We start from the raw sequence: 71,859 nt of genomic DNA, 5'->3' as shown, positions 1-71,859 counted from the left end.
CATATATACATTGCTTAGTAGGATTAGATGCTTACCTGTTTTGTCTTGAGATTTGGTCGATAGCTCGTTTGCTGTCCTTATGACCATGGTCTACCATTTTGATCATATTGATCGTACAGTTGTTGATATCCATCATTCAGATTTTAGATCTGGTCTTTGACCCTACTTTTGTCATTCTTATGGCCGTGGTCTATTATCTGAGCCATTGATTTTTCATTGATCCATGTTTACCTATCATATATCTTTTACCCTTGGATCACATCAAAATCATTGATGGGAAAGTTTGATCTTACCTGTATTCTTTGAGTGCATGATCATTGCTGAGATCGAAACTTATTTTGATTAGGGATGTTTATCATTCCTGACTCTTTCATTCCCAAAAAGAAGAGCAGTTATACTCAAATGAAACTTAAAGGTGTGGATTGAGAATTCATTGAGACCCTGTTGATGTAGGTCATATTATCACTGTCTATTTTTCCTTGGCCTTCATAGACAGTATTTCTTTGATTTTCAGAATAAAATATCCGTTGATGTGTTCAAGATTACTCTTTTCTCTATCTGTTCAGAATCTTTATCCCATGACTATTGATCTAGTGTGTGTGCTTCCAAGTCAAGAGTCTATGTTTAGCGAAAGACCGTTCTTTCTAAAGACTGACCATTTCCAATCATACTTGATCCAGGCAGTCTATTGTTTTACCCACATTGTCAACATAAGCCTTTTGTTGCCCCATTAAACCTAGACCTTGTGGAGTTGCCTTTTCTGGGATTCCTACTCCGGGATTGAACTTTATAGTTATCATTATCATGAGGAAAGGTGTATCATCTATAAACTTTTAGTGTCAGTTCACTACCTTTGAAGAAGTGTCCTGTGTTTTTAGATTTGTCTTTCATTGAGTGTACATCAACTTTCTTTTCTCTGAGTTGAGAAATTTCAGTTATGTAGATGTTAAAAAAAGAAAGAAAGAGAGAAGTGTCATATCTGTCAGTCTTTCTTATATAGAGTCAGCGTTCTATTTTCTATCAGAACTGATGAAGAACCCATTGAGGTGTGTTAAAAATCATCAATGTACTTACAGTCTTCAATTCAATAAAATATTTGATTTCGTATCTTTGATACTCTATGATTCACTCTTAGATCTTATGTTTAAACAATTAAAGACCCCCTTCTCGGATGAGAATGCAAACGAAATTTCCCTCGAGATCTGAAAGATGGTCAAACGAGAGGAAGAGCGTCGAGCATAGCCACTTGAAGAAAAAATCAAAGCTATCGATAGTGGTATCGAAATTCAAAACTCGGGAAAGATGGATTGGCAAAACTTTATCTCCCGAGGAGCGTAAAGAATTGATAAACCTGTATATAGAGGTTTGAGGTAGTCTTGCTTGATCCTATAAGGATAAACCAGAGGAATGCTCTGTCGTTAAGCAAAGCAAGACTTCATCTGCTTTAGACATCCAGTTGAAGAGTAAAATTTTAAAGAGATAAGCATCAGACATCCTGTGGAGCTGATGAGATCTTGAGAGAAGATTTTCAGACAAGGAGTTGTGGAATCTTGAGCATAAATTCAAGATCTTCGAGATGGGAGTGGAGCGCCGTGGTTGAAGTCTTCCCTGACATGCCGTCAGACTCCTCAAAAAAAAATCAAAGTCTTTGAACCTTAAGCAAAAGAGCTTGTACACCAAATACATCAGGAGGCCATCCTTAGACGTTTGAGCCTTTATAGCCAAAATCCCAATGTTTAAAAATCCTTCTATAAACCCTTTGGGCCAAAAGCAATTTCTTTTCAAACACATTATAAATCCGGGGCATTTATGCACCCGAACTACGTCGGACCTGATCCCCAACTCTTCAGGGGTACGTAGGCAACTTGATTAATTCAAGTTCGGTCAAACCTTGGGATAAAATCCCGTTTGAAAATTTTGAAGCTAAATGCTAAACCATTCTTTGAAAAGTCCCACAGCAAACTACGCGGACCTGATCCTCCATTTTTGGGGTACGTAGGTAGTCTGGCTAGACCGGATTCGGTCCAAATCCTTAGAACCTTAGGTATTCAACCCTTTTGAACCCAAGCCAACCTAGAAAGTCTTTCTGGTGAAACAAGCAAAGGTTCGAGACGAATGAAAAGAAAAACAGAAAGAAAAGAATGAGAGTCTGAAGACCCGCTAGGTTGAAAACCCGAAAGGGCGGCCTAGGGAAAGGTGAAAGCCGTTTTTCTTGCTAAGTCAACAAGCAAAGAGATTGACTTATCAGAAAGTAAGGGTAGTGGTCTGCTGGATTGAAAACTTGAAGAAACAATCTAGTAAGAGGCAAAGACTTCCCATGAAAAGTTGAGTTGAATGGAAGCAGAAAGAGTTCCTCAGTAGCGAAGAATTCCAAAGTTTGAGAGCAAGTAGTGCAACCAAAAGTTGAGACAAGTAGTCTTTTAGACTGAAAACTTGGAAAGCAGAAGTTGAGATAAGTGGCATTTTAGACTGAAAACTTGGAAGACATTAGTTTTGACTTCTTCCTAAAAGAGAAATCGAGGAGACGGAGAAGCAACCTCTACGCAGGGCAGGATCTTGGAATCCGAATAGTGTCAACGGGACTTACTTTGACACATTTTTAAACTAGGGGCATTGAAACTGAGCAATCCGAAGGTGGTATAACCATGACGGAGATCCCGATGGAGGAAATTAGGTCATCTTGACATAGTTTTGAGACTACTCTGAGAGTGGCTGACCTTACCATTTAAAAAATGATACATTTGATTTAAGAGTGAATCAAAATTTAGTCAAGTCCCTTGAATACTGTAAGTCTTCTTTGAAAGAGTCCTCAGGAGTCTGTTCCTTGTTTATCATTGTTTTCTTTTAGAATCAAAAGTGTTTGGCACTGGAGAGAATGGGTGTACACCTTCCGAAATGTAAAGAAAAATCTAGAGTGGATCCTGGTTTAAGAACCAAAGAAGGGCAAGAGATTTGTTATTCAGACCTGCCTAAAATATCAAAGCCTCAAGCACTGACCAAAATGAAGAATTCTTACGTTCAGCCTTTGTGGAGATGGTCTTACCACTATACCAAAGAAAGAACCCATGCAAACTCAAATTTTTCCTACTTACCTTGGTTCTGCTTTCTTAAGACTTTGTCATGGAAGCACATCATACTAGGGGGCATCTTTTATGACTTGCGTCATAAAAGATATTACACAATGATAACTGGGATATATATTCTTAGCAAATAGAAACCAGAGAAGCTTGAACATACTCTTTGAGTTGAATTCCTTGATCAAATTGTTTCTTTTGGAGTCAGTTTCAGAAACTTCAATCCCCAGCGGAGTATAGAATCTACTCATGCATCCTTCAAACCTCATCAGAATGCTTTTCACCTGTTAAAGAGAGTCAGTACCTCAAAATCTCATCAATCTACTTGAGTTTTGTTTTCAGCAAAGATCATGCGCTCGTAGTTATTCTCGGTAAGGGATGACTGGCCCAGTAGTGAAATCGATTAAAGATGGTAAATTCTTCTTTCCTTTTGAAGGTTTTTAATAAGGATAGAAATTGATGGTTCCGTGTTCCACGGTTTGGTTTTTCTTTCATTGGTTTTATAAAGTTTTCAATAAAGGAAGAGATTACTATATTCTGTCTTACACGGTTTGATCTTTTCTTCCATCATTTTAAAAAAAAAAAAAAAAAACCTTTGGTTTACACTTGTTTTGACAAAAAAATTTAATACAGCTATGATATAAAATAAAATAAAAGCTCTTTGAGTGATTAGTGTGTACTTATCTGATTTGTACTCTTTGAGTGTTTGGTTTTTGTTTGGTTTAACAAAGTTTTAATTCAATGACAAAAACTCTTTGAGTGTTTTTAAGAGATGAGCATTACCGAACCGGTGTTACATGGTTTGGTCTTTTTGAAAGATTTTTAATGGAGGAACTTGCTGAACCTGTGTTACACGGTTTGGTCTTTTCTTCGATCGTTTTAAAAGGGGAAAAATTATCAAACCTGTGTTACACGGTTTGGAATTTTCTTCGATCATTTTGAGGGTTGCAATAAGGAAAATATTTCCGATCCAGCGTTACGCAGATTGGTCTTTTCTTCCTTTGCCCGGGTATTTAGTACCCTGATGATTTGTAATGTAATGTCAAGTAGTGACTTACCTAATCATCGTTCCGCAATGTACAGCTTCCTAACGTGTTAGGAGTCATGCATATCTGCGAAGAGGTTTGTATGAGACTGTTTAGCAGGACATACCAATTTGGGTTTATGTGGAACTGTTTAACAGAACCGTGTGATCCGGAGTGATTCGCTGCCTTGAAAGAGAGGAGTCAAAGTTACTCGAATAGTTAAACAGATTTATTTTCAGCAATGATCTGTATATCTATCGCTAGGCTTGAGACTTAGTTTCGCCTGGTATTAGATGTTTGAGTTTAGCTCAAATATTCGAGTACCCTAATAAGTGGTCGAGTAAGTTTTAGACCAATCGATGAAATAGAAATTACCAAACTTGTGTAACACGGTTTGGTCCTTTTGAAAGATTTTAACAAAATTGGAAATTACCGAACTTGTGTTACACGGTTTGGTCTTTTTGAAAGATTTTAACAGAGATAGAAATTACTGAACTTGTGTTATACGGTTTGGTCTTTTTGAAGAGTTTTAACAGAAATAGAAATTACCAAATTTGTGTAACACGGTTTGGTCTTTTTGAAAGATTTTAGCAGAAATAGAAATTACCGAATTTGTGTAACACGGTTTGGTTTTTTTGAAAGATTTTAACAGAAATAGAAATTACCAAACTTGTGTTACACGGTTTGGTTCTCTTGAAAGATTTTAACAGAGATAGAAATTACTGAACTTGTGTCACACAGTTTGGTCTTTTTGAAGAGTTTTAACAGAAATAGTAATTACCGAACGTGTGTTACACGGTTTGGTCTTTTTGAAAGATTTTAACAGAAATGAAAATTACCGAACCTGTGTTACACGGTTTGGTCTTTTTGAAAGATTTTTAACAGAAATGAAAATTACCAAACCTGTGTTACACGGTTTGGTCTTTTTGAAAGATTTTTAGCAAAGATAGAAAATTACCGAACCTGTGTTACATGGTTTGGTCTTTTTTGAAAGATTTTAATCGGGATAAATTACCGAACTTGTGTAACACGGTTTGGTCTTTTTGAAAGATTTTTGACAGAAATGGAAATTACCAAACCTGTGTTACACGGTTTGGTCTTTTTGAAACATTTTTAACAGAAAGGAAAATTATCAAACCTGCGTTACGTGGTTCGGTCTTTTTGAAAGATTTTTAATGGAGGAATTCACTGAACCTGTGTTGCACGGTTTGGAATTTTCTTCGGTCATTTTGAGGGTTGCAATAAGGAAAATGTTTCCAATCCAGCGTTACGCGGATTGGTCTTTTTCTTCCTTCGCCCGGGTATTTAGTACCCTGATGATTAGTAATGTAATGTCAAGTAGTGACTTACCTAATCATCATTCCGCAATGTGCAGCTTCCTAACGTGTTAGGAGTCATGCGTATATGCGAAGAGGTTTGTATGAGACTGTTTAGCAGGACATATGAATTTGGGTTTATGTGGAACTGTTTAACAGAACCGCGTAATCCGGAGTGATTCGCTACCTTGAAAGAGAGGAGTCAGAGTTACTCGGATAGTTAAACAGATTTATTTTCAGCAATGATCTGTATATCTATCGTCAGGCTTGAGACTTAGTTTCGCCTCGGTATTAGATGTTTGAGTTTAGCTCAAATATTCGAATACCCTAATAATTGATCAAGTTTTAGACTGATCGGCATGATAAAAAAAAATTAACTCTTTGAGTGTTTGGTTTTGAACTTGTTTTAGACGAATTTCACTATAGTGGTCTTTGGCCTATTTTTGCAGGTTTCTAAAAAGGAAAAACTCTTTGAGTGTTTGGAGTTATACTTGTCTTAGACAAATCGCTACGTGGTTTCTAAAAAATTAGAAAAATGAAAACTCTTTGAGTAATTGAAATGATTTGTTTGTTTGTTTGGTTGGTGCTCTTTGAGCAATTGTTATGTTTACTTTGGCTTAGCCTGATAAAAAAAAGTGTGTTTGTGTTTTATAACTGTTCGTTCATCTTTGCTAGCTAGTTCAAATAGTCGAGTCGTGAGCGTTAGAGAGAGGCTATCTCTTTGAGATGTCTTAGTTGCCGAGTTAAGAGTCGGTGAGAGGCTATCTCCCTTTAGTTGGTAGAGTCTTTCCCCTGTGAATGTCGTTCTTACAACCAAAAACCCAAAAATTTGCTTTGCTTTGTTTTCGGGAAGATCAAAATGTGTTGTCTGTTCAGCTTCGGCATTCGCGTGTTTCACGCGCTCTGCCAAAGAGGGGCATCTGTAGACACCTCATTTTGACCGCTCCCTTATTAAATTTGTTTGATCGAAAGCTTGCCAAATCAGTTCATTAAGGTCTCAATCTTCATCCTAGGATAGGTTAGGGTCCCACCAGGGTCCCTGCAAAGTTTCGTCGAGGTTTGGGCGCTTGCAGCTAGCAAGCGAACCAAATAAGAATGGAAATGTGAATGAAAAGGGGGGGTGAACTATCTGCATAAGGGGGCTGTCCAGTTGAAATGGGAGGGTCGGAATATCATGTATGTATAAAGGAAAAAGGGGGGGTGCATTAGCCTGGCTGGAGCGAAATCAAATTCGTGCGCCCATCACTTTTGGTGCGCCCATCAATTGGGGTGTGCCAATATCCGCAGCCTTCAAGTTATATACAAAAAAAAAAAACAACGAAAATAAGGAGGAAAAAAAATATCATTTTCGTAAAAACGGAGAAGAGGGAGAGAGCAGCAACGGAGATCTGAGAGGGAGAAGATTCTCTTCTCCAGCCTCATTCCTTGCCGGAATCCGTCCAACCTCCGGTAATCTCCCCCATCTCTCCATCCCAATCCCCGACTCCTCTTCTCCTTTTTCTTCTTCCCACCTCCAAGCTCTGGCTGATCATGGTTAGATTCCAAGATCGGAGATCTGAAATCTCAGATCTGAGAAGAGAGAAAGAGAGAGGGAGAGAGAAAGAGAGCTCGCGGGCCATCTCCTTTTATCCAGCCCCACCATCTTCTCCCCTCCCGGAATCCGATAATCCCATCGCCGCCGGCCACCACAAGCCATCGGAATCTGAGCCGTCCCAATCACTACCTCCTTCTACCACCACTTCCAATCACCATTTCCATTTCTCCAAACCCACCTCCATTAACTCCGGCCGACCTCCACCTTCAAACCCATTCCATTTCCCCTATCAACCTCTAGTCAAACCCTCCTCCATTAAATCCCTATTAAACCCACCATCACAGCCACCATCATCTCTATTCATCTTCACCATTTTCTTCAATCTCTTTGAAACCCTCTTTGAAACCCATACCAGCAGATCCCATTCTCTTCATTTCTCATACCCAAACACCCAAAATCCACCCCACTCTCCCTCCGCAGAAAATCTTCGTTCCTAATCCAACGGCGCAATTTCAATCTCTCAAACCCACTTCCACCATCGTCTTCTTCCCCCAAAAACCCTATCCATTGAAAGTATCGTGAGGCAAAAACCCGAACTCCTCGGCTTATAGTAGCAGAGATCGATCATGTGCTTATCACATGCCCTTGCCATTCCAATCTCTCTCTCCCTCTCTCTGTCAGATTTATTACAAAGATAAAAGAGGAATAGATCGAAAAGTGTAAAAAAGGGGAAAAGGGAGATGGGGGGCTACAGGATGTGTATCTGTTTCACGAGAAAATTCTGGTGTACGGATGCCGAACCTCCGGTGGACGTAAAACAAACATTCGAGTCATTTTCCGGTGGGGTGGGTCAGATGCCGTCGGAAGAGCTCCTTCGCTTCCTCCGAGAGTCCCAGGGCGAGGCCACTGCCACGATCGCAGATGCTGACGCCATTATCGACCAGATCCGTCATCTTCGCTACCTCAATAAGTTCTCGAAGCCAATCCTCACTCTCGAGAATTTTCATCATTACCTATTTTGTGACGATCTCAATCCTCCAATCAAATCTCAAGCAAAAATTCACGATCCGATCTAACTCCAGCAAGATTCCGTGCATCCGGTAATCTCCATTCGTCAGCCACCACTTCATCGTTAAGAGAAGAGAGCTGAGCACTCAGAAATAGGGAGATCCACGGAGAGAGAAGTTCGGGTCTCCTTCTCGAAAATCTTGTCGGTGACGATCATCTTCTTCGGGCATTACTTCTGCCATCTCGCGATTCCGATCTTCATTGCCAGCAAGGTGAATCTGCGCCACTCAGGTAAAATCTGTAACATCCCATGTATTGTTGAAGTAAGCATAATTGTTTACCTTGTCTCCCTGATATCATAATGTTAGTCTATAGATTTGATTTACATTTGATTCTTGGATCTAATCTAGAGTTTAATTTCTAAGGTGAATGGAGGTGAAGTGATGTATGCCTAATTGATGTAGGAAATCAGATGATACAGGTATCGTCTGATTTCACAGGAGACCCATGTCGAGGGTTCAGCTGAATTGTTTTATGGGGTAGTAGTATTGATTTGCTTTATTAGCTACAGAGGTTGAAATTTGTTACTACAGTGAGTCACATACCTGTCACTATGAAATTGGTTTTACTTCTTTCTTTGTACATGTTCAGAATCACAGATAAGGACAGTAATGTTGATCATTTTGGTTTTATACTTGTCATTAAGTTTTTATGAAATGCTATTATTCATGCAAAGTCATCTGTTCTCAATATTTGTATGAGTTTGATTGATTAATTACATTAGACTAGTTTGTGGTATTGGAGCAAATGATAGTTGTACATGTATTGTTTTGGGCTAAAGAATTGATAGTCATATAACCATGATTGAGTGAGACTTTCACTGTATGGTTTCCTACCCTTATGTTTGGTTCAGATTAGTTTGTATGCGTTATGGATCTCAGTTGCTTGTCCCCTCTGCTAGTTGGGGACCATTTCAGTCTGTTAGTAGTCTAGCACTCTTGTTTGCATCCTTTGTGTACATAGGAGGCATGCCTTGCCTCATTTATAGAGCCCCTATTTGGAGACAGGCTTTGTCTCATTAAGGAGTTTTTCCTTTTGAGAGGCTTACTCAGCCTCGAGTTAGAGTCCCCCTTCTTTTTAGAGTAAGTCTTTGACTCATTTGTCTTTCTCTTTTGTTCTTATTAGGGAGTCTTTGACTCTGTTGTTTGCTTTAGTGTTATTATTAGAGAGTCGTTGACTCACTCGTCCTTTGGATAGCATTGTTAGAGAGTCGTTGACTCCCTCGTCCTTCAAGTAGTGTTGTTAGAGAGTCTTTGACTCAGTTGTCTTTAGGTGGTTATTAGAGAGTCTCTGACTCATTATTCCTTAGTAGGAAGTCTTTGACTCGGTTATCTTGCTTAGCAGTATTATCGGAGAGTCTTTGACTCATTCATCTTTTCGTGGTATTATTAAAGAGTCCCTGATTCATTCGCATCCCTCTTTAGTGTTATTAGTTAGGAGTTTCTCCTTTAGAGTTGTCATTATTCCGCTTTGATTAGAGACTAACTCTGTCTTATCAAAGCTTTGCTTGTTTGAGATCTTATATTCATTTTCTCTGTTCTTGGGACACTTCTTTACGTGTTGTGGTTTGTCTCTTTGAGACGCTTGTTGTTTGTTCGGGGTTTTCCCTTTTGATTTAGGGCTTTGCCCTAGTTTGTGGTTATGCTTGTGTGTTCCCTTGAAGGGTGAAAGCATTTAAGAATCTAAAAGCATTGGAATATTTTTAAATCCAAAAACATCAGAAATTTAAAATGTCAAAAACATTGAAAACTTTAAAAATGTCAAAACATTTGAAAAACATTAAAAACCTTAAATCTTTTGGATTGTTAGGTTTTAATTATGAGAGTTCGTTTCGAACTACGTTGGCTTGATCCTCTTTCACAAGGTTCGTAGTGCAGCTTGGGATCCATATCCCAAGTCCAGCCAAACTTTTGCAAATAGCATTTTAAATCTTTTTGAATAAGTAAACCTTTTAAAACCTCATTTTCAAAAGATCTTCCTCTAGAGTTAGGAGTTTCTCCTAGATAGAGAGTTTTAGAGTTTGGTTTTTCTTTTGATAGGTTGTTTGTTTGTTTGTTTATTGTGTGCTTGTTTTAGAGTTAGGGGTCTGTCCTAGAGTTCTAGGAGCGCCTCCGTCCGGTCAGTCGGCGATCCACATTGCCGAGTGATGACTAGGGTAGGATACGTTAGTCCACCCTCTGTTTTCCTTAGAAAATACAGCCTAGTTACACATAGGTTGTAGGAATCATCTGCATTAGCTTAGGGCTAATCTGCATTTAGTTAGGGCATATAGGGTGTCCTAAAATCCATAATTCACTGGAATTTAAATAATCGTACAAGAAACTTTAATAACTAGTCCGGTCTTTTAGATCGAGTCTAGGATAGAGGGCTAGGTGTCTTAGGCATCATACCTTAGAATAGGCGCGAAGAACTACGTTGCCTTGATTCTCGTGGAGGCGGGGATACGTAGGCTTCTTTGGATGAATACCAGACCATCCGAAGACTCGGGGGCTAATCATTTAGAGTCTTAGGATTTGTTGTGCTGTTATTGTAGGATTTGATGTGTTTTCTTACTTTATTGTACTAATCCTATACCTTTAGCTATAGCTTGCATGTGTTTGCACATTAGAACTTAGACACCCATTAGGCATGTCACTCATAACCTAGCTATGCTTAGGTGACACATCTTTCATTTTATTTTATGTGTGCTTATTATTTTATCCTCAGGAAATGCATGCTTAGGTAGACGATTCCTGAGGATTGTTCCCATTTCACATGATTTTTACCCAAACTTCTTTGGAGTTAATAAAAATGGCATAAGAGACCAAGTGCTTGCACTCGGACGAATTGGGGGTGCTCTCAGACCTTCCCCATTCGTAACCAGGCACGAACCCGTATATATTTCTGGTTAGCCATTGCACAGAGGATTTGATTTTAGGGTTTCATGGCATATCCATGGATGGCGACTCTGAGTTTATTTTAGGTATGTCTCGGTTTTGAACCTCGGTTCCGGATCAAGACATATCTCTTTCTTTTTATATCGCCACTCGTGCTATGCTATGAGGGTGGCATCCGTTTCGAGAGTTCCTTTGTAGAGCTCTCCTTCACACGTGGATGATCCAGAGGGTGTTGGGGGACCTGTTCCCTCACGCCGCCTATCTCGGATCGGGATCCACACACTCATGTCCCACGGATGGCGCCAATCAATTGCGGTCAAAATTTGGTTATGGCCGAGCTGGAGATGAAGAGCGGATGGACAACCTCGATCTGTCCTCGCTCCTTTGTCCTACACACACGAGAGAACGGTTAAAGACCAACGTGAAGGGGATCCTCCGTGAAGACCCTTCGATACTTAAGTCAGTGACCACAACGGATAAAGAAAACCCAAATGGAATGTAAGTTTTTGGGAATCGTGTCCTTTACCTTTTGGGTTTTACCCCTATTTGTAGTGGTTGGGTGTGCTAGGGCTAATTCGTAATTTCCCTTATGGTATGATTACCATACTGCCGTTGAGCGGGTGGCATTGAGCCGTAAATACCACTTCTTATAATGGTCTTTTGTTGAGTACGGGGAATTACCTTTTTGCCCTTTTTGCATCTGAGGGTTGCTTCATACGTGGAGCTCTTTGATCGGGTGGTTATTTTCACCCCCATCAGGTCTTAAACCCAATAGCTGTAAGAACTACTCTCTGTGTGTGTGTGTGTGTGTGTGTTGGAAAGGTATTAAATGCAATAGTCTCAAATGAAGAACTACTCTGTCTCTGTTGGAAAGGTTTTAAAAGCATTCAAATAAAGTGCCAATCTCTCTCTCTCTCTCTCTCTCTCTCTCTCTCTCTCTCTCTCTCTCTCTCAAAAAGACATCTAGTTTATGGTGCCAATGGATCCAGACGGAATTAACCAGTGTTGGTGACCCATTGTTTAAAGTGTCTTAGATCTGAATAATGGGCACAAATGTGCGAAAATAACCTTAGGGCCTGTTTGGATACCTCATATTTTGTATTTTGATTTGGAATTGAGTTTTGAACACAAAATGAATAGATCCGCCAGCACATGTTGAGGGAGACAGAGAGGGAAGGGGGTACTTTCTACTGGAGGGGAGAGGTTGAGGAGCAAAGAGGGTGAAGGAAACTGCCATATCTGTGGATTTCTAATTACTTATTTCCATAGCATATTTGTAAATCTGATTTTTTTCACTATCAGTCGCTGATTTGGAAATCTAAGGATTTGATCTGGATCAAAATTACAATAAAAAAGGGCTGCAAATGTGAGAAATCTAAATCAAAATCTTCTTGGCATCCAAATGGGCCCTTAATGTTTTCATTCATTTATATCCATTGATGTAATATTTTCATAATTTATCCATTGATGTAATATTTTCATAATATTTAAAGGAAAATGATATCAACACAACCATTTTTTTGATAATATGCGCTAACTCACCTTGTCCTATATACTTTAGCCATTTGTTACAATTCCCAAAAAGCTGTCAGCATTCTTTGGCAGCTGCTTAAAGCACATAGGGCAAGTTGATTTTGTGCTTACTATAAAAAAAATGGTTGTACCTATAGCATTTCCCTACTTAAAAATTCTATTCAAAACGAGAAACAACATTCCATTTTCCCTCTTAGTTTCCATGGTGATTCTCCTCTCTCCTCTTTCACTCCCCTTGAGATTCTTCCCTCTTTCCTCTCCTAATCTTAATTACTAATCCTGTAGAACGAAAGCAGGACCTAGGGCACTCCGATGGACGGTCAGATTCAAATGGTATCATGAACCAGGCTTGGAATGTAGGATCCGAAGAGTACTCTGAAAAGGGTTTTGCTAATGCGTGCCCTAAGGGCACTTGTTAAGGTGCATTGAAAATGATGTTTTACACATCTTTTGACAATAAATTCACAGAATGTGAGTATTTTTATCAAACAATGTGTAAAATGACTATAAATATCATTTACAATGCACCTTAAGGGGTGCCCTAAGGGAACCTGTTAGCAAAACCCCTCTGAAAATGATCCAACTGACAATTCACTGGCTCATAGATCTCAACGACTGTAACATTCACTAAAAGTTTCTAAGAAAACAGGGTGGATGGTCCTGATAAATTCTGATATTTCACTAATTATTGGATGATTTACATTAAGCACAAGGAGTGCTTTTATAGAACACTCAAATGATAAACATAGCAAGAGAATAAGATAATTATGGAAAGACATTATCCTAATCTAATTCACTTGTCTAATCTAACCCAACCAACCAATATAGCCTAATCAAATCAAATCTTCTAATCTCCGAATATTTGATCTTGATTTGATTTCATTCTCTAATATGCCCCCTCAAACGTATATGGATTGAAAATCAATATACGTTTGATTACAATAGATATCCTCAAAAAGAAATAGAGAAATTTGTAAATTTTGACGCACACTGCCACAATTGATGTCTGCCTGTTGTTGATATTGCTGAAGATGATTACCGCCTGTTGTTGAAGAATGTGTCACATGAAAAATGAACCGCAAAGAGCCTCAAAGAATTGAATTGGACTCGAGCCGGAATGGGTGAGTCTTTACGCCGATTTTGAATACAGAACCTTTTGGAAATGGGTCACAATGGACCAAAGTCTCAATGGGCAAAAGGATGCCTCAATGGCGAGAATGGGCCAAACATATGGGTCAGCAAATACCGATCATCATGGAATTTGGCTCTCTCAGGCATGAACCTCAAAGAATCGAGGCCCCTTCTTGCCCATTCCGGCATTGGTCCATAGTGACTCATTCTTACTCGCCCATCAAGGCTTGAGTCTTCTCTAGTCTATTGAGGCTATGATCTATGATCTATTAGCTGTTATAAGCCCCCTTGGCGGCATGTCAACAAGCGGCGTTTCATCAACAACATCAGAATATTATAACATCAAGGGATATTCATCATCAACATTCGTCAGTGTGCTCAAATCAAAGGATTCTATTTTCTTATGGGAATTTCAAGCAGAGGATTTTATTTTTCATATTGGGGAATTTTATTGTAATCAAACGTATATCAATTTTCAATCCATATACGTTTGAGGGGGCATGTTGGAATATGTGAGACGTTGGATTTGGTTAAGGTTCACCGTTGGATTGTCTTGGTGTAGATTAGGCAAGTAGGTTAAGAGAGGTAACCTAGCTAGATTAAGCAATAAGGTTGAATTAGAAATTAGGCTAGAGTAGAATCTTCTATTATCATCTCTTTCCGTAGTTTTCTTGATTTCATTCTATATTTAAGTGCTCTATATAAGCACCATCAGTTCTGTTTGTAATTCATCCAAGAATTAGTAAAATTCCAAATTTCTCCAGGTACCAAAACAAGAGTGTTATATTGGATTGGCTGTCAACACTAGACCCATGCAGATGGCTGTCAACACTAGACCTCTTATTAGTGTCATCCATTTGTACAACAATTGAACGGATGAGGATTTGAGCCTATATAATACCACATATGGGGCCTCCACTGAATGGATGACTAGATCATTGTCCACGTGGGCCTCAACCAAAACCAAATTGCTTTTCTTTTATAAATTAAAGACCCATGTGATTGGTGGGCCTAATTAACTATTTAAGAAACTCCATCAAGACAACCTTGTCTAATAAATCAAACGTATACAATGCAACTTCCGACAATAATTCAGCATTATTGAGAGAGAGAGAGAGAGAGAGAGAGAGAGAGAGTTTTGTTGGTTGTTTGTTAGTTGTTTTAAGAAGCAAAGGGAGCTCTATGAGGAATTCCTTTTCTTCTTCTTTGATTAGGAGGAGGATGATAAATGTCGTGTTGGATAACTTCACGCAATTCCTCTTCATCTCTTGAAACACTCTCTGAAATCCCTTCCTCTCTTCTTTCCAAACCTTGCATTCCATCCACCTTGCTCTCTAAGACAAAGCAAGCATCTCCATTTCTCTTTATTCCTAAAAGCTACATTAAAAAGAATGAAAAATAAACATAAGAAACAAACCCAGTTAAAATCAGCCAAAACAAGTAAAATATCTGATAAAAATGGTGTGAGAATGGTGTTAAGTATAAAAGATTAAATAATACCATCTCCAATGGCTTAAGCTTTTGGAGTAATTGGTTGTTTTCACATGGCATCAAAGCAAAGGTTCTTGGGTTCAAAACTCCTTGATTTTAAAAAATCCATATATAATGGCTAATCCAAAAGAGGGGCCACATGTGCCACGTGCGAGGTGTAGCTTGTGTAGGCCAACCCTTAAAAAAGATTAAAAAAAAACCAACCTTGCAGCCCAAAGAACAGAAACGGAAGGGATCTAAGAGGCTTCTTCCACATATTTCGCATAAATGAGAAACCCCTTTTCCTGTTTTTGGTTGAGGCCTCTCGTTAAGGAACAAGACTCTAGCACTGTTAATCACATAAGTCTGTACACCAGTAATGTCTAGAACGTTTTGAATTTCAGCCACCCTCACCACGTCGTGATAAGATGATCTCCTTATCTGCATCATTTCTCACAAAACCCAATTCAAAATCCATAAAAAAAAATGAATAAAATGAAGTTATAAGGAGGATAATTCGAACACTATGAACACCCAGGAGAATTTATTCAGAAAGAATGTGGAAAATGGAATAAAATGGCATTATAAAGAGATTATAAACATTTGAACACCCAGAAGAATTTATTCAGTAAGGTAGAAAAAATGTATAAAATGGAATCATGAGGAAAATTCAAACAGTTTGAACACCCAGGAGAATTTATTCAGAAAGGTGGAAAAAATGAATAAAATGAAATTATGAGGAGAATTCAAATACTTGGAACAACAAACACTTGGAACACCCATAAAAAAAATTCAGAAAGAAAGCGAAAAAATTGAAAAAAAAAATGAAGGGAAATGACATCAGCACAACCATATTTTGATATTTTCGCTAACCCCTCTTGTCTTTTTGTATTTAAAGACATGTCAAAAGGTTATTTCATTTCCCAAAAAGCTCCCACGAGCTAATTAAAGAAGAAAATACAGCTGAGTTTGTGCAAATATCAAAATATGGTTTGCTGATAACATTTCCCAAAATGAAATTATAAGGAGGAGAATTCAAACACTACGAAAACCCCGAATATTTTTTTTCAGAATGAAAATAAAATCAGGAGGAGAATTCCAACAATGTGAACACCCAGAACAAATTATTCAGAAAAAAAAGAACACCAACCTGAATAACGTGATGATCCTTGGTTACTCTCTCGGCTGGGTTTGTTAGTTGTTCAAGATGAAATAAAAATATGAAAAATTAGGACTAATGATAGAATTAAGAAGTCCCTTGCAAAAACCAGCTTCAAGGGTGCCCCCATTGGTCAATTTTCAAATAAAGTGCATTTATGATGGCGTTGAAAACTATGGAAACAGTTTGACAAATATAAATTTAGGGGAGTGATAAATCCACTCCCATATATCTTAAATAGACCCCCATGTGTCTCTCTCTCTCCTCTTTCTCTTTCTAACCCAGAGGAGAGAGAAAGACACATAGGAAGTCGATTTAAGATATTTGGGCCATCATAAATGCACTTTGTTTAAAATTAACCAATGGGGTACCCTCGAAGCTGGTTTTTGCAACTCTTCTTGTGTTATCTTTTTTCTTAAAATTCAACAAATAATTTATTCAGAAAGGTTTTATCTTTGTTCTTAAAATTCAACAAATAATTTATTCAGAAAGGGGGAAAAATGAATAAAATGAAATTATAAGGAGGAAAATTCCAACACTTTAAACACCCATATATAAGAAATTATTCAGAGAGAAGAAGGAAAACCCACCTGAATAACATGATGATCCTTGTGTCTACTTGATCGACAGTAATAGCACAATGCGTCTCCAGCGCAATCCAAACAAAACATATTGCATTCGCTTCTCGTTGAGTCGGCGTGATTCCGGCAGCTGGAAAAATACGCCGCCGATAACATCGACTCCAGCCATGGAGGAACTAACATTGAATCCTCCTATGGAAACAAAAAAAAAAAAACCACAAACCAAATTGATTTTTTGAGCTAAGATATAATCTTTCTTTCAATTCTAATTGGCCAACATTATATATACTACCATTATAGGAGCTGAAAGGAATGTGGATGATTGATTGATGGCCGTTGGATTATCAAGACCAAGATGGAGAATTTGCAGAGTAGAGACATAAGGGAAGAGAAAAGAGATCTTAGGAAGGAGGAGATGCCTAACCGAATTGGAACTTAGAGTTCAACAACACAACAACGCCTAGGCAAGGAACAACACAAATAAACAAATAAGCTTAATCGGACGGTTGGTATAGATGGGAGTGGCTCAAGTGCTTTGTGGGCCGTTCGATTTTAGAGAGAGGAGGTGTTCTTTGCGTCTATTCCTAGGCACGAGGTTGGCAACTAGGCTACGTATGCGTAGAGGGATATTTTAGTGCTCAAGAAAATGACCCCTCCTAACATGGATGCCACGTGGAAACAGATAGGCCGTTGGATTTTTTTATTGAGAGTGAAGGTGGAGATCAACGGGTAGAAATTAAAATGGGCAACATGGATGTCAAATCCAATAGAAAGATCAAAGAAGGCAAATTACTCAAGTACACTTGAGTCTTTGCCATATTACGATTATGCCGGCGGGAAACATGCTACATTGGGGGAAATAAACTCCTTGCAGGCATGATTTTGGTATTTAATAATAGTAGTTAGTGTCATTAGATTATTTTAGATATATAATATTAATTAACGCAAGTCTAACAAGGGAAAGAAATATTAAAATATTTGGATTTTTTTTTGGTAGGTGAAAAAAATATTTAGCTTTGTTAGTTTAAATAATCAGTAGATATTATATTAGGCAAATGACCATAAGTATTTAATGTTGTTCCTTTTAACTTGCGGCAATATAAATGCTCTGATTTGGATCATGTGGCACATGTGTAGAGAAGAATGGAGTGCTTCATTGGGACTTAGTAGTAGGGATGTCAATGGACCCAGACGGTCCGATGGACCCACGGAATCCGAACTTAAGCAGACAGAATATAAACACATAACCAAGTTACATGGACAAATTTGGGGACCAGATCATAGGATCTAAAATTATTACCAATCAGACAACCAAGAAAAGCTCGTGGGACAGTTCTAAATCTGATTTTATTATATTTTTTTTACAAAATTACCTCTATTATAACTGTGGGTATTATTTTAGGTGTTTTAGTAAGAATAAGCCATGTGCTTTTTTCGTACGATTCCTAGCTTTTAGTATTCATTCATTCATATCTCTCGAAGTCTTGAGTTAACCTCTTCTCTTCATTCTTTAACCATTGACCCTAAGTTCTAAGCCCACCGTGTTGCCGCCATTGTGGCTCACCCTCACAGTTATCGGTCAGATTTGCATTCGCCCTCTTTTGTGAATTTTAAGTCTGTAAAATGCAAGTAAGACCTACTAGTACAGTCCAATGGACGGTCCAATTTGAAATGGATCATGCTCGAGCCGTAGAAAGTAAGATCCGAAGAACACTCCATTTCATGTACTTGTCTCCCTGTTGGATCTCATTGATCCCATAAAAGAGATTTTATCAACCCTCTCGTTTATAAATACTCACTTTTCATAAAAACTCCCTTTGGAAATGACTTTTTCGTCACTGCCTATTTACGTTGAGGCACATCAAGTGGACAGTTTGGATCATCCTTTCCATGAGGCCGTACAGTACAGATTGAAAAATGCTAGACTATATGGCCACACACCATATAAAAATATATCATGAAAAGGACTCCTCATCGGCTGGCTGTTGGCTTGAATAATTAGCCAGACTACACCTGGCAAACGGACGCGGGGACTGGCTTTCACCCAACCCGTACGGCTCCGGGTGGTACGGGCCGGGTCACAAATGACCCGGAATTTTACGGGTCACTACAGAATCTTACGGGTCACTATTTTGTGAACCCAGACCCCACCCATATGGGCTGGGTGGACCCACAGGTCACCCGGTTTTTTTTTTTTTTTTTTTTTTGCTCTTTTTATTCCCACACTATAGGATGATTCAAACCGTCCATGTAATGGGCCATAACATAAATAGGTTGTGCTTAAAAATTATTTCAATAGGATGATCCTAGCCCTCTGATCTATGGAGAAATTGCATTTTATTATTTATGGAAAACTCTTTAGATCAGAGGGCTAGGTTCATCCTATGAAGTGATTTTTGGGGCACAACCTATTTATGTTGTGTTCCATCACATGGATGGTTTAGATCATCCTATGATGTGGTCCGTACCTTACTTTCTGAGAAATACGGGACTGTAAGGGCTTACACCATATAAAATTAATCTCGATCATTTGGGTTTTTAAGGGCACCGGTGGGCACCCGCGGGTTTACCCAGCCCGGCCCAGTTTTGACAAGTTGGGCTGGGCTGGGTCAAATTTTAACAGGTCACTAATTTAGTGATGCTGACCCGTAAATTACGGGCGGACCGGGTGGACCCGCGAGTTCGGGTCACTTTTTCTAAGCCAGACGGGAGGTGGCCCATCGGAACAATAGAGTTTATCAATATTTACATTTGCCATATGTTTGGAATTTAACCCTTGTTACTGGAAACAATAATATGTCACGTCTTCCTCCTTAAGCATAAGTCTAATATGAGTGTTTTATACGGTGTTGTAACTTGTAACTTGTAAGGCCTCTCTCTCATTTTTCTGTTTATTTTCTGTTGAATTCAGCGCTTGTTTGTGGGTTTTACGTTTTTTCTGTTGAAGTTCTGCTTTATTTGTCGTATTCAAAGTTCCGCGATTGTTTTGTCGAGTCATGTTTCAAAGAGCTCTTTTTAGGGCATTGCCAATTGTATTTTCTTGCTTGATTTTATGCATTAAAATCTCTCTCCTTGCTTATTTTCTTCTCAATCTGTGAGACTTTTGTTGTATGATTTTAATTGGTGTTTTATGTTATTTTATTGCAACCATATTGTTAGAAAGTTCTGTATTCAAGGTAATTGACAACTACATACGGCTGGTTCCTTAAACTATTTTGGATAAATTGTAAGGGAGTTGGAAATCATGTTTTTACTTGGTTTGTCATGCAGTATGTAAGCGATCTAATTGTTAGAAGGGTCGTATAACCCATGGGAAAAAATCACTATGCGCAGCGGAATAAAATTGCATAGTATAATAATTAATTTTCAATTCAGCCCTTAGCCCAAGATTTCTAATAATTAGATTATATTTTGGTTATAAAATAAACAGATAAAAACATACCTTTGTAAAAATTACCATGAAGAAGATCGTCTGCTTGATCTACTCCCTGAATCGTCACGAACAAACCCTTCTTCGCGAACGCCGCAAGTTGATCCGATAGGATCCTTTGATCTTTACACAAAGGGATAGAATAACTCTTGCTCTATTTACGAATCTGATCTAAATCAGATCTAATGGATGGGATTATCTCAATCCTATATGGAGCTTTGATGGTGTTGAATAGAAGTAATGGAGAGAAAGAGAGAGATGGAGAAATGTTTTCACTTTTAGGAGTTTTTCCAAAAGCAATTCTCTACTCAAACACAAACGTCCACCCATTTTATATTTGAATATCCAAAAGAGTTTTACTACTTACAATTTAATAAATCTCAAGTTTAGTTTATCCAAAATTGCAAAGCAACAAATATATTTCAATCTTCCTTCGACATTTTCCGCGCCCAAGTTGGGCGTGTGAGAAGCTCTTGGGATTTAGATAAAATCCCAATAATATCTCCAAAGACATCTCTTTGCTATCTTTTAGAAAATTGGTTTCCAAATGTAACTATGTTTCCTAATACACATAGGATCCTTGCAATTTGTTTTCTAATCCAATCCCAAAAGATCTCCTATAAGATCTCCCTTCCATATCTCCAAGGAAATTCGTTTCCTCATACAACTAGTATTCTTATTTTGTTTTGTTTTAAATAATACAATATTAATAATATTAATATCTTCCCAATTTAGCCCTTAATAGTTGGACGAAATTCTATTTTTAGGGCACCTCTACTAACAATCTCCCACTTGCCCTCAATATAAAATTTTTGTCCAATAGGGTTAAATTCAAATATTTATTTAATTCTTCCAATTAAATAAATGATTCCCATCCAATGAGAATAAAGCTCCATCTAGACATTATATAATACCTTTAATACCCTTTTGGTTAACGCTTAGCCAATTTGGTATTCCCAATTTATCCCATAGTGTACATACACCATGATATCAGTTCCCTTTCCATCAAATGCAATGAAACAAGTTCGTTTGTGCAATCATATAAATGCGGGGTCCTTGTCCGAAGATATAAACAGATCATTCGAGTTATGAGTTGGATCAATGCAGGGATTCAACGGTCGATCCTGCAGAACCCAATGATGGGCTGTATTGCAATTTTGTTCCATAGTCAAAAATTATAATTGAATTGGATCAGTGACCTCCATCGAGACGTAATCCTGAAGATGACAGTCAAATCATCTTACCCCTAATCGCATCCAATGTATGGAAGTCCTTTCTCCTTTCTCCATTTACCGAGTTGAGTCCTACAGGGGGTGGACATACACTACCCCCGGGGCCTACTCTAGGTATACCTTTCAGTCAAGCAGCTTAGGCCCGCAAATGCATTTGCTAAAATCATTCAAAATATTTTTGTAAAAACATTTGATAAAACATTTATCAAATCCACCTAGCCAGGCATTTTATAAGCCTACTGCTCTGACCGAAACTTTAGATGGTACCCTCATATATATGAGGCAGAGAATTCTTTGTCGGATATCACTATTAGTCTCATAGGTTTGTCCACGATTCCAGTACCACCCTTAAATGATTCCTAAGAAAACCATTGTAAGATAGACAAAGAAAATTGGGACAGGCCCTGTAGACACCCAATTTTGTCAAGGTGGTACAAATGATAGGTGTCGCTAGGAAGAACCTTATGACGAGTCCCAGAGCACCAGTTCAATTTTTTTCAATCTCTCTTTTGGGTATTTTTTACAAGAAACGATTTTCGAAAACCGTGTTATCTCAAGAATGCAACCGGAAAGCCTGTTTTTACACAGCACCCGCCTTTCTCGACAACCAAAAAAGCCTGTTTTTCACAGCACCCGCCTTTTACGTCATAAACCGGTAGGCTTTCAATTGGTAAGTTAACTTTAAGTCGAAGTTTTCATCCAAATGACACTTCATTTTCTGAAAGCATGCGATATCAGGTTCATTGAAAAATCCCAAGAATGAGGAATCCAACGGACCTGACCCCGTGTGAATCGGAATTCAATCGGAGAAGTTACGAACATTCGAAACTAACCGATAAAAGACAAACGGGAGAAAAGACAAACCATCGCACCAACCGAGGATGATGTCAGCCGGATAAACATCAAATTTCGCCCAGGGCAAAATTTGGTCGAAATTACGTTTTTTTACCACCCCCCCCCCCCCCCCCCCCCCCCCCCCCCCCAAAAAAAAAAAAAAAACTATAAATATGGGGGGGGTAAGGTTAAAGGTAAGTTTTGGTGGGTTTTATCTCTCCTCTCTCTCTTTTTGTCTTATAAGGAAAAAACTCTAGACAATCTAAGCCAAAACCCTGCAGATATTTTAGAAAAAACCCTAGTTTACTTGTTTCTAGAAGAGAGAAAGTAGAGAAACTCTAGGTAGCTCACATCGGGCGTTGGCACTCCGCCAAAATTCCTAAGGTTCGAAGCGACATCCTTCATTCAGTACTGTTGTTCTGCCAAATTTTACAGAACTACGAGCTACTTTTCAATAGTAGCGCCGTTGTTCTGCAGAAATTTCGACAACTTCGGAGCCTCTTTCGGCCGCATAGCGCCGTTACGTTGCCGAAATCTCAACGATTTCGGAGCCCTCACCTCCGCATAGCGCCGTTGCGCTGCCAAAATCTAAGCGATTTTGAAGCCCCCATCTCCGCATAGCACCGTTGCGCTGCTGAAATCTCAACGATTTCGGACTCCGCATAGTGCAGTTGCGCTGTCAAAATCTCAGCAATTTCGGAGCCCCGACTTCCTCATAGCGTCGTTGCGCTGCCCAAATTCTGGTAAACTTATATTCATTTACCAGTCTTTCTGCAATTTTCTTTATAGAGTAAGGTACGAGGTGGTGACGTTATAAGGTACTCGGCTAAGAATGCCCAGATCTTATAATATAAATCCCATTATCTTTCTCTTACTTTTTGCAATTTCCTTTACAGAGTAAGGTACGAGGTGGTGAGTTTATAAGGTACTCGGCTAAGAATGCCCGGATCTTATAATATTACTCCCTCTACCTTTCTCTTACTTTTTGCACTATCTTTTCCTTTAGATTTGGAAACCTAATTGGGATCAATTGCGAGATCTTTCTGGACTTGTGACATATGGTTTTAAACAGGAAACTACCTCTTATTTTTCGTCTTTTTTTGTAAATTCACTTATTTACATCCTGGAATTAAGCATAATATGGATAAAGGATAAAAAGATAAGCTATCATGTTTAAATTCTTCAAAAAATGCCAATTCAAGTCAAGAGACCGGATTAATCCGGGCAAGAGGGGTGCCTAACACCTTCCCCGATTGTAACCATAACTCTTACCCAGCTATCTGAAAGGACCACGCCTTAAAGCAAACAGAGCAAAATATAAGGTTCTAGGCCCAGAGCAAAAGAACCCCTTTTGTTACTGTTCTTCCAACGAAATTCGAGTACTGTTACTCATTTCATTGGAAGAACAAGCACGGGTCCTTGGCCATAACCTAGATGGCGACGCTGAGTTTCTCTTTCTTGGAAGTTAGGACCTCGGTCCTAAGTCCGTAAGAAACGTAGATCAAACTCACACTCCCAGAGAACCCGATGTGGTGATCCTCTGACAAATCACGTGCGCGGGAAAAAATCGGCTCCCACAGACTGGCGACTCTGCTGGGGAACTCATTGATTTCCTTTCAGTAGACTTGTTAATTGAAAATAAAAAAGGATATAGCTCAATTTTGACTTAACTTTGCATTGTCTAAAAATTCATTCAAATAACTTGGCTTTTTCCACCTTTATTAGGGTAATCCTTAACCCGATCTAGCCTTTAGGGGTATCCGTAAGTTGTGAACACTTCGCAAGTTGCGGACGCACCTAACGTGCGAAATAACACAAGTGTTAGACTTACTTTCCAGTACCCTATACTTGTTATGCTTGTTATGCAGGGATTGCAAGAGCCAATGCTCAAAATTGCAGCAAAAACATTGCCGCCAATTGAGCAAAAATGACCTGGGAGGCACCTACACTTACCCATTTATTTTATGCAAACATGCACACACCATTTGAGATTTCATCACCCGCTTGCATACATATTGCCCTCGGGAGTGACTAGCACTTGGAACGAATGGGTTGTATTTGGGATTTCATCACCTGAATCTGCTGATCACGCCTCCATTTGATGTGAAAGCACCACATCTTTGCACGTCACCCTTGTGGTGGCATTAAAATGATGATGTATTAACTTCCCGCCACACTGGGGAACACCTGGCAAGGGTTGTTTAATCACTTCGGTAAGAGGAACCTTCAAGCCTTCATCACACTGCATAAGCCCAGCATACGCATGTAGTTGTTACCATGCCCGCATAGGGCATGCTGAGCTTAGAGTTAGGCAAAGCCGACCAGTTACTCTTGAGAGATGTGAGCGTCCTCCCTCAACCTGTTGTTAGGACAACCCTCGCTTCACAAAGTGGGAGCTGTACCCTCTTCTTTACATCAGAAGCTCAAATTCATGAAAGGTAACAGAGTTACCACTGTCCGAGGTGACGAAGACTTAGAAGTAAGTGCCATTTTATCAGATCAACATGGGAAGTTTGCAGTAGACAGCGTCCACCTCAATGGTTTCCATCTCGATGTCACTCATATAAGCTAGGAACAAGCCAAGAAAAAATTGGTTCCACTCCCTCACGATATCAACCTGTTGTATCTACCATTCTTAAGATCAACGGATACATCTCAGAAATGGGATTAGGGTGATATCAGCAAGGAGTAATCCAATTCGATGATCTTCATTTCCCTTCCAATGTCAGGACAACTGGTCTCGGCTACCGCAGCACGAATTGGGAGAAACAAGATATGTACCGCAGTCTAACCCGAAGAAGGTTGTATAGAGAAGGTGGTGAGGTCATGCCGATGCCAGATATCAAGCTAACCATCAATGGTCATTTCTGCCGGGAAGGAGAAGATCCACACATCCCGTCACACAGAGAGAGAGAGAGTTCCTGGGTTTCAGATCTTCTTTGTTACAGGTTGGCATGCATAGACTTTGAAGTTTGATTGGGCAGATTACCTTGAACCGGTACTTATGCTATCAATGTTCCATGATGATCCTCTTACAGTTTGTATGATCAAGGAATCCGTTCCAATGTTCTCCCCTTAGAGTATGATTACTAATGTTGGCAACTTAGAACTCTCCAACTGGACAGATACCTTTGTCCCTCTCCTTACTACAGCTATCCCTTCGGATATAGACTTTTCGTCCTCTGAGTCAGACTCCTTGTCCAATTCTGACTCATCTTCTGAAAAAAGAGTCAAATGTAATTGAGCCTAAAGAAGGCCCGTTAGTCAGTTCTTCCGATGTATCTTGTGAATCAATCAAAGAACTTTATTTGAATTCACCTTTGTCTCTCAATGCTTTTGAAACTAATACTTTAAATAACATCGAACAAACCTCCTCAGATGAGGATACAGACGGAACTCCCCTTGAGATTAAAAACTTAATCGAACGAAAAGTGCAGCGTCGAGCAAAACCATTAGAAGATGAGTTTGAAACTATTAACATAAGCACTGAATCCCTGCTCCAGAAGATAAAGCTTGGCAAAACCTTATCCCCTGAAGAGCATGTGGAATTAATCAGATTGTTAAAAGAATTCAAAGAAGTCTTTGCCTGGTCGTACAAAGATATGCCAGGATTAAGTGAGGAAATTGACCAGCATCATATCCCTCTCTACCCAGAAGCTAAGCTGAAGAAGCAAAAGCTCTAAAAAATGAAGCCTGAGTGGCCCCTCACGATAAAGGATGAAGTGATGAACCAACTGAAAGCAGGTTTTCTAGAGGTTGTCACGTATCCCGAGTGGTTGGTAAACATCATTCCAGTGCCTAAGAAGGATGGAAGAATACGATGTTGCGTCAATTTTAGAGATCTGAACAAAGCCAGTCCAAAGTATGACTTTCCTCTGCCTCACATTGACATCCTCATCGATAACACGGCAGATCATGCCTTGCTCTCATTCATGGACGGCTTTTCTGGACATAATCAGATAAAGATGGCTCCAGAAGACAAGACCAAGACAACATTTACTACACAGTGGGGAACTTACTGCTACAAGTTGATGCCATTCGGTCTCAAGAATACGGGAGCAACCTATCAAAGGGCTACAACCACCCTCCTACATGACCTTGATCCACAAGGAACTAGAGGTGTACGTTCATGACATGATTGTTAAAGCAAAAGATCGAACAAATCATATTCAAACTCTAAGAAGATTCTTTACAAGGATCTCAAAGTACAAGCTCCTGCTCAATCCAAACAAGTTTGTTTTCAGAGTTATCTTCAAAAAATTTCTAGGCTTCCTTGTCAGCCACAGAGGAATCGAGGTAGACCCTGTCAAAGTCAAGGCAATTCAGGAGATGTCGTCTCCGTAAACAAAAAAAAAATCAGAGGATTCTTGGAAAAAGTTCAGTACTTAAGCCGTTTCATAACTCAGCTTACCAGTACGTGCGAGCCGATTTTCAAATTTCTGAAGAAAAATGCTTCCAAGCAGAGGAACCCCGAATGTCAGCAAGCCTTTGAAAAAATTAAAGATTGTTTGTGTGGATCCCATCTCAGAGGGGGTGGCCCCACGAGGGTGTGTGTCTTGTGATAATGATAGCGCCTTTGTCCATTGGATTTGAATATGGTTGCTTTTTCTGTAAATTTAGGATAAAAATCCTAACTTCACGAAAGAAGCAACTGACCAGAGTCACCACCTAGATTAGGGATCTAGGACCCATGATTAACTCTGTTAATTTGGTCTACGTTTTGAGTTCTTGGTAAGTTAGCTGGTTACGAGATCGGAAGGTGTACCGCACGAAGTGTACAGCACCGACCTTGCCTAACTTTTAAAAGCTTTAATTATTTAATTTTAACTAAGGGGGGAGTGTGAATTTTATTAACCTTAGTGCATTCTAATTGTTTAGCCGTTCACAGTTTAGACTCATGCGGGCCAAGAGTACATCCTACATGCAACTACATGCCTATGTGCCTATGTGATTGTTTTGAGATTGAGGAAATTTGACTTGAGTTGAATTTGATTAATTGATTTGAGGTGGAGTGACCTATGCTATATGAACCTAGATTTAATGCAATGGACCTAAGTTACATTTTTAGTATATTTGTGAACTTTGGATTCTAAGAATTCTATTTTGAAAACCTAGAGTGTGATCTCTAAGTTTAGAGCCTAGAACTTTATGTTTTGGAGATGGGGATTTTTCATCTTAGATGATTATGAGTTCTTAGATTCTTTAAGATTTTTGAATTCTTTTGAGTTCCAAATTTAACAAACACAACTAATCATGCAAAGAAAGCAACTAGCATACTAAAAAGCAAAACAACTAGCATGTCATTCTAAGCTTACGATAAGAACAATTAAAGTGATCTAAACATGCAACTAATCATGCAACTAAGCGAAAGAAAACATCTAACATGCAAAAAAGGGTTTAAGGAAAAGGAAAGGGTGAATAGGGGAATGGAAGGGATGAAGAAGGGTGTAGGGGAACGAGAAGGATGGAGAAAGGTGCGACTGAACTTGGGAGTGCCAAGTTGCCTACGTACCCCGTGATGGGGATCAAGCCACACGTAGTTCCATTGGGGCGAGGGCACTACTGTTGGTCGAGAGAGATTATGAGAGAGAGTGTGGGATTATGAGAGAGGGTATAAGGCCATGAAAGAGTGAGAGAGGGAAGGAGTTGAGTGATCAGATGGGAGGAGATATGATCTGATTGTGATATGATGGTCAAGGATATGTGATGGGGGTATGGCCTATGGGATGGTATGATGTATGATTGAACTGGATGCTATGGGGATGAGGGTGCATGTGCAGCTAGGACGACTTAGATAAGATGGGGTCTGTTGGGTTATAGGATGGGCATGTGGACAATAAACAAGGGTATGATAGATGTCTCGGGTTGGATCTGGGTCAAGACCGAATCGACTAGTTGAGGGTAGCCGCGGGTTTGGTTAAGGCTCAGGTGGGGTTGATGCGGAATCTGGGCAGGGTTGTGGGGTTCGGGTTTGTGGGGCTGATTTGGCATGGGGTAGGGTGCTGATTGGGCGTGGGTTAGGGTGTAGCCAAGGAGTGCAGGTTAGTGCTGGATTGGGTTAGGTGCATGGGTGAATTGTGGCTGGATTGGGTTAGGTGCAGGGACGTGTTGGAGCCGGGTTAGGCTAGGTGCAGGGGCGAGTTGGGGCTGGGTTAGGCTAGGTGCAGGGACGAGTTGGGTTCATTACAAGTGGGACCAGGCTGATTCGGATTGGACTAAATTGGTCCAGATTGAGTCCGATTAGGTCCAAGTCAAAACGGGGTTGGCCCAGGTTGATTCGGATTAAGGCTGAGTCTTGGTCCTAGTGGGACCCGGTTGGGGTTGATGTTGAACCGGTTTGTCGGGTTAGGTTTCGGGTGGAACCGGGTTATGTCGGGGTTGGATTAGGCTGGTCCATTGAAATCGCTTGGTATAGGGATATGAAATAGGCTACGTATGTATGGGATAAGATGATCGCTATGCCAATTGGGTCTGTTGGGATGGCTATGGCGGTTTGGGTAGTGAGATGTGGCAGTCGGATGAAGTAGATGAACATGGAATATGTCATGGGTATGTGGGACAAAGGATGCATGGGATGGGTTATATGAATATGGGATATGCTACGGGTATGTGGGGCAAAGGATTCATGGGATGGGTTATGTGATTATGGGACACGCTAAGGTGTATGTCATGGCATTGATGATAGGGGCGATTTGGAGTGTGGGCTATATAGGTGGGAGACAGGCTATGATTTACATAACCGGGGCGAGATATGAGCCATGGCTTATGTGGCATGGGTTGGGTCTAAAGGATGTTTGGCCGATTAGTGAATGCGTTGAGTTTAGATTCGGGTTTAAGACCCAACTTACCGGTCCGAGTCACGGGTTCTAGGCATGGGTCCGGGTTGTGGACAGCTTGAGTTATGGGTGCGAGCTAAGATTGGGGTGCAGCTTGAGCTGGGGCATGGCTTGGGTTAGGACGCGGCTTTGGGTTAGGGTGCGGTGTGCAGATTGAGTCGGGCTTATGTTGAGGCTGGATCAGGTTGAGTGGTTTAACCGTCATGAAAGGAGGATGGATTGGGTCAGGTTGGACTGGTTGAATTGGGTTGGATTCGGATAAGGCTCAGATGGCGTTTGGGTTCGGCTAAAACACAAATAGCGCATGGGTTTGATTACCTATGGGTGTGCACGGCACATAGTAATGGCCCTGGGGTAAAGGGAATTGGGGGTTCTGGGTTGAGTTCGAATAAGTCTCAGTTGTATGGATATGCATGGAGTACATGCAAAATTACATTAGTATTTTGGATGTACACAGCTTATGCATGGGTATAATTATCTGCTATGGGCTCAGGTTCGGTTAGGGTAAGAGCAGGCGTGCGGCTTTAGGTTACGACTTAGGGATGCGGCATAGGATGCTGGTTGGGGTATTTGATAAAAAAAAAATAGACAGAAGAGGGATGGAGAGAGACATGAACTAAGAGAGATATGCATGAATACCAGCCTTATATGCGATGAATTTTTAATTGAAAAATAAAAGACCTACCTCTTTTGCCGTTTGATGTCGATCCTTGATTTTTAGATGATTCCTTGAAGATACTTCGAACTGATTCCTTAGTGATTCCACAACCAAAGAGGGCGAATGAGAAGAAATGAGGGAGTGAGGGGGTTTGAACGAATTTTTGGAGGGAAGAGTGGCTAAGAGAGTTCTTCGTCGGCTCTCTTGGAGTATTGAATTGTCTAGAGGAGAAGAGAGCATGGGTATTTATAGGTGAGGGAGGAGCTGAGTTGCCATCTTTGGGTTATAGAGGTGTAGGGTAGAGATTGAGTGATGGAGAAAGGAAGGAAAAATGATGGCCAAGATCGAATTTTTCTAGAATATTCTCCCTCTTCTTTGACATCTTCCATTTTAGCCATTGCCATGTTCAAAATGGTAGGCACTTATGTGGCGAGGATCAAGCACTAAAGATTTAGGAACAATTCAAGCTCCAGGATGATGCCACTTCTCCTTGGAATCTTTGTGGATTTGGAAGCAAATTTCAAGACAAGAGAAATGTTGAAATTGGTTGCCTTTGTTGAGAATGGCAACAGCTTGGATGGCTTAGATAACTGCAATCTCCATGTGATCGAAAGAACGGGCGAGATGAGGTCTCCAAATATCCTGAAATCTTTGCAAAGATATGAACTAAGATTGGGTGATTGAGATCAATTATAATCCTTAGGGGATCAAAAGAATGGATGAGATGATGCTTCCAAGTCTCCTAGAATCTTTGTGAAAGATTTTTCAAATATTTTGAATGTGAAAATCGAAAATGCGGTTTTCAGGAGATTTTAATGTCCGATTTCGATAATCCTTTCGCTGTTGGAATCGTTGATTTTTTCTCTTTCTTTTAAACCCAATATTGCCATAGAAATACTGATTTTGAAATTTTTGACCAGTGAGGGCCCCCGATCTCCGCCTGTAGATCGTTTTTCCAAAGATCGAGCAGATCGGCAATCTAAACGAACCAACCGATTCGATCAACTTTGGGTCAACGGTTAAAACCATTAAACCATGATATTGACAATGATTGAGGCATCAACAAGCTCTGTTATCAATGATTTAATAGGATGATTTCGACGGATCTCGCTTATCCCGCCTTGATCCGTGGCTTTTCACTAGTTTTTTACTTAGTTAAGTAACCCAATGTTTAATCCGGATTTGAGATTAACCTTGATTGATATTATTTTGACTAAATGATCACAAATCCTTGGTAAAGAAATACACTCAGGTCAAGATCTACCCTCGATCTGAAGATTTACGGAAATCGGGTCTCGGAATGGAATCAGGGCCCGGGCTGTGAAGTGACCCTAGCTTATTTTGTCCCGATTGATGATCCGTAAAGTCAGATCGAGATATTAATGACCTAAAATATATAAATCCATGATAGAGGGACTCTCACATGGATTTAACACACTAAATTCACCAATCAGGGTATTTTTTCAATTTTTCAGATCTAATCATCTCACCAGGTACATCTCTTTATCATTTTGGTTTTCAGAAAATTTGAGGATGCATATTTTACCAATGAAATTCCACGGATCAATATATTAGGTTATTGTTGGTTAAAGTGTAGCAAAATGAGGGTGTCTACAGTTTGTCATCGCCTCCAGTGTTATCACCTGCAATCACCGAACAACCATTCCTTCTCTATCTCTCAACCACAGACACGTCTCTCGGATGTATGTTGGCCCAAGAAGATCCATAATCAAGAAAAGAAATGCCAGTTTATTATCTCAGCAAGAAGATGTTGAAATGTGAACTGAATTACACTCAACTGGAGAGAACCTGTCTAGCACTAGTGTGGGCCACTCAAAGGCTTAGACACTATTTGTTATCACAGAGGATCTTCCTCATATCTCGTATGGATCCGAGGAAGTATATATTCGAGAAACCAGCCCTGATTGGCAAAACCGCTCATTGGTTGTTGTTGTTGTCAGAGTTTGACATCACTTATGTCACCCAGAAGTCTGTCAAAGGCAGAATCATCGTAGAACAGTTAGCTGATGCATCTACTGAAGATACAGAGTTGAGTCGTGAATTTTCAGATGAAGGGATCATGACGATCAGAGATGCACCCAGTGACACTACATGGACTGTGTACTTTGTCGGAGCATCAAACTCAAGAGGCAGAGGAGTTGGTATCGTCCTTGTCTCACCTCGGGATGAGCACATAACCATCTCTATCAAATTAGAATTCGACTACACCAACAATATGGCTAAGTACGAAGCTTGCATAGCCGGTCTAGAAGCAGCTCTATCATTAGAGGTACAAGACCTCGATGTGTATGAAGATTCTATGTTAATCATTTGCCAAACAAACAGGAATGGCTCACCAAAGAAGATAGGTTGATCCCTTATCACACCTACCTTATGAGCCTAACAAAGAGTTTTCGCAACATCAGCTTCACTTACATCTCCAGATTGAGAAATAGATTCGCTGATGCCTTAGCCACTCTTGCATCCATGGTTGATATCCCAGTGGGGGTTAAGGTCCGTTTTGGTGATAAAGCGACACGTCATCCCAGCACATGTATACATGGTTCAGATAGCAGCCAGATGTCCAGACGAGAAACCTTGGTATTTCGATATCAAAAATCTTATCTCCGGCAGGGGACCCCCCTTACAGGCCTCTTTAAATGAGAAGAGAGCATTGCAGAAACTGGCATCCAGGCATGTCATTTGTGGAGGAGACCTCTACCGTAGATCATTTTACGGAGTCCTGCTCCTTTGTGTTGATGAAGATAGAGCCGCATAAATCTTAGAGGATATTCATTCCGGTGTTTGTGGTCCTCACATGAACGGAAAGATATTAGCACAGAAGATCCTAAGTCTAGGTTATTTCTGGACTACCCTCGAAGCGGACTGTTTCTTTTTTGTCAAGATATGTCACTTATGTCAGGTTCACGCTAATCTGATACATGTCCCACCATCAGAGCTTCACTCGCTTACATCTCCATGGCCTTTCTCAGTTTGGGGTATTGACATCATTGGCAAGATCTCCCCTAAGTCCTCCAGTGGGCACGAGTACATACTTGTCGCAATCGACTACTTCACCAAGTGGATCGAAGCACAATCGTACGCTTCGTTATCATCGGCATCAGTTGCCAAGTTTATTAGGGCCAACATCATCTGCAGATATGCAGTGCCTCACAAGTTGATATCGGACAATGGTTCCCACTTCAAAAAAGAAGTAGCCTCATTGTGTGAAGAATTCATAATCACGTATTATAAGTCATCTCCGTACCGGCCTCAGACTAACGGCATTATCGAAGCAGCTAACTATTCTTCTAAAAATGACTCAATCTTACAGGGATTGGTTGAGTAAGCTTATGTTTGCACTTTGGGCATACAGAACATTTGTCTGTACATCCACAGGAGCCACTCCGTACTCACTCACATATTGTATGGAGGTTGTCCTACCGATCAAGTTGAAAATTCTATTACTCAGAATCCTAATGGAAAGCAATCTGCCAGAATTTGAATGGGCCCGCATCCGTCACCAAGAGCTATGCATGATGGATGATAAAAGGTTGAAAGCAGCGTACCACGTACAAGGCTATCAACGCAGAATAGAAAGAGCTTTCAACAAGAAAGTTCGAATCTGAGAACTCAGAGAGGGGGATATGGTGCTTAGAGAATGCCGAGCTTCCGTCTTCGATCCACGAGGAAAGTTTAGACCTAACTGGTCTGGCCCTTACATCATTGATGAAATCCTGTCCGAAAACGCCGTCAAACTTCTTGACCAAAATGGAGATAGAATTTTTGAACCTACCAACCTCGATCAATTAAAACGATATTACTCCTAAATATCGAAGGTATCCTCATCCTGACCAGAGCCTAAAATGACACACCTACAAAATTCAAAAAGATGCCTTGAACGCCTCGAACTACGCGGACCTGATCCCAACCACTTTGGGGTACGTAGGCATCCTGGTCATTTTAGGTTCGGTCACCCTTTGGCGAAGCCAACAAAACCTTCCAAGTTACCCCCTTTCAATCATTTTCCTCACAGAAAAGCTTCGAACTATGCGGACCTGATCCTAACCCTTCCTTGGGGTACGTAGGCAGCTTGATCACTTCAGGTTCGGTCCCATTTGGCAAAGCCAAACTACCCAACTAGTTCCTCAACAGAAAGCCTCGAACTACGCGGACCTGATCCCAATCCTTCTTTGTGGTACGTAGGCAACCTGATCATCTCAGGCTCGGTCACTGTTGGCAAAACCATCAAACCATTTCTCAAGATCCCCATGAGTCTTCCCACTGTCCAGAACAAGAAGATCTGAAGATCTGCTAAGTCGAAAACCTGAAATGGCGACTTAGGCAAAAATTAGGGTCATCGTACCTGTGGAAACAAACAATTCGAAACATGTTTTCTAGCAAAAATTAGGGTACAAGCGGTCCGTTAAGTTGAAATCCGCAAAGGATAACTTAATTGTTGGTAAGGCATACCTTTGAAAAAAACCAGACGAAGAATTCTTTGGTCTAAAACAAGATGAGTTAATACTTCAAACAATCTAAGGGGTCTTTGGACCATGATTGAAAAGCCAAAAGCAGGAAACACTTCCTATGCGTAAGAACATTTAAACTCATCTATCTAGGGGTTCGGCTTACCTAAATAAATCGAAAGCATTTGTTTCAGTAAAGAAAAAGCTCCCTTCTCCTGCTAAGTCATTGCCCAGCAAAGGTGATCATACGTTGAAGGAAAACACAACGAATTATCTCCTGTATCAGAGGATTAAGATCCCACTCAGTACTCCGTTCATAGAACAAGAATATTCGAAAGAATGTAACTTCACAGTAAAGGACGCTCAGAATGTGCCTTCCCTTTACCTTGCAATGAAATTGCTACTCTTGTTTCTTACCTTGTATTAACTTTCTCTTGTCTATGGGAATAAATACAGTAGAGGCATTTTGTATTATTAATCATAGAAGTATAATTAATAATACAAAATGCATGATCAAATCATTAAAGAAACCATGCAAGGGGCATTTTGCATCATTAGCATTCACTAATAATGCAAAATAATGCTCAAAATCAAGATTAACCTTTGCTAATAATGCAAAATTCTCAGAATCCAAGTTGTTCAAGGAATTAAACTGGGGGCATTTTTGTATAAATATTCACCTAGAATGGGTGTCTATTTATATAAAAATACACTTTATTTCAAAACAACAACACAAACAAGTGCAGATAAAAACAAACAAATTGATCCATATATCAAATATATGTCTGATCAATCCAAAAATAAAAATAAATCTCATCCCCAGCTGGGGGAACCAAAAAGAAAAACAAAATCACTGCTCAGGGGATCTGTCGGACCCTGCTCCGAAGGACCCCAGACTATCAGTGGGGTGGACGAAGCTCCTGCTCTAGGCTGGGAGGCTGAAGACTCCCCTGGCTCTTGAAATCCCTCAACATAAACATCGTCCAGTAGGCACTCTAGTGAGCTAGATGTCATCGTCATCCCAGTAGCAAGCAGCTCTCGGACCGAGCCGGGCTCTACTCTAAGAGGTGCAGCAGCCCTGTCAGTAGAACCGGCATCTAGCTCAAAAGGATGAGGAGAGAACATGCCTCCGGGCTACCCCAATCCTCACTCTCTTCGCCGGGGACACTCTCTCTCATCGGCCTCTTGCCCCGTCGGGCGGCCAGGGAAGTCTCGTCAACGGCCAGGTCCTCAGTTGCAACATCATAGTCCTCGCCGGACGTGTCATCCCTGTCATCAGTGCTGCCCAGACCCTCTGGTTCGGGCAACATAGGCCGGTACATCTCCTCCTCCTGCACCCAACAGTATGTTAAAATATCGAAGATATATCGAAACATATGTGCAGGACTTCAATTCAAACGACATAAATGAACTTTCATACCTGTCCGGCTAGCGGACCCTCTTGTGTCTCCCACCTCCGCCTCAAGGCATCGACCTCCTCCTGAAGCCCAAGAATGGTCTGGCCGTCCTCGTATCGAGCCTCCTCCAACTCTCTAATATGGTCTATCTACTATGAGACCAGGAGCTTCAGACTCCCCACAAGAAGTAACAGATTATTCGCCTGGTGGCGAGGAATCTGCAGCAACAAAAGAAAATCAAATCATTTGTGCAGACAATTTCAAAGTATGGAAATAAATGCATAAATAAACTCATTTACCCAGGGGACAGACTCCGGAATCGGAAACCGACATGCCCCTGTTGGTGGGGCCCAATCAATCTCCTCCCCCCGTCCCGTCGAGATGGTCCAGCCTGGTGCTGGAAAGTACTCCGGAATAGAAGAAGGACCAGCCTCTGACAAAGTTGGAGGAGCAGCTTGCCTGCTGGCTCTTCGACCTGGGGCCCGCGGTGCGACATGTGGGCGACGAGCTGGTTTGGCCGGAGAAGTAGAAGACCTCGAAGAAAACGCCTCCACTGGCGCCTTTGCCTGACTGCGTGTGAGGGGCCTCTCCCTCTCTGCTCTGCTCGCTGGGGCAGGCTCCATAATCACTAGACCACCCCTCACCTCGGCGGCCGTGGACTTGCCCTCATCATAAGGCTCCCCCGCCAAAGCAGGAGCCTCAGGGGCGGCATCATCTGCCTCAAGATCCTCCTGTAGAAGATAGGATGGTTCATATCAATTGTATTTTAGTAATGATCAAATCTAAAATTGAAATTAAGGGGAAAAGGGAAAGAAGAGTACATGTCCCAAGGTCAAAAGACCCATAAGCTCTATGGCGGCCCATGCTCCATAATCTCCAGACTAGAAGTGGCCCTCGGGGATCTCGAATCCCTCTGTCTGCAGGATCTCAAGCCCACCCGGAGCTACCCACTCTAAGATCCTCAGGCTGCCGAGGGGATGAGGAGGGATCCCCTGGATCTCGTGCCCGAAAGACTAGCGGGAAATCCTGTCAAGCAAGTAAATTGCTGGCCCCAATTGGCAGATAAACACCACCATCCTCCAAGTAAGGCACCCCAGCATGCGCGTACTCTTCTCTCACGACCTCCTGGTGATCATCCAGAGGTCTCCACCGGACCTGTCAAGACACAGGCCATGTGTCAAAGGCATGAATAAAATTCAAAGCAAAAAAGAGTGCAGTACTAAAAATGGAAGAAATTTAAAGTACTCAAAGCGTCTAGCTGAATCCGGTCAATAGCAAGAAGGACCTGGTCCGCAGTGTAAATAGGATGTGATCCTGACTGCCCTACTATCCAGCAACACAGGGGAGAGAAGGCCAAAGCACTCGTAGGCCCATGCCTATACAAGAGTCAACAATCAGTTCAAAATTGCTTAAACAATTCATATCATAAGCAATGAATTAAAAGAGCAATCAGAACAAATTCCAAATTTAAGAGAGAAGGGTAAGAAGCGTACTGCCCAGATGTACCATAGCCCGCACAAGGAATGTGTCCCATCTCGCGACAGAACGTCCATCTCTCTAATCAGGAAGGCATAAGCTGCTCCTCCCCAATCATAGTCAGCCAGTCTGTCAATATTGCGGACAATGCTCAGAAAATCTCTGTGGACTGTGTTCCCTGTGTTGCTAAACAGGATGCGTCCGAGAAGGGACATCACAAAGCTCATCACTAGCTGGCGATGATATCTGTCATTTGGCTCTGCTGGTCTCACTGGCCAGTGATCTAGTAGAGGCATCTGTACTCTCGGCAAGGAAGCGTGTGGAGGCCTCCTGGGCCCGTCTCGCGGGTCTTGCTCTGGCACTCCCAGAGTCTCTCAGACCTCTGCCTCTGTAACTGAAGTCAGCTCAATTGGAATCCCTCCCATCCGAAGTTCTGTTAGCACTAAGAAATCCACGGGAGTCATCGTAACCTCCCCAAACGGGAAGTAGAAAGTGTGGGCCATGTCCCACTATCGCTCTGCCAGAGCCATCACAAAGCCAGCCCCCACACCCTCTGAATCTGTGTGGACGACTCTGTCTAGCCCTCCCCTGCATATACATCTGGGCTCGGACATGTAGGTTCTCCCATCTCGCCCCGGTATCTCTCACTGACCCTCTCGAGGTCATATCAGGAAGAGCTTGTGCAAAATATAAGAGGCAAATAAAGAGCTATACTACCTAAATGGGAGTAAACATCAAAGCTAAATGCAATCCTAAAATCTAGGAATTGTAGAAGCAGAGTCCAAAGGACATACCGCTCTGTCGCGAAAGAGCCGTGATAGATGCCCCGTGGTACGCGTCAAAAGCGTACCCTGGTAGCATGGAGCGCGATCCCGCTCCTCGTCTCCGGAGGACTCTCTCCCTCTGTCTCTCCTCCCTCGTAGGTAGGGCCGGCGTGCCATAGCAACTAAGAATCGAAGCGACTCAGAAGCACCAAGAGGCGCGGAAAGGAAAATCTAAAAAATTTCAGAGCGAAAACAACTTGAATGAGTTGAAAATGAACGAAATGAACGTCGTACGGATATTTATATCAGTACGATGGCCACCAATTTCGCCCCACTCAAAAATGGAAATCGCCTGGGGCAAAATTTGGGAAATATTCCCCCAGTTTCGTCCATTTCGACCCATCTTGCGGTGATTCGTCCGCGAATTTCCGCACTCTTTCAATAGTGAATCAATCAACTCTCTGGGCATTCCCCAGGTCTTCCAATTTTGTTGTTCGGAGTCCTCCCGGCAGAATTACGCTGTCTGTATTCCCGAATAACCAGGGATTCGCATATCCCTCCCCCGCAAAGTCCGCATAGTGCATTCTCGAGGCAATAAATGCCTTTTCAAAACCTTTTCCAACGAGATTTTGAGATCCTTGGAGATAATCCAATATATCTTGCTTCATCCCTGGCAGAATCCAGTCACTCCAAAGGAGTTTCGCATCGTGCCAAACCTAATCCAGGGCTCAGAATCGTCCCAATCTCTTCAGCTGAGTGTATCAACATCCACTCACCATTGGAAATATTCCAAGGCAATTTCTTGCCATCCGCCTCTCCAATAGAGCCCCGTTTATTCTCCAAAGTCACTCAGAAGCTCTCAACAGAGTCTTCACCATTGTAACAGGCACTCAAGATTGGTAAACCCTGGTTTATCTCTCGCGAGATCGGATACCAAAATCCTTTGTCCCTAGTAGAGTCAATGCTTTGCGTATGTTCGACAGAACGTCGACTCCCCAACATAGTTGGACCCGCTCATTTTGGCAATCCGAACTCCGTTCGATTCAAGGCCCCAGCGGATCAACCAAAATCCGTAGCAATAATTCCTAGCAAAGTCAAGGTGTGCGAAGACCTTTCAATCGCTTTTGGACAGAGATCACTGCTTGTACAATCTGTCTGTCAACGGATTCATCAAAAAATTCGGTCAAAACATGACCAATTCTGACACTGTAGGCGAATGTTTACATCCCCTTTAGAGTCAATTCTTCAAATTCGTCGGTATAACATCGACTCCCCAATACATTCAGATCATTTTCATCAGAATCAATTCCGATGGACTCTCAGTCGATTTAAGGTGCTCAAAGAACCTTGTTAACCGTGTTAGTTCATACGATCTTCCCCACCAAGATCAAGACAACACATTGACATAGCACCTCATAACCCCAGAGAGTCATTCACCTCATATCCTCAGAGAGTCGAACACATCTTGAGAGAATCGTTCGTACCCGTAGATGCTTAGACTTTGTTGATCAATACGCATTATGAATTGCCACCGGTAAGATATGACTAGTGTGGGAGACTTGAGAGGGTAGGTATGGAGGAAACGACCCTGAAAAAACAGAAAAAATCAAACCCAATTTTTAAGTAACATTTATTTTCACAATTTTTAAGGTACAATTTGGGTATGTTTGGCAACCATGAAAAAAATCATGAGTGATGAGATACTGGGACGAGGCTGGAAAACAGCGCGCGGGGAACTATTTAAACAGGGAGTTTTTTATCTCCGTTTTTTCCAACCTCATCAAATGCTCTCTTCACTCACTAGCTCTCTCTACCCCTCTCCTCACCTATTCTATGAATGTTTTTTTCATGGTTATCAAACTTGCCCTTGTGTCAAACTTCTATCTCAAAAAGTTTATAGATTGTTATGCACGCATATTGCACCCAAAATGCAAGTTGTTTGCAGCCAAACTAACCCAGAGATAGAAGAATCAAAAGAAGAATCCTAATGGCGCCATCCATCTAGTTTCACGTCAAGTTAACTTGATCATTGCAATTGTAGAGTAAAAAGACGAAGGCAAATGGTACATAAGATCAAATAATCAATCACAAGAAAATAGAAATCTATGAAACATAACATTTTTTTTTTCATCGAACTGGTGAGCACCTATGACACATAACATCAATCAACAAAATATTATATTAAAGAGAAAAGGAATTCATATTTGAGGACAGCATCATCCTGAAGAATTGATTGTACAGGACATGGGGAAAAAATGAGCACAAAACAACATCCTTGAACTGTAATCTACATTCTTATAATTGTAGATATCTTGAAACATTCAGCTGGCTTTCGTCTATTCCCCCCAGAGGGTAACAAAGGAGAACAATGTGGGAGAAAATGTTAGAAGCCACTGCCTCCTAGAAAAAAGAGCTATTCTTAAGAATCATATGGAAACAGATATTGGAGACTAAAGATCTTCAAAGATTTGTATCAAGAAACGATCATCATGGTAACGCTGGCCTCGTCTCAAATTTCACCCGTCCCAAGAGGCTGCCTCGAGGTGTCGCCAGTGGCCCATGCTTGGTAATCCTTTACAAGCTGAACATCAAACAAATCAAGATTATATAATCAAAAAAATATTCAAGATTAGTCAAATACTGCTCTTTAATTTAGAAAACATCAAAATGCAAAAATTATCCACAACTCTGCAACAAAAAAAGCACCCAAATTGCCACAAGTATGAGCATGCAAGTTGATAACCAAGATCCAAACTGTAAATGGTTGAACGTAGAGGAAGGCTAATCAAAGTGGGAGAGGTTCAGCTTGTTCTGCACAAGAACGGATAAAACTTAAAAGTAGCTGAGCTTACCCATACTACAATTCATAGCCAACTCATGGCCACTCTGACCTTTGGAAAATATTTATAGTGTTTAATTGATTGAGGTTGCCGTTTTCGCTTGGACAGTGGTGAACAAGAGAAACAACAGGTGTGAATGCCTCAAAGAAAATAATTTTGGAGATCAATCATCAAAAGCTTCTGTATGGTTTGGGTCTTCGATAGACCAATCAAGAAAATTATATTGCGCTAGAGTAGCGAACCGCTTGGAAAGGCGGGTTGTACTCTTTGGAGTCTAATACCTTTTGCTTTGATAGGGCATATCTAGATAGAGAGGAACAAACGCATCTTTGAAGAGAAGTGGAGGGTTGGAAGGATTGTAGCTGAAATCAAAGTTGATCTTGTCTCATGGGGTAGAAGTGAAAATATAATCTCATCATACTACATGGGGGACATTCTTAGGAATTGGGGGGGGTGTAGTTATTTCAGAAAAAGTGACAAAGGATAAAATATGGCGTTCTACCCTTTCAAGGTGCGTGAAGTTTTAACTTCGATGGAAGTTCTAAACGGAACCAAGGTCGAGCAAGTATTGGAGGCTTATTCTGTTATAATTGTGACAGTACAATACTCGCTTTCTCCAGGCCAACAAGGGTGTAAACATAATCAGCTTATCGGCTAGATGCATGTGATGATCTGTAGTGAGACCCTTTCATAAGACATTTGCGACCTGATCATAATACATAGAGTGACCCACTGCTTTCTAATTTCTCCCAAATAAAATGGTTGCGATCTCTATATGTTTATCCTCGCATGAAAGACTGGATTCTGAAATAATTTGATCTCTTTGATTATCACAATAGAGACTGTGACAACTATAATTAATGTGAAGCGCTTATAAAAGATGCTACACCCAAGTCAACACTGGATCTTGCAACTATCTGTTGCTTCTTGACGGTCCATGAAATAAAATAGTTATTCACCATGATACAGAACACCATGTCATTTGACTTCCCCGTATCTAGGTCACCAGCCCAATCAACATTAGAGTATCCTTCGAATTTTACCCCTTTTATGTCGATGGGTTCCATCTTAATTGTAAATTTCGTTTCAGTGGCCAGTTCGTTTTGGCGACCGAAACGAAATTTCAATAAATTTTCGGGACATCAACAATGGGCGTGAATTCAAGGTTTACAAGCACAGACGTGGACGATACTGATGCGGAGGCTCTAGCATGGGCTACGGACATCGGCGTCTTTTTTTATTATTTAATTTCTATTTTCGTCATTTTATTTGTAGCCTACCTTTTAGGCATCAAATCTCATCCGTTTGGCGTGTTTTTTGGTATTATTAGAAAGGTTTTTCAATTACCTATCTAATGAGCCCAAGATCATATGATTTGGATGTGTTTTGAGCAAGTTATGAGTGTTTTTAGGAAGTGGCATACGTCTATTACGGAATTACTATTTTTGGTAAGTTTTTAACTTTATTTCGTTTACTTTGGATTAGATGAATGGTTGAGATTAGTTGCTTAGGTTAGGTTTCTTTTCTTATAAATACATCTTAAATCTAAGGGACTTTTGAATATTGAATATAATTGACGTTTTGCTTGAAGCCAAAAATTTGCGCTTTCTTTCTTCTTGTGGTTTGGAACCATCTTCTCTCATTTCCTCTCACATATTCTCTTCTATTTCTTCAATCAAATCAGCACAAACAACGTTAGCAAATCAAATTTTCTATTTTCTTTGTTCTTGAACCCTAAAACCAGTGTTTAAAAACTCGTCGACTCAGCTCGGAACTCGGCCGAGTCGACGCAGAATGGTGATGGCCGCGTTCGGGAGTCACGGACTCGGTGAGTCCAGGCCGAGTCGGGCTGAGTTTGGCCAAATCGAAGACTTATCTCGAGTAAATGCAATCTGACTTGCTTTATACGTGTAAGATGTGGAGAAAGAATAGACTCCATAGAGTGTACTTAAAGCTAAGTAGGAAGAATAGGTGGGGTACAACTGCATGCTTTATCACATCCTCTCTCTCACCTGCCATCATTAACCTATTAGGAAGTGACATATTCACCCCTTTTCTTTCCTAGGCCAGCTCTCTATAGGAGCAGTTATGAACGGCTCTCTCTCTAGCATTTATGAATGGCTCTCCCTCTCTCACGAGCGTCTTTAGGAGGTTAAATATTATTTGGAAGTGGTATATTCACCCCGTTTTCTTTCCTGGGCCAGACCCCTCAAGTATTTATGGCTATTCGTTTACACTACAAGGGGGTGGACCAAAGAAGGAAAGGGGCCAAATGTATCATTTCCCTAAATCTTTTAGGCCACTGATAATGACTCATCTTGTGTTTTATTAATTAACAGATGTCAAGATGTTATTAGATTTCCAAAAAACTCTCACAAGCAAATTTAAAAAGAAAAGGCAAGCTGGGTTAGTGCAATTATCAAAACCGTCCATTGATTTGATAGATCTTTGGGTCTCCTGACACACTGGAAAATAACCCCAAACATACAATCATAGTACCCAATAATGTGTAATATTCTGTGGTTCAATGTTTAACATTGCCTATATATTTTTTTCACCGTCCATGATAAAAATAGAGAAGTGATATATCTGCCCCTGTTTCTTCCTTGGGCTAGCCCACTCTAGTGCATTTATGATTACTCTTTTACACTAGAAGGGGGTGGCCTGGGGAAGAAAAATGGTTGAATGTATCATGTCCCTAAATGTATTTTTTTTTGCAGAAATATATGATTCATATCACTAAAGATTTAGTTTATGACGATAATTATAAATGTTGTTTCTTTAATACTTATTTTTTTCATTATTTTTATATATTTTTTTGTATTTTTTTATATATATTTTTTATAAAAATTACGACTCATCAGACCTGGCCGCATCAACCGCGTTCTTGGCCGCGTCCGCTCCGAGTCAACAAGGATTTTCTTCGACCGCGTTCCGCGTCGTATCCGCATTTTTAAACACTGCCTAAACTAAAAGAACCCAAAATCCATAGATCTCCCTTGTTCTTCAAGATCTTGTTATGAGATTTTTAGGGATTGTTTTAGTGATTAAATCTCACCTAAAACTCACAAGAATCTCAACTTTCAAACATTTTTTAACCCTATTGCAAGTTCTTACCCTTTTCAAGCCCAGAAACTCTTTTTTAAGATCCATAACCTAAACCTACGATCAAATCATAACCTAAATCCTAAAATTACCTTTCTTGTACCTACCTAAACCCTTACCTAAGATCTGGACAGCAGTTTCCTTCAATTTCCAGATTTGTTGAAATTACCAAAATACCCTACGGCCTAAATCTGAACTGTTTTGACCCAATTCCTGCTGTTGGACATTTTTTTTGTTTTTTCTTCAATGATTATTATTAATCTATCATGCTTTAGTTACATCTAATTGATAGGTCTTACATTATCTTTTAGTTCATCTGATTGGTTGCATGCGTAGGCCTAGTTTCGGACTAATCCTTTTATTCTCAATTCATCTTATGAATCATTATCGCTTGCTTTGATTTGTATAAAGTTTAGTTCATGCTTAATTACAATCTTTACAATTATTTATGCTATTTAAGTCTCATTATTCCTATTGCCCATAGATTAATTAGGCGTTAATTCAACCCTAGGTTAGTTGTTAAGTGTTCTTTTAGTTTTCCGTGTAAGCCCTAAACAGTCTTAAAGTCTTAAATCCCATTAGGAGTGTAGGATTTTTTCTAAATTAGGTATTGTTCTTAATCAGAAACTTTTCGGTTGAAGAAAACAAATGTAAAAAATATGAGAAAAATCCCAAAAAATCAAAAATTGATAGAAAGAGATAAAAAAAACTAGTAAATGAATTAAAATATGTAAAACAAATGCATTTTTATTACTTAAAGATGAAATTTTCTTGCACAAGTGCAAGTGATACATAGAAAAGCTTAAAAAAGAAATACATGATATCATCTCTCATAAGTCACATGTCTCAAGAGCATCATTCATAATAGGGGTGCAACTCGGGTCGGGTTGGGTCAGGTTGAGGCTAACCCGAACCCAACCTCAACCCGACCCAACCCGAAGGACCAAACGTTCAATCCTAACCCGACCCAACCCGACTCTCAACCTGAGAAAATTTATGCCTAACCCGACCCAACCCAAACCTGGTCCGAGTTGCAAAAAAAAAAAAACATTCACAAGTTGAAACAGGCATCAGAAGAAGAAAAAAACCTGTTGATTGCTTCATCTTCTCATGTAATGGCGTGGATAGGTATAGAAGGAGAGCCTTTTCGTTCATGGCGGAAGAGGAGTGGCAGGATAATATATTCCGACATGAGATTACATCCACTCTTTGTACAGATGTGAGAGAGAGATGAACATCTAATTTCAGTTGCAGTCAAGGAGGGAGATGGAATTTGGAAAAATGGGCTGGGATTTCATTCCTCAATGTAAAATTGTAAAAATGTAAATGAAATGAAATGGTAGCTGGTTTTCTCTTACAAGGTCTATACACCTCGGCAAATGGGTTGTATTGGCAAGGGCAATAAAATTTCAATTTAAAAATGAAGTAGCCGCCCAAAATAAAGTAAACTTTAACAGCACTGAATTAGAAAGGGGAAAGAGACAGGATTGGAAAATGGAAACATAAAAGGGAACCCACATACAAAATTTAAATCAATTTTCTACACAGTAAAGTAACCAGAAGTTAGAAAACTTGCATTTTCATACACATGCCATCGGGTTACGGGTCGGGTCGGGTTATACGATGTTCAACCAGAATTAAAATCGGGTTGGCTTTTTCCAACCCTAACCCAACCCGATTTGTCATATAGTCAACCCAACCAGAGCAAAAATCGGGTTGAACCCGACCCAAGTTGCACCCCTAATTCACAACCCGGATGATCATACTCAATGTCTTCGTCGTCGTCGCCGTCGCTGCCACCACCACCAGTAGTAGGAGGAACATCTTCTTCAAAAGGTATGTCATCGTTGTCGTTGGCCCCAACCATAGTAGGTGCTTCAAGATTTTCTCAACCAATATCTTCCGGCGTGAAACTAACATCTTCAACTTCCGAAACCCAATCTATCATAACATCCAGATTATCCATACTCAAAGGGTCGCTAGTGGTGGAAGATTTCCTCACCAAGCCCCTGAAAACAGTGTTTTAAAACTCGCTGACTCGGCTCGGAACTCGGCCGAGTCGACGCGGATCTGTAGCGGCCGCATTTGGGAGCCCCTGACTCGACGAGTTTTGGCCGAGTACTCTATGCCATCTGAAACACCAAGCTAACTTTCTGCCCATTTTCGCATAAAAAACCTCCTGAAACCCTATCTCACGAAGAAGATGGAGAAATGATATTTTCACCCTTCTTTTCTATAGGGACAGCCCCAGTAAAAGTATAAAATAATTATAGATACACTAGGGGATAATACTTATCTTACCCCTTTTAAATTTCTTGTGCAGAGTGATGTACAGTGAAAGGACAAGCAATGTAATACACGATGGGTTTATCTTGTCATCACAGCCTAGCTTGAATGACAGGCATAAACTCATCACTACTATGGCAGCCTACTTTGACTTGTTTTGCAAATCGTCGTCTTTTAGTATTTAAATAAGTATAAAATGTTACTATAGTTCCCATAAAGCTCTTACAAGTCAATTAAAAATAGAGGACAAGCTGAATTTGTGCAATTACTAAACATTGGTTGGGCTGATATCGTTCGCCTAAATCCAATGCCCAATTTGAAAGTGCATGAATTTTCTACAAAAGTTTAGTAAGAAAAATTATTTTTAAATCTTTTTATATTTTTAACACTTTAAAAAGCATATAACTTGGCCGCGTCAACCGCGTTATTGGCCGCGTCAACCGCGTTCGCGCCGAGTCAACAAGGTTTCTCTTCGGCCGCGTTCCGCGTCACATTCGCGTTTTTAAACACTGCCTGAAAACATTAAGATTAATAGTTTAAACCTAACTTAAAGTTTAAAGTTATGAGATGAGAGTTGAAAACATTAAATTAAGTTGTATACCTTTGCCGGAATTTCATATTGTAATGGACAAACACCAGGTCATTCAATCTCTAGTGCTCCAACTTATTTCTCTTTGCAAAGTGGATGTGTTCGAAGGCGCTCTAATTCCTTTCACATCCAATAGCACTACAGGTCTGACTGGGGATTTTGGTGTCAAAGCTCTGTAATTCCTCCACGTCACCTCCAAACTGATTCCACCATGCAACTGTAAAGTAACCAATAGCCAATCATTTATTTGTTGAGAAACTGAAAGTTAAAATGAAATAAACTTAATTAAACCAACAAATCAAATATACCTGGTCCCAACTTCGATCGATTACGGATTGCAAGCTTTATTCCAAACATACGGTAGCCTCTCGATATGTCTCAATTTGATTGTTGATGAGGTCAAGTGTAGTTTCATCAGGTACTAATCGTGTAACGCATTCCAACAAGCCTTTGGTGACTTCACTATGCTTGGAGAAGGTCGGAGTAGAAAAGAGAGCAGGGTTAAAATAGTATCCTGCTGCATGGAGGGGACTGTGGAGTTGTCTATCCCATCTTTGGTCAATGATCCTCTAGATGGGCATATAATCTGATTTTTTCTTCAACCTCTCATTGATGTTCTCTTTGGCCCTATCCATGGCCTCATATAGGTAACCCATCGCCGGTTTGTCATGCCGATCTACCAAAAGTAGCACCTTCACTAGAGGGTCGCTGACGTTTAAAATGTACTTGCAATTGTCCCAAAAGATTTGTCCAACACAGTACTAACTACCTCTTCACTCAATGAGTGTTGGACAAACCTACTAATACTATACTCGTCAGACATGAACATTTGTCGAAGTGCTTTCCGATTCAACAACTTTGTATGCTTATGAAATTCGTAGCAAATCTGGTCCAAGTAGAACGACACAATTTCGTTCCACCTGTGAGCTTTTTTTCTCATCAAATTCAAGAAGCCTCCGTGGTTGTAGATAAACTTTGTAATCGTTCGAGCTCTCTCAATTGTGCTTGCTATGTGAGGAAATACACTCAGTTTGCTTAGGTGCTCCAAGATTAGATCTAAGCAATGGGATGAACACGAAATTCAGAAGAATGTACCATATTTTGCTTCTAATCTTTTCCTAGCAGCTTTATAACTTAGCTCACTGTCAGTTACAAAATGCACTATATTTTCTGGATTAACTTCTACGACAATCCGATCAAAGATATTGAATAATTCATCAACATTCTTCACTATGCCAAATATATCAACGGATTTTAGGAATATTACTCATTTAGGGCAGTACACCAACAAGTTGATTGGGGAACATTGTTTGGTGTGTCCATCCATCAGTCATAATGCTACAGCCAGTGGATCTCCATGACATCTTAATCTCCTCCAAGTAGTTGCTTACTTCATCCACTGTATTCTTTAAAATAGTTCACCTTAAATCATGATAAGTAGGTGCCTTATAACCCGAACCCACAGCATTCACAGCATCGAACACAGGTTGCCAAAAAGATGAATTGGTAACATTGAAAGGGAGGTTGACATCATAGCAAAGCATGTCAATCGCCATGTTTGCCCTATATATGGTTTCTTTTGTTCCCAAAGCACTTTTAATGCTTGGCTGGGCTCAGGGGGTTGTTCGTGGTGCAAAAAAATTCCTGATTCCCCCTGTGATTCCCTTCTTCCTCTTTATACCAGTTGGTTCTACAACAACTTCCTTTCCCTTTTGCCGAGTCATTGGTATAGTGACAATGTCTTCTTCCTCCTTATTCTTCCCCTCTTCTAACTCTTCTTCTGGTGTGCCATAAAAACCACCAACCTCTGCTCTAGATACGTTCTTCCTAGCCCTTTCTTTTCTCTTTGAATCTAAGAGTTGCTTTATTCGGTATTTTACATCTTCAGACACTTTTTTACATGCTGCTACCTCACCAGGAACAGCTGCCAGATGTTCTTTCAAGCGGGTTATACCTCCACTCGATATGACTTTCCCACAAAATATGTAACTTCGTTTTTTTGATCCGCAACCAATGTTCTGTAAGCCCATGCCAGGTCATTCGATTTAGCGGGTGCCGAACCAAAAGAGGGTGCTCCGCCAGAAGGAACCGAACCACTCATTTTGTAATTTAACTGAAGTAAAAGAAGGGGAGAAATGAAGTTTGAAATGAAATTGAAATGAAAGAAAGGAAATGGAAATAAATAAAGCTTTAACTTTCCTGGACTTGAAGCCTTTAGAGGGGAATCGAAGCCCTTGAACTTGACTTGAAGAAAGTAGTAGCCACTTAGCCTTCACTTGAAGTTTGAAGCCTTCGGAAATTTGTAGAGTGGTAAGCCTTCCATTTGCTCCAAAATAGACTTAGATTAAAATTATAGAAGTTTAAGAAGAGTGTAGAAGACTTAGTAGAAGAGTGTAAGTGAAAGTAGAAAAGAGAAGGAATGAAAGATGTATGTGAAGGTGGAGGAGAAGTTGGTGGGGAAAGGGCTATTTATAGAGTTTTTATGGCTTGTGTAAGTTTAAATGATTAAAATACCCTTCCCAACAGCTATAAACGCCCTTCCCAACAACTATAAACGGTCACATTTTGGGGCTAAAACGGTAAAAATACAAAAGTAGCCATTACCAGGGGCATTTCAGAATTTCGGAGGAAATTCCAGATTTCGTCAAATATCGTCCGAAATTTCCAAAATTGGCCGAAATCCGGTCATTTCGTTCCGTTTTCTGGCCGAAATCGAACCGTTTCGTCCGAAATAACAAAACAAAATTTACATCTAAGAGTTCCATAAAATAATCTATGAACAAGGGTGGTACCTCTAATATACCTAATATCCACTTACAGTTTGTACATGTTCCTATGCCTTATGCAGAAACTGACAGGCGTAATTTACAGTAAAAGTGATACCAGGTCTTGTAATGTGAGGTATTGTGCTGAGTGGTTTACAATTCATCGTATGAAATCTGTTGATGGGGTCAGTAGCATATTTTTTTGTGCCAAAATCATTCCTTTGCTCTTTCTATCACAATGCCTAGAAACTAGTGTAACTTCTCAAGACCTTTCATATCAAAGTTCTCCTTTATGCTCTGTTTGGTTACGTTATTTTGAGTAAAATAGCAGGAAATGTAATTCTCCTAATTACCCGAGGGGTGTTTGGTAGGGATTTAGCATAAATTGGACTTTTGACCGCCGGTTATTTCGGGCGCTTGTCGGGTGACGTGGAACCCTCGAAATTCTCCGGACGAATTTCTCCAAATTGAAGGAAAAATGGGAGAATTCTTTTCACCGTAATTGTCATAACTTTCTACTTTTGCTTGTAGTTTTTTCCGTAATTATCATATCTTATTACATTTTGTTGGTATTTTTTTCGTAATTTTCAAACTTTATAACCATTTCTAGGTAATTTTTCATTTAAACTTTATAACTTCTGCTATTTTACTTTTTTTTATAATGATTACTTTTTTTGCTTATTTTTGCTTTTGCTAGCAACCTTTGCCCATGTGCGCATCTTTGCACAAGGATGGCCACATGCCGAGAAGTGGCATAGGAGAAGTTTGCTAGCAAATTCCTATAAAAAAAAGAAGGAAATGTTATCAACACTATTGTTTTCTTATGAGGGCACTCTCACTTTATTAAAAGTACGGTATGGCTCACACCATAGGATGATCCAAACCGTCCATTAGATGGGCCATAGCCTAAATAGGTTATGCTCCAAAAATCATTTCCATAGGATGATCCTAACCCTCCAATCTGAATGTTTGAGGGTTGATCCTAACCCTCTATAGATCGGAGGGTTAGAATCAACCAATGGAAATAATTTTGGGGCATAACCTATTTAGGCTATGGCCCATCTAATGGACGGTTTGGATAATCCTATGGTGCGGGGGCCATACCGTACTTTTTATAAAGTGAGGAGTGCCCTCATCGAAAAACAGTAGTGCTGATAACATTCCCCAAAAAAATCTTAAAAAATACGGTAAAAAAACTCCTGCACATCTCCTACCCCTAACCAAACAACGTCGGGGAGATTTGCTCACAATCTCCCCGTTGACTGATTTCCTTTTGATTTCCTTTTTATTTCCCTTTGACTTCTTCTCTAAATCCCCCCAACATCTACCAGCATCCAAACAAAGCATTAGGCTATCTTTTAAGGCTCTGAATCTCAAAGTTGTCATTTTTAATGACTATGAAATCATCGGCATAGACTAAGGCCAGAGTCATACCAGAGGGTGTGTGTCTGATGAAGAGTGAATTGTCTGACATTTCTTTTTTATCCCCTTGATATGAGCTCTTGGAAAAAATTATCCAACCATAACCATAGCACATATTTTAGCCCAAAGATGGCTTTTTCCAGTTTGCAGACATAATTATCTTTGTTTCTCGTTTCAACTCACTCTTATTGTTCCATATAAACTTTCCTTTGGTAAGCATCCATATAAAAAGGCACTTTTAACATCTATTTGATATTAGCTTCCATCCAAAAGAAATAGCTAGAGCTACAATGAGACTTACCAAAGTTGCCTTATTGAGCTAGACGTCTCCTGTAGTCCAGACCATGGTATTAGTTGCATTCCTCGGCTACTAATCTGGCCTTGTACCTGTCCATTGTATCATCAGATTTTTTGCTTCAATTTAGACACCCATTCGCACCCACTATATTTCCATGTGCAGACCTAGAAACAATCTCCCATGCGTCATTCCCATAGAGGGCATTCATGATGAGGATTGTAGACCGAATAAGAGGCATATTTGCCCATTAGGACTCTTAGGGACTTATTTCCATGTTATTTAGTTTCTAAGATTTTTATTTCCATGTTATTTAGTTTCTAGGATTTTCAGTTCTATGTTTTAGTTTTTAGGCTCTTATTTTTCTATGGAATTTTATTTCCATTGCCTATATATAGGCCTCATGTACTAGAGATTAGAAGCTTTTGACGAATTGAAATGAATAAAGAATTTCTCCCACAGATTTCTACTCCCTACTCCTCCCCCTCTTTCGCCAATATTCTTCCTCTTCCCTTTCTCTCCTATTCTTCTTATTATATTCTTCTCATCCCTCTCTTCCTCTATTCTTCTTCTCTTTCTCCCTATTTCTCCTCTCGGTCATGCATCAATTCATCTCCTCCCATAGCTTCGACCAACTTGTTACTAATAACTGCTTTGGCAAATGTAGAAAAGCAACTGCCTTAACTGCTTGATTGAATAGAATCAGTTTGTTCTTGTTTCGTCGAGTGAATTCTCTCACATGGCTGCACACAACAATTATTAGCATGGCTACATGACTATGAGTCACAGGCTACAGTAATGAAGAAACAGAAACATAAATTCAAGTGGTTTGCCCCTTAATCTCGCAATGGTTATTTTCCATATCCTTGTCACATGCATTGGGATCTTTGATGCATTGTATTCACTTTCTTTCTTGTTTTTAAGCAGTTATTTTCTTGACCACCTCGATCATTGGGCTTGGTCCCTTTATTTGATAAATATAAAAAAAAAATCTCACAATGATTGTTTGGAAGATCATAGAAGTGACAATCGTCAGAGGAAAAAGTGTGAGATTAAGGAAGGTTTAACCTTTCGTTTTAGGTTTTGGAACACGTATCAGCTGTGATGGAAATGGAAACATGTTGATTTCAGATGGAAATTCCTATGGAAATTTTTTAAATTTACCGAAACGTATGGAAGCATATGCAAATGATGGATATTTAATAGAAAACTTCAGGAAGTGCTAGAATAGGCACAATTACACACTCAAAAACCATCAAATAAGCAAAAAAAACAAAGTGGTTTGATAGCATCGAACACCTAGTGGCATGCATTGTCACGCATGTCTGGCAATTCAATATATACCACATTGCATATATATTCATATAAATATTTATACATAATATATACACCACATTTCAGATGCAATCCATATAAATATAATTGATTGAGACCATCTTAGGGCCCATATTCAATATTTTATGTTATTAAGGTTTCTTTCAAGTCCCTTAAGTTATAAGACGGGTACCACGGTCTTTTCCCATCAATATCACTTGGTTTCTTTAAGTTGTACATATTTAAATGAGGCTCACAAATGTATTACAAAAATCTTAAGTGACAAGGGGCACTAAAGTCATTTATCTTGTTAAATCACTTAAGTTTTAATTGACCACAAGGGCCCACATGACATAAGGTGACATCATGTCACTTGAGTGGTAACTATAGCTTACATTGCAACATAAGGGAGTCCTTGTGTTTGTGGAACATGAAGTGGGTTAGTTTATTTGTTGATTTAGGAGTCTAAGAGAAAGTCAATGGAAAAAGTAACAAGTTCATAGGAGTCATAGATGTGATAGAAATTGAGGTTTACCACTTGATTTGGGTAAGTTTTAGGAGTCCTAAATCTACCATAATCTTATATTTCGTGAGAACCACTTTGTGTGTGTGTGTGTAGGGAAGTGATTTCAGCACTGCAATGTTTTTATAAGATGCGCGAAAGCATCTTGTCATTTAGTATTTAAAGGGCTTGTAAGAGATTTTTCATAACTGTAATATCCCTTCGTGCAATCATTTCACTTTTTTGCTTCGAGTTGGTGTCATGCCTTCTTGCTTAATGGTGTGATGCCTAAGACACCATTGATGTGATGTCAGGTCATTTTTATCTCTAAACCTTTCTTTCCTTCATTTCTTCTTCTTCTCTCCTCCATTATTGTTTATTTCAGAATTTAAAAATGCAGATGCAGGTCAAAATGCGGCCAAGAAAAATCCTTATCGACTCGACGCAAACATGGCCAAGAATGTGGTTGACGCAGCTGAGTACTTGGTTGACGCAATCATAACTCAGGAGAGTCAAAGGAGTTTTTATTGACTCTGTAGGGCAAAACGCGGAACACGGCCAAGGGAAAAGGCAAACTCGAGGGAATCCATAATGATGCGGGTGAGTTTTAAAACTATGGTTTATTTTTCTTTATTTCATGAGCCAGCACCGATCACCATTGACCCATATCCAGCCTTAAGAAACTCTTTGCCCACAGCCTTATCCACCTTCTCTTTTACTCTTTTTCACAAACACCTTTTTGTCAACTATTATGTATTCCTACCATCAATACCATCAATCAATCCATGAATGCGTTAGAATTGTTACATTTCATCCAAACCCTACAGCAATCCACACTTTCCTCTCCTCAAATTCAGTCAAGCGTGCTCTTTAAATCCTCAACGGCCTAATTCTGATAAAAAGACATATCAATATGCTTTTTACTTTTCATCTTACAACAGTTTGGTATCAGAGATACAGTCTTTACCTTTCCATGCTACATCAATTATTATGCAACACATGATTTTTAAATAGTATTATGTAACACATGAACCACTAATACACTTGCTATTTTGGTTTAGCTATATGTTTCAGTTTCGGTATGTTCGGTGGATATGGAAAAAGAAACATTTCGGTCGTTTCGTGTCAGTTTCGATGGAAATTAAAACTATGGATTAGAGAATAGCATCATTATTGCCCATTATGTTCATTACTATATTTAGAAAATATGCGTGTTGTTTCCTTTGGGGAAAACTCTTATGAGCAGATGAGGACACATACCTGTAGAATATGCGCCCCCATGATCGTAACGCATGATAATCGAGTATTGTGCCAATGAGAAGCTAGAAAGGATATCGGTGGTCGAGGGCTGATGAGGGAAGAATATTGATTACATGGGTGTGTGTATATACTACGTGATTTTTTCTGAAATACACGATTCTTGATAATCGGGTATTCTCCCTGCTGCCCTAATTTACATAAAATTAACTTCAACAATTAATAATACTACACAGAGTTGCTACCTTGTTAAATCCAGCCTGCTTCCTCTTACAACAAAGACTGTATGTATGAAGATTTCCTTTCAACAGGAAATTAAATTTCTATTAGAAGGAAGCTGATGACCATTTTATCAAGGATAGACCTTCCAACATTAAAAGAAGGGAATTTGAAAGCAGCTTCTGAGTACATCTGTTAATTCTACCCAGGAACAAGTTCCTCACTAAAAGTAAAAAATGCCTTCACTTAAACATGGAAACATTCGTAAAGAATTTATTCAGCCTTTTGTTAAAGAAGATGAAAAGAAAAGAATGTCCAATGCTTTATCAAATAGAGATCTAAATATGATACCATTTGCAAAGAAAATACCAATGACAGAAACAAAATTAGATATGGATCTCAAAAACAACAATAATATAGTACAAATGCATATTTCAACAAGGACAGTTTTACTCAATGTAGCCATTTAAACAATTAACTAGAAATTTTCTGGTGATCAAGACTCAGAACACAAGAGGTCTGACATTGGCATGCCTAAGATATTTGTTGTATTATCATTTATCATATGTGATTGAATTGTTCCAGACAATGGGATAGAATTTTCCCCATTTAAATGCTGCAATTTTAAAGATGTCTAATGTGCCACGTTAGTGAAATGCAATAAAACAAACAGTCGCATAAATTTTAATGGACTTCCACTACAAAACCAGAACAAGAAAATACAACTACTAAACTTCATTAACACACCAATATTTGATAACTGCGCAGAAATATTCAATACAAATTTACTAACCTGCATCAAAAATCGTGGAAGCATTACTATTAATACTTGTTCCAGGACCTGGATACCAGTTGATTCAATCACGTTTACAGGTATTGCTCGAAATGCAAAAGGGATATCAATGAGAACCTGAATGTAGTAGAAAGTTCAAAGAAACTCCATTTACAGAAAAATATGTGATGTCAATTTTCAAATTACATAGTGAAAATAACTGAAAGCCACCTCAATAGTTGTGTCTGAAGTAAGCTGTTGCATTGGTGACTTTCCCAGACCGACACTGCATGATATTTTATTCACCATTGATGCTGCATTCTCATATCAAATCAGTGTCAAATGACTCCTGAAAAGGCATTACATAATTCAATTTTTTTAATTTAGAATTATATAATTCAATTATTTTTAATTTTTTTGACATAATTCAATTTAGGGCTGGGACTTAAAATTGGATTAATTCTTGACAGATTTTGTGTGTGTATATGAGAGAGAGAGAGAGAGAGAGAGAGAGAGAGAGGGGGGGACCTATAGAAAAGAAATGTAAATTTTGATCCCAGTAAAAAGGCCTCCAAAATGAGTGATCTAAGCTATCAATGGCACGGAAACATTTGAAGTTTTGAAGTTAAAACCAGTTAATCTTTTCATTACAGAAAGAACTTAGGTGGTGTGCATTAACAAAAAAACTCCTAAATATCAAGGATTTGGAATCTGTTACTTAAAAGCAAGTTGATAAATCAGAGAGGTTCAATTCATTTATCGGTATAACAGAAAGGGAAGAATGGTCAAATAAAGTTTCAGCAACAAGAAAATATAAAACAGCATTCTTTAAAAAAAATACAATAACAAGATTGATGACTACGTAGAGTTGGTTGTTATCAAGGTTTTAAATTTCGACCTAAATCCGAAATTTCGGGTTTCGGTCAACCCCGAAACCAAAATTGCGTGAATTCGAAGCGTTACAAAATTTCGACTGAAATTTCATTTTCCCTGAAATTTTGGTCCGAAATTTAAGGAAAATCTACAAAAAATCAGGATTTTATTCTTTATTTAATATTATTTTGACTGAAATTTAAGGAAAATCTCCAAAAAAAATCTGGATTTTATTCTTTATTTAATATTTTCCCGAAATTTCGTTTGGAACGAGATAAAATATTATTTTATTTGATTTCGTTAGATTTCGTCCGAGATTTCGAAATTTCAGCCGGTGATGAACGAAACGCATTCCAAAACCGAAATTGAAACCTTGGTTGTTTTAAAGCCTAAAAACATTTTTGAAAGACTCCACATCAAGACTACAAAAGCCGTTGTCGCTCAAATGGAATACAACCATAAATAATAAATCATTGACATGAGGTGTCTAGGGATGAACTCTGGGAAGGGGTAAGAAGATACTCCTGCAGTGGGTGTGGATTCGCTATGGTAGCTCGTAGTTGATCCATATCCGCGAGGCATGTTAATATGTGCATTGAGTGTAGTTCATGTCGGCAAGGTTTAAAATTTCGGTTTCGGTTTCGGTTTCGGTTTCGGCCTCAGCAGAAATACTGAAATTTCGGCCGAAATTCGGTAAAAAAAAGGCCAAATCTGAAATTTTTGCCGAAATTTCGGTCAGTAATTTCAGCCGAAATTTTGGGAAAAAAAAGTAAATTTCGTAAAAAAAGAATACACTTTCCCAAAATTTCGTCCAAAGTTTCAAAATTTTGGCCAAAATTTCAGAAATTTCGGCCAAAATCTGGACCGACACCGAAATTGGTGCTTTCGGTGTAGGTCTAAACCGACATCCGAAATTTCGGTGTCAGTCAAAATTTAAAATCATGCATGTCCTAGAGAGCATTATTTTTTATCAAGGGTATTCTTATAATTTTTATGTCATTAGTATATAAATTGTAATTTGATTAAGATTCATTAAGGGCCCGTTTGGATACCTCATATTTTGTATTTGGATTTGGAATTGAGTTTTGAATGCAAAATGAATAGATCTGCCAGCTCATGTTAAGGAGACAGAGGGGAAAGGGGGTGCTTCCTACTGCAGGGAAGAGGTTGAGGAGCAAAGAGGGTGGAGGAAACTGCCAAATATGTGAATTTCCAATTACTTATTTACACAGCATATTTGGAAATTTGATTTTTTCACTGTCAGTCACTAATTTGGAAATTCAAGGATTTGATCTGGATCCAAATCACAACACAACAAGGGCTGCTCATGTGAGAAATCCAAATCAAAATCTTCTCGGCATCAAAACGGGCCCTAAGTGAATACAAAAAACACATGAATTATGAGCCTCTCTTCTTATCCTCTTACATCCGTCTCCATATTTGACTCATTACCTTGTATCATAGCAAGGTTAATTAAATCGAGATCTATTAGAGCAAGATTAATTCTAGATCTGTTCTTCTCGTTTTACATCAAAGGAAAGCATTATCTCCATCTCCATTCTTTTTTCCTTCCATATATACCCAACATCTTCATTAATGTAAGATGGCAAACAAAAACAAAATCTTGAAAGGAAACCTAGGGGAGGATTCAAAAAGGTAGGTACTGGTTTGATATTGAGGAATTGATAGTTGGACGGGATAAATACGAAAATTATGGCTTGGAATTGATATACTGAGAGCTACCATTCAAAAAAAAAATGACATACCGAGAAGGGTTTGGGGTGGCTAGATTATTGGACAGATTTAGGGCTTCACAAAAGAATTAGGGTTTCTAGCAATTCAAAATAAGTAGAAAATATAATTGATTAAATATAAAAACAATAGTACCCTTAATATAGATATAAATATATGTAACCAGATAATTAAACAAATAAAACCCAAACATGCGAGCCTATTGACTTCAACAAATAAAACCCTAACCTCTAGTCTTCCTTCCTCTGTTTTATCTGGGAAAACACCGTTTTCCGTCCTGTATCCTTTAGGTGATCCGTTTCCCTTAGTGCCATGTGTCTTTGGTTGTACGTGTTTTGTTCAGAATTTATCTCCAAGTCTTGACAAGTTGGAGTCTCGGGCGGAGAATGTATCTTTCTGGGTTACCCTCGTACTCAGAAAGGTTATAAGTGTTATAGTCCTCGCCTTCGGAAGACATTTGTCTCCGCCGATGTCACGTTTTTTGAGGACCAACCGTATACGGCTGATTCTTCTCCTCCTTTATCTACTGATGTACCCAGTATGCCAGTTCCTATCGTGATGGGTTCTCCTCTGCCTCCTCTACCTATCTCTACAGCTGTTCCTGACGCCGCACCGAGTCCAACTGGGAAAACTACCACGTCTGAAGTGCAAACTTATACTCGGGAATCTAGACAAGTTGTTCTTCCTAAGAATGAGACACCATCTCCGCTCACTGCTACGAATGAGGCACCATCTCAGCCAGCTGATCCTCTTCCGCAGTCAGATTGTCCTCCTTCAGGTATTTGTTCTTCTACTCTAGATTCACCCATTGCTAGTCGTACTCGTTCTCGTACTGTTGCACATCCCATTTCAAAGTTTGTTTCTTATGAGCATCTTTTACCATCCTTCCGTTCATTTGTGTCTAGCATGTCTTCAATTAGTTTGCCTATGACAGTTACAGATGCTCTACATCATCCTGGGTGGCGGGCTGCCATGGACGCAGAGATGGATGCACTTCACTCAAATAAAACGTGGCAGTTGGTTCCTCTCCCTTCTGGAGCACGACCTGTTGGGTGTCGTTGGGTCTTTGCCATAAAGTATCTTCCAGATGGGTCTGTAGAGCATATGCTGTGCGCAACTTCAGTTCTCCCTTATTTCACGTATTCTCTTCTTCAGTCTCTCTTCTCTCATGTAGATTAACAATTACCTTGTATCATAGCTGGGTTAACTAAACCGAGACCTATTAGAGCAAGATTAATTCTAGATTTGTTCTTGTTGTTTTACATCAAAGGAAACCATTATCTCCATCTCCATTCTTTTTTCCTTCCATATATACCCAACATCTTCATTGATGTAAGATGGCAAACAAAAACAAGATCTTAAAATGAATCCTAGTGGAAATAGGACTCAAAAAGGTAGGTATTGGTTTGATATTGAGGAATTGATAGTTGGAGGGGATAAATACAAAAATTATGGAATGGTATTGATATACCGAGAACTGCCATTCAAAAAAAATGGCATACCGAGAAGGGTTTGGGGTGGCTAGAATATTGGACAGATTTAGGGCTTCACAAAAGAATTAGGGTTTCTAGCAATTCAAAATATGTAGGATATATAATTGATTAAATAAAAAAAACAATAGTACCCTTAATATAGATATAAATATATGTAACCAGATAAATAATCGTCTTTTGAAAGAAAACGATTTCATTCCATCATCAAATTAGCAAAATACAAGGAGAGGGGGCAAGCTATAACCAGATAAATAATAAAGATTAGTTTTCTCATCAGAAAGCTCTAGATATCTCATCTTGGAGTAGAAGGCTTAAACCCCACCCCACCCCAACTTATAGACGTCTAGACTTAGGGACCTAATATCAAATAAAACCCAAACATGTGAGCCTATTGACTTAAATAAATAAAATCATAACCTCTAGTAATTTCTCATTATAAACTCAAAAAAAAAAAAAAACAAGGAACAAAACAAGCTGTGGACCATGTGGCCCCATAAATAATATGCATCTCACTAATAACTTCAAAAATAATAGATAAATGCTACAGAAAATAAAACTGCAACAAAGCTAATATGGGCCCATGCGACGTGGGTAAAACTTATTCTTGGATGATCGTGGGAATGAACTCAGCCACTTCATGTGTCAGTTTAGGCTTGTGTTTATAACCTTTAAAGGTTTTAAACCTCCATCATTCTTCTTGATTCAAACCTTCTCTTCCCATCTTTTATTCTTAGATGGTCATGGGATTGAAGTTGGCCGCTTAAATGCATCAGTTCAAGCCTACGTTTGTAACCCTTTAAAGATTTGTACCCTCAAACGGTTCCATCAGTCTCTTTCTTTGGCATGCAGCAGCCTATTTTTCATGGGAAAGAAGAGCCAAAGATTGATTTAAACTTTATTTGGAGAACCCCCGATAAGGAGACATTTTAATTGTTGGTTACCATAGGGAAGGCGGGCATGTCGCCATAACTCACCCATGGAACATCAATCTTCTTGTTTTAAACCTTCGTCATTTATATTTTTCAAACCTTAATCTCCTCCCATCTCTTCACAAACCTAATCTTCTTGTCACAAACCCTAGTCATTTAACTCTCCAATCCCTAATATCCTCCCGTTTCTTAGAACACTCATCAAAACCCATCCCCACACGTTTGAACACCCATCAAAAACCCGAAGCACACCTCACCCTCCAAAGAACCATCCTTAACACTTTGTCCATCCTAAAAACTCTTCTATCTTCATTTTTTTTTAATTATTTCTCCACCTTCTAACCCATTTTCTTTATTTTTCAATTTTTTTTAAACCCAAAACTCCTCATTCTGATCTTCATGAATCACTCCGAGATCCATTCCCACCTTTTTCTCGTACTCCATCTTCCTTCTTACTTGCTCTCATCTACTCTTCCTTATCATCCATCTACCTATCTCTACCCATATTTCTCCACTCATGATAGCATCCTTTCTCGACAACCCTTCTTCCCTTTCCCCTACCCATTCCCATTTGTGAACATCATACTCACCAACGACGATTACCTTTTCTGGAAAGGTCAAAAATATTGATTAGCTCATGCCCAGTGTATCCTACACCATCTAAAGGAACACATCACATATCATGATGTTTAAAGAAGACAAGTTCGATGACAAGGATTCCACAGAAGTTGAATGGGAGAGTAATCAAGAGTATGAGGCCAGGAGTATGGGGCCAGGCTTGCTATTTCATTATAAGAATTATAACTGAACAATTGTTTGAACTTCACTAGATTGATGTGTATATTATTAATTTATATACCTATTTAAAATGATGTTGTTTTCAAGTGAAATTCTAAACTTTTGATCATGGTTTAGTTACCTATGAGTGGTTAGCTCACCCTCATTATTATGAAATTTTTTAGAGTGATTGTGGGAATGAGAGCATAGTTCGTGTTTAGTTGATCTTTTGAAGGCGAACTACTAGTGGAAGTTGCTACCCCTTTGAGTTACTACTTAAAACAGCGTATGTAAACTTTTACTAGCTGTTATGTGTATAGGGTTTGGCTCTGATTGTATGTATGCCTGGTTATTTCTGGATAATGATTTTTTTATAACAACTTATGTACGATCTACGTTAGTCACGCCTTGAAATTTGAATAGGCACGACAAAAAATTATGACCACCACCAATGATTTGGAGGTTGTTTCTGCAATAAACAGACCCTAGGACCTAGAGATCAGGGGTTCAATCCCGGCTTACATTCCAAAAAAAGGACCCTAGGAAACTAGTTACACAATCTGGGTAGCTACGGAGATAATTCACAAAAATTGCAGATCAAAACAGTAAAGTTAGACAGAAAATTATCCAAAGTGGTCAGTGTGTTCTGTTGTGATGTATATTAGAGGTCACAGCTAATTAGGATATGTCACAGGGCGAACAAAGGCGCCAAAGAGTGGTGATCTGGCATATGATAAGTGAGAACATAAAATTTTCATTTAATTGTGATGTCTGTGTTGTTCAATTCAATCAATGCAACCATAGATCAGTTGTGGATTCTAGAGACTGCAAAGGATTTTGGGATAAGGCTGCTCGATCTTTATTCCCAGAGAAATAATATTGCACTCATGTATCAACTTTGAAAAGAAACATTGACTCTTCAGCAAAGGAGACGAGTCTTACTAGATATTATTATAGTCTTCAAGGATTACGGGAAGAATTAGATCTCTATCAGTTTCTGAATTGGGGGTACTCTAATTGATGTGGAGAAGCATAGGAAGCAAGTTGACATTTCTATGGTTACTAAAAAAACCCATTGCTAAAAGGGCTGTGGAAATAGCACTAGCATCTTTTGGATTGCATGAGTAGATGGCTGGTTTGTCGTTGCTCACTAATCAAAGATTGCGCTAGATTTTTTAACCTGGGAGGCACGTTGGGATCAATCTAGACCACCTCATACAGCTCCCTGCGAGCTCCCATGACAATATTGTCAGCCCGCCCCCATGAGCCTCTGGCCATGAAAAAGATTCAAAAATGATGTGACTGGGGCGAAAACAATATGAACAGGCATTCCATTTCTTGAAATACGAAGCCAAAAGTAGAATTTCCTTACATTCATAGCATTGCACCCTAAGCAGGAATAGGAACAAAACCTTTCACCTTGAGTAAAGAAGATCATGTCTAGTGTAGAGGATGTCCTGCATCCATAGTTGCCTGTGTTTGAACCCAAATTTAAACCTCAAGAAGTTCAGACAGAACAGACTGTGAGTGATGAAACTTGGTCGCACTAATGATGTTAGCATGGGCAGCCTCAAATTCAAGACGGAGCCACATTAGGAACTTTATGAGCCAACTTTTCTCAAGAAGTTTAAAGTACGACCAGCATATCTTATTCAGTCCATTAAGACATGAAAACTGTAAGATAAAGAGAGAGGGAGAAGGATGGAGAATAAAGAATAATAGAGAGAAGGGGGAAGAGGGACAGCTCATGATCCCAATCATGAGGATGAGGGAAAGAAGATGAGATGAAGTGATGAAGGAGAAAAGAGAATGATGGGAGGAGATGGGAGATTGAGCGAGATAAAGGGGGGAGGGGGTTATTAGCTATGTTTTATCCGACACTTTGAATTTATTGTTGACACACGTGTCGTGCCGTTTCTGACACGACAAGCGTGTCGATACTCCTTTCGACAATTTTAAATGTACTGCTAAAAATATCAGACTTAATGTGCGTGTGTAGACACATATTTGCACCATGTCAAGTGTGACGTTATGTTTCATTAGTGAATAGTGTATTTACCTCTTTAATATTACCTAGTCTTTTATTGTTTTATTATTGAAAAGTGTATCTCTTTATTATGACCTTGTCTTTTATAATAAACTCTTTTTTTAGCTCTTCTTCAACTAACATTAGTTGTTATAGCCCCTCCCCTAAACCTAAAACTCTAAACAAACACTTATTCAAATGTTATATTCATTGTATCCTATTGGTGTCCCTTTCTCGCTGCATATTGGAGACTGAAGAGAACTGGATTAAATTGAAGCATGTGTTGCTATTTGATAATCTCATGTTTTTTTTAGATTAAAGTTGATTAATTCTACGATTTATTAGTTTGTTAAGTGAATATCATATTTATATTGTTACAAATCATGATAAAGCTCAACTCAACTCAACTCATCTAAGCCTTTGTCCCAAACTAGTTGGGGTCGGCTAATGAATCCCTTAGAAAATTTTCATGAAGGTGAAAGGATCTCCCCAGCTCAAATTGACTAAGTCTAATCATGAAACTAGTTGGATTCGTCTACCTGGACCAAAAGTGGAGGGCAAAAATGGGCAGATTTGTGGTCTGTCCATTTTGCCCTCCACAAATGGATGGGTTAGGATGATCCTATGGAGCTGATGTTTGGTACACACCCCATCTATGTAAGGGCCTTTCAAATGAATGCTTTGGATCATCCTAACAAAGTGGGCCCACATGTGATTGGGCACTCCAGCGTACCATAAGCTTGGTACGCTCGAGCATACAATCCTTTTCCTCTCTCTCTCTCTCTCTCTCTCTCTCTCTCTCTCTCTCTCTCTCTCTCTATATATATATATATATATATATATATATATATATATATATATATATAGAGGAAACTGTTGGTGCGCTTAAGCTCACCAAAGTTTTGGTGCGCTTAAGCGCCCCAATCACATGGGGGGCCACTTTGTTAGGTGATCCAAAGCATTCATTTTAAAGTCCCTTACATGGATAGGGGGTGTACCAAAAATCAGCTCCATAGGATCATCCTAACCCCTCCATTTGTGGAGGACAAAAATGGACAGACACAAATCTGCCCATTTTTGTCTTCCACAAATGAAGGGGTTAGGATGATCCTATGAAGCTGATTTTTGGTACACCCCCTATCTATCAAGTCTGTCCATTTTTGTCCTCCACAAATGGAGGGGTTAGGATGATCCTATGGAGCTGATTTTTGGTACACCCCCTATCCATGTAAGGGACTTTAAAATGAATGCTTTGGATCACCTAACAAAGTGGCCCCCCATGTGATTGGAGAGCTTAAGCGTACCATAGGTTTGGTGCGCTTAAGCTCACCAACAGTTTTCTCATATATATATATATATATATATATGTGTGTGTGTGTGGGGGGGGGGGGGGGGTGGGGGGGGTGTGACCATTTCTAGATTTTAAGTGGTTGTCAGACAACTTGTATACGTGTCGAAACTCGACACAAGAATCCGTGTCCACAAATCATGATTATATATACTCATAGTTTTAAATTTTGCCCGAAATCCGAAATTTCGGTCGAAATATTTCGGTACATTGAAACGGATTTTTACATGATTTCCCCAAAATTTCATTTTTCACCCTTATTTACAAAATTTCTACCAAAATGTAAAAGATTTCCACCGAAATGTAAAGATTTCCATTGAAATTTTGTACTTTCTGGTGGAAATTTAAAAAAAAAAAAAAAAAAAAAAAAAAACCGAAATTTGTGTCAATTTTTTATATGATTTCTACCAAAATTTCCACTGAAACGGACATTTAAAACCTTGTATACACTTAATATTTTAGCCATGTCTCCCTTTCTAAATTTTGGGGGTTTGCCGTGTCCGACACTCCGTGTCCGTATCCACAAATCATAGGTTATTAGTCAAAAAAGGGGGGTGGGACGAGGGGGGCTACACAAGCTATGAGGGGAAAGAGGGGTGGCAAAAAGAGGGAGAGAGAAGAAACGAGAAAGAGAGTAGAGGAAGAAATCACAAGAGGGAGAGGGGTTTTTTTTGTTTTTTTTTTCCAAAACCCTTAAAGCTTACTCCTTAGGTCTTCTATACGTGGTGTTGAGGGGAGGTTCTTACTTTAAGTCCGCGCTTGCTAAAAACGTAAATCTACACTTTCCAAACAAAATAGTACTTTCGTACTTTACATTAGTAAGGTATGGGCTTAGACTTAAGTGATGATAAGCCTTGGGGGAAAAGGTGAGAACTGTGGGACATATGCTGATGTGGACACCTCTAACATCTAAGATAAAAAATTATAACTAAAAATACAAATAAATCTCAAATAAATTATTTAAACAAGTCTCTCATGGAAAAAACTAACTAAAATCCAGTCTAAGGCCGATGGATCACATCATATGAGGATCTGATGGGTGTTAAGAGCCCCTATTGCATGTGCAATTAGTTTTTACTCCACCATGTTTTTCCATTCCCTTCTTTGCTGCTATGAACATCTGAATGATTTCAAAGGTCGAAAATTTTCTACGATATCACTTATTATACACTAGGTTAACAAATGGACAAAAATATTGGAGGCTAATCTTAGATATGGGGGTATGAACCAACTCCAAATATCCAAAATATGGAACAATTTGTTACGGTCCTTAGTGGGGGCCTGCCTAGGTATGCGACTGGGTGGGCCTCAGCCTGGTATGGGACAGGTTTAAAGGGCCTTGCCTAACGCATTCCATCAGCCCTGGAGCTTTTGGCGTGTCGATAAGGTACCTAACATTTGGTATCAGAGCAGCCATCACGTCCCATGTTCAAGTCACGGAAGGGGCGACCTGTGGAGAGGACTACCTGGAAAGTTCTACCTGGTAAAAAAAAAAGCCAAAGCCAAAGCCACCAGAGTGAAGTTGTCACAGAGTGGGCCACTGAGGCCGGCAGATTCGGAAGTGTAGTGGTATGTTTCGGTAGTGAGTGGGGGCCCGCCAAGGTATGGGACTGGGTGGGACTCAGCCTCGTATGGGACAAGTTTAAAGGGCCTTGCCTAACGCATTCCATCAGCTCTAGAGCTTTTGGTGTATTAGTACGGTACCTAACACAATTACTAGCATAAACAATAATGTAGTTGATTAGCATTCTAAGATCCACGACAACTACATCAAATTAAATGTCAACAAAGACTACCAAATAAAAAACCATACCTGAGAATTTGTCATTCTGTGCAACTACAATTGGAGAACCCTCCAACTATTATCAGATCCCAGATAAACAAATCAGGCGTACAAAAAATAAATGAAAATGTTAGAGAAGGTAATTGTAAAAAAACAATATAGTAGGTTTTGCATCTAAAGGTTAATGTTAGAGAAGGGAATTGTAAATAAAATACGATAATGGGTTTTGCATCTACTAAAGGTTTGGTTTTTAATATTCCCCATTTTCAAGAATTCTGCTATTAAGACCCTGTTTGGATTGCAGGAATTATCTGAAAAACTTTACAAGGGCGGCCCAATGCATGAGGCTCCCGCCAATGCGGGGTCTAAGGAGGTCTAGATGTAAGCAGCCTTACCTCTGCTTTGCAGAGAGGCTGTTTCCGTGACTCCAACCCGTGACCACCAGGTCACAATAGAACAACCTTATCTAGAAAACTTCGGAAAGGAAAAATATTCCTAAAATTTCCTACTTTTTTTACACATGAAAAAATAGAACTTGAGCCAAACCTATTCAATTGTTACTTAGAGGGACCTTTGATTTATGATAATATCCATCTAAATTAACCATAATTATATCATTTCTCTCTAATTCATGGAAAGAAAAAGTTTTTCCTGCAATCCAAACAGGGCCTTAAAACCAACTAAAAACAGAAAAATAAGATACCTTGCAGGACAAGAGACGAATGCAGCAACCATTGGGTTCTTCTTCCACTTTAACAAGCAAAACAGGGCAAACCTCAAAAGCGAAGAACTTAAGCCTATATACATAACACCTAAATGTGTTGTCATCAACACGCTCAATACGCTCAGCATCAAGCACCGAGTACTGGCTAGCAGGCAAACTCATATACTCAACTGCAGATTAAAACAAAACAAAACAAAATAATAATACCATCAAAAACTCTCTATTTAACAAACAAAATTGAAAACCATGTTTTGGGTTTTTGTGATTTTAATACCTAGAGGACGCTGGAGCTGTTTAACAGATGTGGTTTCAGAGCGCCTGGCGATGAAGCGTGCTTTGGGAGTAGTAGAGTCTGCTAAAATACGAAAAGAGGGTTTGGTGCCAAAATTAGAAAAGAGAACGTTATTGGGATACCCGTAACAACAAGAATTAGAATGAATGAATTGAGGGTGTTGTATGGAGGAAGAAAGGGAGCTTCTACAGGGCACTGAAGATGTGCTTAGTGCCATTCTTTTGCTGCAAAGATACAGCAAAAGGGAAAAAAAGACAAAAATATAGAAGGTTGCCTCAGTATATGAGAACTGATGAGATTTGCACTGCCTAGTTTTGATATTGAGAGCCTTGTTCTTTAAATGAAGTGGATGGTACAATTTCTAATAGTTTATCAACAACCAGTCAATCAATGGTTGGCAATAAAGGGTTGCCAATATCTAAAATTAGGTGGTGCAAATATCTATGTAAAGAGGTCTGTTGTTTACGAGGACCACTTTTTCAAGTCCAGACAAAAACACAGTGCCACGCGCAGCTTAGAAACCGCAGTAATCACTCGCTAACATGCGCCTGACACTATTATATAAGTTTTTAGTCGTAATCAACTTTCCCGTGTATAAGGGAAGGACGGTGGTCTCATCAAAGTTTTAACAGAATATAGGCGATGATATTTTCACCCCCTTAACCTTTAGAACGTGATTTGACGTCAAAAAAGCGCCGAAAGTTGTCCACTGTTCACGTTGTAAGGGGCGAACGCGCACTTCAGAGGGGTGAAAATATCATCTCCTTTAAAAAAAAAAAAAAAGGAATCACGAGGCGGAACAAGTCCGATCTATTTGCGCATGTTAGCTTTCCAAAATGAGATTATGCTAGAATGCGCATATCGCGTTAAACACTTCGTACCCATCGAAGGGGATGATGAATCAGTGAGAAAAAAAATTCTCCCATACATACAACCCTATTTTCCTTCCTCTATTTTTCCACATCTAATTTTCCACAGATGATTAATTAAATCAAAAAAAAATAAGAACAATAGATCAATGCAGGCAATGAAATAAAAACCTAAAAAGATACGAAATTCATTTCAGAAACACAGAAAAATCATTCATTAACCGATCAGATCTGTCTTTACAATCCATGAAACCCTAACCCCATACCCTAAAATACACAAAGAAACAGAAAAGACCCAGCATCACAACCAAATAAGAGAGAAAAAAAAAGCACAAAACACTAGAAACCCTAACCCTAACCCTAAAAAAAAAAAAAAAAAAACCTAAGAACTAGTAAACTTGGTAACAGCCTTAGTCCCTTCAGAAACAGCATGCTTAGCCAACTCCCCAGGCAAAACAAGACGCACAGCAGTCTGGATCTCCCTCGAAGTAATAGTAGGCTTCTTATTATAACGAGCCAACCTCGAAGCCTCTTGAGCCAGTTTCTCAAAGATATCATTAATAAAACTGTTCATAATCCCCATAGCCTTGCTTGAAATTCCAATATCAGGATGAACTTGTTTCAAAACCTTAAAGATATAAATCTTATAGGTTTCAACACTCTTCTTAGATCTCTTTTTCTTCTTATCAGAAGATGATGAAGCCTCTTTAGGTAGCTTTTTGCCTGCCTTGGGTTTTTTCTCTGCCACCGGAGCTTTTTCTGCCTTTTTTTCTTCAGCCGCTGCAGAGGCTGGTTTTTTCTCGGCGGGTTTTTTATCGGCCTTGGGTGCCATTATCAAAGGAGAGTCGGTTGAGAAAGGGAAAGTAGAGGTTGGTTTGAGAATGAGAGAGGCAGAAGGGTGGATTGTTTTATATAGAAGTTGGAACTTGGAAGGTGGTATTTGATTGGTGGGTTTTGGTTGACGCGGATTGAGAGTTGGGACCGTTGATTTGGAAAGGGCGAGTGGAAAATTGACGGTTGAGATGAGTTGCGTGGGTTTGGCGGGATATGTATGTTGAGATTTTTTTCCCCTTTTTTGCGCTCTGGTTCTTTGACAGTGTTTAGTGGGTGGGTCCCACTTGCGTAGTTTGAAGCAGATGCACGTGATTCTTGGTACGTGTGAGAGGTGGGTTGTTTGTAGAATGCGTTTCTGGTTTGGATTTTACTTTCACATGGCATCAAATCTTAGTGTAAATTTACTTTGGATTTTACTTTCCTACTGCATTTTCTATTTAGGCCGTATTTTGGATTGCAAGAAAAACAGTTCTGGGAAATTTTTTCTTGGATTTTTTTTCTTTTCACAATTTAGAGGAAAATTATATAATTATAGTTAACTAGTCGGAAACCCGTGCAATGCACCAGGCGACGGAAGAAACTATGCTTTAACATTTTGATAAATAGTAACGTTTTGATATTGTATTTTGTATATACTAAATAAAAAAATTGATGCCACGTGGTTTGATATTGTATTTGACAAAATGGTTTCTACACACAAGTGTAGATAAGTTTTCTACACACTAGCTTAAAATACAGTGGACGCCCACATTGTTTGGGGAATCCAAACCATTCATTTGATTGGCCCTCACATAGATAAGGTGTCCACAAAAAATCAACTACATAGGATCATCTTAACCCTTCGAATCGTGGAGGCAAAAAATGGACAGATTTGTGAAGGTTTATACACGTCCATTTTACCTCCACAAATCATAGGGTTGGGATTATCCTATGGAGTTGATTTTTTGTGGACACCCTATCTATGTGAGGGCCAATCAAATGAATGGTTTGGATCACCCAAACAATAGGCCCTCCACTGTATTTTAAGCTAGTGTGTAGATAACTTTTCTACACTTGTGTGTAGAAACCGTTTTCTCATTGTATTTTGTATATACTAAATAGAAAAAATGATGCCACGTGGCGCACCCACGTCGTTCAGGATTCTGTTTTACTTATATATTATATATGATTTAGAGGGATATCGTTATAAATTGAATGAGACTCTAAATAAAAATTAAATATGGTTTGTTCAAGAAACTACTACAAATGCCCTAGATCAAAACTTATAGACAAGAATCCCCTCAATTTTTTTCTAATTACCAATACTACTATAAAATAACTTTCAGTCTTTTCATTACCAATTTTATTCTTAATTACTTGCCATTAATGATAAAAAAAAATGCCACTCATGATGAGATGAAATATTAAAGGATAGTAGCAAAAAAAAAATCCTTAAAATCTCTCCCTCTCTTTCCGTCAGTAATAGCAACACTAATCATTTTGGAAAACTCTCTCTCTCTCTCTCTCTCTCTCTCTCTCTCTCTCTCTCTCTCGGAGAGCTGAGAGTTGAGAGCCTGCAACTTCATTATTGGGTCTTGATCCTCATGGAGACCGGATTTGGATGCCTAATTCTGCTCCCATAAAAGGTTTTAACCCATGGACTTAAAAGATACCTAAATAGGAGATATTTGATCCTCTCAAATTGAAGCGTTGTGAGTTCTGGCAACCCAACGATCTGAGTTGATAGAGAGGAGTATTATCTTCTACCTGTTGCAATATTTGTGTGTGTGTGTGTGTGTGTGTGTGTGAGAGAGAGAGAGAGAGAGAGAGAGAGAGATCTTTGTTTTCAAAACAATTAATTTTGCTATTGACGAAAGACGGATAGATTGTAGGGATTTTTTGATATCTTAACATTTTTTATAGTTAATGGTAAGTAATTAAGGGTAAAATTGATAAAGATAAACTTGAAAGTTATTTAAGGGGGGGAACATGTTGTACTGGTAATTAAAAAAAATGGGGGATTCTAGTATATACCTTTTGATTCAGGGGTTTTTTAGTAGTTTTCCCCAATCTTTTTTAGTGTGTAAAAAGAGTAAAAAAATTTACGATTTTTTTCCTTTCAAAACTTTTCTGAAACATTCCTGCAATCCAAACAGGGCCTAGGGTGTAAAGAAAATGAATTTTATGTGGCTTTACCTTGTAAAAGATTCAAAATTTTATAAAAAAATGGAACCTTATTTTTTACGCCCAAATGATGTGTTATGTAAAATTGGGAGATCATGATAGGCCCTCTTGACAAAACCGCGGATCTCCCACCTTGACTAAAACCCTTCTTTTTTTCAAATGCTATGTTTGTTTGCACAAACCCCCGGTATTCATTGGAATTTTAAATGCCAATGAATGTCGATTTCTTGTACGGTTGCCAAAAATGTGTTGGCGTCGTCCGGTCTAAATCGCAATGTGTGTGTGTGTGCGCGCGCGTGCGGGCGTGCCAGCCTCTCTCTTGAGGCAAGAACTCGAAAAACTCGAAGGGGTAAAAACTCGAAACGTTTATGTCCCCTGTGATTGGATTTCAGGCGACTAAAAAGAAGAGGGGAACGACACTTCTTCCTCGGGCTCCTCTGCCTTTGCACCGATGGAAAAGGACTTTTTAAGTACAGTGCGCAACGCTAAAGGCCAAAAAGAAAAGGGAGGTGCCTACACGCGCAGCGCGTAGACGATACTCAGGGTTGATAAACCGTTCAACTCAAGTTGCAGGGCAAAACAGACACAAACCAACGCCGGTGCAAAGAGTAAACGAATTAAAGAGACAAACTCAATTGAGAAGATGAACTCATTGCTTCCTCAATCTGAGTACAAGCTACAACTACAGAAAGTAAAAGGGTACAAGCACTGGAAAAGTAAAGATAAATGTTAGATTGCTTGTAAAACTCCGAGCAAAATCACTACAT

At 39.5% G+C, this 71,859-nt stretch overlaps 4 protein-coding genes across 5 annotated transcripts; all 4 read right to left on the bottom strand.

Moving 5' to 3' along the window:
- Positions 1–14,517: 14,517 nt before the first annotated feature.
- Positions 14,518–17,248, bottom strand: LOC143854558 (protein RGF1 INDUCIBLE TRANSCRIPTION FACTOR 1-like). The gene is made up of 4 exons (XM_077364586.1): positions 17,060–17,248; positions 16,777–16,959; positions 15,253–15,468; positions 14,518–14,934 (listed from the first exon to the last, which is right to left on the bottom strand). Exons 1-4 carry the CDS (start codon positions 17,060–17,062, stop codon positions 14,719–14,721), a joined length of 618 nt encoding a protein of 205 aa, XP_077220701.1. The 5' UTR covers positions 17,063–17,248; the 3' UTR covers positions 14,518–14,718.
- Positions 17,249–34,967: 17,719 nt separating this feature from the next.
- On the bottom strand, positions 34,968–37,806 carry LOC143854821 (uncharacterized). Its single transcript, XM_077364925.1, has 6 exons — positions 37,117–37,806; positions 36,909–36,999; positions 36,445–36,778; positions 35,923–36,354; positions 35,647–35,841; positions 34,968–35,557 (listed from the first exon to the last, which is right to left on the bottom strand). The coding sequence occupies exons 3-5, from the start codon at positions 36,466–36,468 to the stop codon at positions 35,776–35,778; spliced, it is 522 nt and encodes a 173-aa protein (XP_077221040.1). The 5' UTR covers positions 36,469–36,778; positions 36,909–36,999; positions 37,117–37,806; the 3' UTR covers positions 34,968–35,557; positions 35,647–35,775.
- A 2,218-nt stretch (positions 37,807–40,024) lies between these two features.
- On the bottom strand, positions 40,025–67,604 carry LOC143854820 (RAP release 2, galactose-binding-like domain protein, putative (DUF1997)). 2 transcript variants are annotated; one of them, XM_077364924.1, is made up of 6 exons: positions 67,209–67,604; positions 66,914–67,104; positions 66,241–66,286; positions 55,461–55,543; positions 55,251–55,298; positions 40,025–40,444 (listed from the first exon to the last, which is right to left on the bottom strand). In XM_077364924.1, exons 1-6 carry the CDS (start codon positions 67,441–67,443, stop codon positions 40,373–40,375), a joined length of 675 nt encoding a protein of 224 aa, XP_077221039.1. In that variant the 5' UTR covers positions 67,444–67,604; the 3' UTR covers positions 40,025–40,372. The 2 variants fall into 2 exon arrangements, with proteins under 2 accessions (XP_077221039.1, XP_077221038.1); XM_077364923.1 differs by having other exon boundaries at positions 55,251–55,367; positions 67,209–67,576.
- Positions 67,605–68,286: 682 nt separating this feature from the next.
- On the bottom strand, positions 68,287–68,989 carry LOC143854822 (histone H2B.3-like). Its single transcript, XM_077364926.1, has one exon. The coding sequence runs from the start codon at positions 68,925–68,927 to the stop codon at positions 68,478–68,480; it is 450 nt and encodes a 149-aa protein (XP_077221041.1). The 5' UTR covers positions 68,928–68,989; the 3' UTR covers positions 68,287–68,477.
- Between the last annotated feature and the right edge of the window lie 2,870 nt (positions 68,990–71,859).

The sequence above is a fragment of the Tasmannia lanceolata genome, unplaced genomic scaffold (assembly GCF_043159265.1).
Source record: "Tasmannia lanceolata isolate RefF3 unplaced genomic scaffold, GAP_Taslan_0.1 ptg000020l, whole genome shotgun sequence".
Classification (NCBI taxonomy): Eukaryota; Viridiplantae; Streptophyta; class Magnoliopsida; order Canellales; family Winteraceae; genus Tasmannia; species Tasmannia lanceolata.
This window is presented reverse-complemented; position numbering and strand designations above follow the sequence as displayed.

Coding starts and splice junctions, on each gene's coding strand:
- LOC143854558 (XM_077364586.1), bottom strand. Junction 15,469..16,776: donor AGGATCATCATGTTATTCAG/GTGGGTTTTCCT, acceptor GAAATGATGCAG/ATAAGGAGATCATCTTATCA. Junction 14,935..15,252: donor TCTGTTCTTTGGGCTGCAAG/GTTGGTTTTTTT, acceptor TTTTTAATGTAG/CTTTTAGGAATAAAGAGAAA.
- LOC143854821 (XM_077364925.1), bottom strand. CDS start 36,468: ATGGGTCTTTTGACCTTGGGACAT. Junction 36,355..36,444: donor GTCTTTTGACCTTGGGACAT/GTACTCTTCTTT, acceptor TATCTTCTACAG/GAGGATCTTGAGGCAGATGA. Junction 35,842..35,922: donor TTCCGGAGTCTGTCCCCTGG/GTAAATGAGTTT, acceptor TTGTTGCTGCAG/ATTCCTCGCCACCAGGCGAA.
- LOC143854820 (XM_077364923.1), bottom strand. CDS start 67,443: ATGGCACTAAGCACATCTTCAGTGCCCTGTAGAAGCTCCCTTTCTTCC. Junction 67,105..67,208: donor ACAGCTCCAGCGTCCTCTAG/GTATTAAAATCA, acceptor TTTAATCTGCAG/TTGAGTATATGAGTTTGCCT. Junction 66,287..66,913: donor TTCGTCTCTTGTCCTGCAAG/GTATCTTATTTT, acceptor ATCTGATAATAG/TTGGAGGGTTCTCCAATTGT.
- LOC143854822 (XM_077364926.1), bottom strand. CDS start 68,927: ATGGCACCCAAGGCCGATAAAAAACCCGCCGAGAAAAAACCAGCCTCT.